The following is a 58,347-nucleotide window of genomic DNA, read 5'->3' on the forward strand; positions in this document are numbered from 1 at the left end:
GGTGTTATAATAATTATAACAATTATAATATATACAGTCCTGACTTACATACAAATTCAACTTAAGAACAAACCTAAGCAACCTATCCTGTACATAACCCGGGGATTGTATTGGGAGGACGAGTGGGGCCATGTAGGAGTGACTCTGTAAGAAGCATTTGAAGGTCCTGGTGTGACCAACTAGTCACCAAACCTGAACCCAATCAAGAATCTTCAGAGGGAGCTGAAGCTCAATATTGCCCAGTAACAGCCAAAAGCCGAAACATCTGGGGATCATCTGTGTGGAGGACTGGGCCAAAATCCCTGCTGCAGTGTCTGCAAACTTGGTCAAGAACAATAGGAAATGTTTGTCATCTGTAATTGCAAACAAAGATTTCTGTAGCAAGTGTTAGGCTGCATTCACACACATGTATGGGGGACGTATATACGATATACGTCCCCCATACACTTCTATAAACTCACGGCGGCGTACGGGAGTGGTACGGTGCAGCACACGTGCGGCACCGTACCGCTCCGTAGCCCGTAGAAGATAAGACATGTCCTATCTTTCTACGTAATATGACGCCATGCACTGTATATTCCTATGGAGAGGGGCGGGGGTGAGCTGCGCTCATCCTCTGCTCCTCTCCGCAGCGCTGATGTGTGCCCGCCATACTACGGTACGGCGGGCATACATCGTGTGCATGTAGCCTTAGGTTGCGTTTTTCTATTGTATAAAATACTTATTTCACACACTAAAATGAAAATTACGGTTTTCTGTAATGTGTTTTTAGATTCTGTGTATCACAGTTGAAGTATTCCTATGATGAATATTACAGAACAGTAAATTCTTTGTAAATGGGAAAACTCTTACCTTCCTAACCGTCCCCTATCTAGCGCGACTTCTTGGGCTCTTTCCTGCCCGGCAGTAGCCATCAACTCTGCTGGAAGCCAACAGAGCGGATTACAGTAATAATGCAAAGATCTGGAAGCTCTGTGCACTATCACTGTGACTCTGCTACTGCAGAGCTGGCAGGTGATGGCATCATGTGATGATGTCATCCCTGCCTGATGGCTTCACTGCTACATAGAGCAGGATGAGAGGAGAGACAATCTGCTGTGGGTAAAAGGGGAAAGGTGAGTATCTGTTTATTATTTTACTGTGAGGCACACTAAGAGAGGGAGCTGCTGTGGGGCTAAATAAGAGGATGAGCTGCTGAGGAGGGGCATAATACGAGAGGGAGCTGCTGAGGAGGGGCACAATAAGAGGGGGGGGCTGCTGTGGGAGGGTAAGGGGTAGCTGCTGTGGGTGGGCAGTATAAGAGGGGGGCTGCTTGAGGGAGAGCTGCTGGGGCTGCAAAATAAATGAAGGAGCTGAGGGGACATAATTAGAGGGGGATTTAATATGAAGAGTTGCTGGGGGCACAATATAAGAAGGGGAGTTGATGGGTATTAAGGGTGGAATTATACTCAGTGGTGGTGGAGCAAAAGGACTTGGGAAAAAATGTTGCTGCGCATAGTTTGTCCCTCTTTCTATGTTATGAAAGTTAGGACGTATGAAAACTGTAGACAGATAAATACATAGATGACAAGATACATATTAGATACACAATAAAGAGATACATTGAGTGAATAATAGACAGATAAATGGAGAGATACAGGCAGATGACTAAAGAAGTATAGCTAGCCATTGTGGTAGATAGCTGGTGATAAGTAGTATAGAGATAGAAGGTTGTGTGCTCTGTATACAGGTGAAACATGTTAGTGAGGAGCCCAGCAATCACCTCCTCCCGCTCCATGGCCCCTCCCTGTCCCTCGGTCTGTCGTCTCCTTCCTATGTCTATGTATGGGCAGTGGTGCCCCCTGTCCTCCATCAGCAGCACCTCCTCGTCTGGAGTGATACAGGGCAGCATCGTGTGTGACCCAGCTGCAGCATGGAGGATGTGGATGGTCAGAGCTCAGCCAGAGCCCAGCAGATGGCAGGTGAAGATGATGTTCTGTCTCATCACCATGGCTCCATACATCTCACCCCTCATCATACAGGGATCCTTATGTAACAGCCTGGATCTGCTTCATGCCATCATCACATCTGTTATTACAGAGCTGCTGCCTGCACTGCATGATGTGCAGCTCCTGGTCCTGTCACTATGGACTGATCCATTCACAGGAGATGCTGTCTGAGGATTGTCATCCCTCCAGGTGTCAGCAGAATGCAGTCTTATGATGGCCTTGTATGTTTCTTCCTTTTCACTGCAGCAGATTGTATAATTGTTGTTAGCAATGATTTATATGGGGATATGATTTTTCTAGGTTATGCAGAGTAAACAGATGTATGCATTCGTATGAGACTCAAGGTTTGCTGACTAGTGTTTACAAATCCCTTGTTTCCATAGACATTCTTCATATCTATGATGGACTCTCTTCAGACATAGAAGTAGAGCATACAGATCTGGCTTACTGCTTACAGATTCATACAACCCCCTAGTGAACTTGGACTCATAAGTATATAGAAATGTTATAAGGCTGTGTTCACATTATCCATAGCTGATTTTATAAATACTGGAAAAGGTAGCACAGCATAAAGCACTACTTTTATAGAAAAATGATATGCAAAATGTTGTTAATCCCATTATAAAGTCAGTACGGTCCATCATCATGGGCTATCTAGCATTTAACAGATTGGTAGCTCACCACCATTGTATCAGGTTTTCTGTGCGACTCGCATCAAACTTGCATTGTGTGCTTGCTGGAACGTCCGCACTCTGAGTTCAGTTCCGGTTTATGAGCCTTCGGGCTGGATGTTCCAGCAAGCTCAAAATGCAAGTTTGATGTGAGTTGCATGCATCAAACTCTCTTGTGGGCAATAGGCCTAACCAAAGCTTCAAAGTTTCCCCTTGAGTGGTTATTATTATTTATTAATAGAGCACCATTAATTCCATGGTGCTATACATTCAGTAAGGGGTTCAGTAAGATTTTCTTATATACTGTACTGTACATATGTGTAAAATTCATTAAATATATTTATATTACATTGTAGCTTGGTGCTAGGTGATGTCATGGTTATATAGAGTTTAAAGAGTTCCTAAGTTTGCATCAGAAATAAAAAAATAATTAGCAATTCCCCATGCTGGTCAGCTCCTGTAGAAAGAAGGTAGGTTGTGCTCCTCGATATAACAGGGGCCACATGTATGTCTGAGTGGACTATGTGCCTTTTCAGTCCTTATAGATGCACTAGACATAACTACTGACACAAAAATGTGGTTATAAGAAATATTTTCCAATTTTCTGCAACTTGTTTAAATGTTTAGAGTATACTTTGTATATTATTGCATTGTATATCTTTAGTGTGTTCGAGATTATTTTACAGATTGTAAGGCTTTAGCTATTATACCCTGTCTATTACAACTATAGCGTGCTTGTTATATAGAAATACAGGCATTCCCTGGGTTACGTACAAGATAGATTCTTTAGCTTTGCTTTTAAGTTGAATTTGTATGTAAGTTGGAACTGGTATATTTTATACTTGTAGCTCCAGACAAATTTATTTTTTGTCTGTGACAATTGTTTTTTCAAAATTTGCGGCCCCTTTCTTTCTCCTCCCCTTACATTGTGGCCCCTCTCCCCTACTGCACATACACAATCTCCCCTTCTAGGTACAGAGCTTCCATATGGTCTCTCCCCCTTGAGTGAGGAAGGTGAGAACCCCCCCCCCTGCTTTGCTTCTGAGAGCCGGTGACATCACCGAGCCCTCAGGAGCATTAGAGCATGCGCATTGCCGAAGTCTCATGGCGGCTGCCCGTGCTATCGAAAGTCGTCGGCGATGTGCATGCTCTAATGCTCCTGAGGGCTCGGTGACATCACCATCTCTCAGGAGCGAAGAAGGGAGGGTGGGGGGAGGCGGGGACGATACTCTGCATGCCTCCCCTAGTATGCTAATGCCCAAGCACTGTGACGTAGAGTCAAGTGCCGAGTGGGTTATTAGCAAAGTGCACAATCTAGTGTTATAATCCATGCATTTCGTTATTTGAAAATCTCAAATAACCCAAATGGGTCATAATGCCCATTTCAAAGTGGTAGGTTTCCTTTAATTGTGCCAAAAAAGGAAAACATAAGAAATATATAAATGTTAGTTCTATTGTATCTACCCAAAGAGTCACGTTATTAATGCCAAATAGTGTACAGTGTCAGAATTATTGTGTAAATAGATCCTGCCCTCCCGTCTTCCTCAAATACTTCCCTATTGTGTTTCCCTTTTCCCTGGGGTCTCTACTCTTCTACATAGTTGTTTGTTTTCCTTATTTGTTTCATGATTATTCATGTAAACCCTGGATCTGGGTCACATTGTTCTGTTTGTGTTGTTATTTATTGTTCTGCCTTGCAGCACTGGAGTCCTGGGTTTGATTCCCACCCAGGTCAACATCTGCAAAGAGTTTGTAGATGTTGGCGTGGGTTTCCTCTGGGCACTCCGGTTTCCTTTCACACTCCAAAACATACTGGTAGGTTGTTTAGATTATGAGCCCCATGGGGACAGGGACCAATTTGACTTGCTTTGTGCAGTGCTGCGTAATCTGTGTGCACTATACAAATAAAGAATTATTATTATTATTCAACTATGCACCATATGAACATGATATTGTATTACTATTGTATTCAGGTGACTGTGCCCACAATTTCATATATGCACAATTTATTAAAACATTGTTGAAGCATAAAATGATGCAGCTTTTTTAATGAAAAAATAAATATGGGGTGGTCACTAAGGGCTTAAACTAAGGGGTTCCACCTGTGGAAGACAACATTACAATTTTAAGCTTTGGCACATCAATAGATCCCCTGCTCTGCCATAAAGAGTAGAGCCATGAATTAGAGCCCCCCCTTACAGATAGGACTTTGCTTAAACCTCTGGATATGCCAAATCGCAAACTGCTGAGGGAAAAGGAAGGCCGAGGACAGGCAGTTAGCTTTTTATACACATAAAAAATTCATTATGTGATACATCATTACATAATCATTCCTAGCTACATGTGGATATTGATATTATGTTCTGTAACATGCAGAAAAATGCTGCAGTCAATTTAAAAAACAAATCAGATGATAAAATGTTCAATGTTTGATAATTTGGCAGCTGTATTTTCTTATATCCTACAAGTACTAGATTGTCAGAGAATCTCATCAACATTTGCTGGGTGTGTCAATAAATATCATATTATTAGGAAATAGCATCACCAATAGATAAAGCTAAAGTTGCAACCAGGCCCTTGTGTATAGGGTGGATTGTAGACCCATCTGTGATATGCACAGACACCAGTATTAAAGATAACACATTACAGATGTATTTACCGTTCACCTACAGGGTCCAGCCCGGGCACAGGTCCTTCCATTCGCTGGCTGCCTCAGCCTCTTACAAGAAGGAATCATTCTTACCCCACAGAGTTGCTGAATGGTGAGTGTAAGTAAAGCTATTTTCATTCTTCAAACATATTTTGAAGTAACATTTGCATATTAAACCAAAATAAAAGAGTGAAATTTGCATTAATGGATGTTATTGGATGTATAATGTGGGATAGCATAATGCAGTATAATTTTGAGAATTTTGGGTTTAATACAACTCAAACTCAACACAACTCAACTCAGACAGTACAGTACTTATTGTGCATGCAGTGACTGGGACCTTACTGACTTCTTGCTTTGTCTTGGCCACCTCCAGCTTGCACTGATACGAGTGAACCCGAACTTTCATCCTGTGTGACCAGGACATATTGGCAGATTGGCGGCTGTGCAGCTAATCCGACAAGTCGACACCCCTGCCCGATTACAGCCGTGGCTAGTAGTTAGGGGCCTCAATTTGCCAGTTTGGCTGCATCCACCAATCCGGCAATATGTCTGGGTCACACAGGACACTACTTACTTCCTTTAGATTCCCCTGTTACTGGATAAGGTGCTGTTAATAGTGTGCATAGCTTATGCCCAATGGAGTTGACTAAGTTGTCGACCAGGAAAAGTTCCATTGTTTGTCGTCTTAGATACCCTTCAGCTGTATTGAACACCCCTTTTCTGTACTATAAGGCTGGACGAGTGATCAAATTAATTTGATTAATTTGTCCTTTGGTAGCCTAACATAAGGGGGAGTTAGGCTAGTAAACAATAGTATGGGCCATTCTAGCAGCTTTGTTTTTTGTTTCTGAAACTAATTCCTCGGCTGTGATCTTCATCCTCTATTTACTGTATGAAGTTTTTCAATGCCCTTTTGTCTCCAGTGGAGGGGTTTATATTATACTAGAACTGGAGTACATGGCTTGATAAACTTAGACTTTTACCCCCATAAACCACCTTCATGGACCATGAATGCACTTTAAAGGGGTATTACCATTACAGAAAATGTATGTAATTTTTAAATGATAAAAAGTTATACAATTTCCAATTTACGTTCTGTATCAATTCCTTACAGTTTTCTAGATCTCTGCTTGCTGTCATTCTGTAGAAAGCTTCTATGTTTACTTTCAGTGGACAGAAATCTGAAGATGGTCAGACAGGTGCAAAGCTCATTATATAACACAGCTCTGATTACTCTCTGTGATATAACGGGCCGTGCACCTGTGTGACCATGGGCAGATATCTGTCCACTAGTAGTAAACATAGAAGCCTTCCATAGAATGACAGCAAGCAGAGATCTAGAAAACTGTAAGGAATTGATACAGAAAGTATATTGGAAAATTGTATAACTTTTTATCATAAAAACAATAACAATAATTTGGTGAAATGGGAATATCCCTTTAACTTCAGATTCTGCTACCAATGGCAGCACGTTTTAGAGCAGCAGGAGTTGAGCAGCTGTCTCTATTCCCACATTGATACATATACAGCTTCCAATCTATCATAAGAACTCCCCCCTAATTTTTGAGCATAGAAAAGATCATAAATGAAAACATTAAAAATAAAAGTCACATCTTTTCCCTCAAAATAATGTACATTTTTTTCCTGCTCAATAGCTTGCCACTGTGGTCACACTATTTGACAGGTCCACTTTAAATATCACATCCATATGCACTTGCACATATGCACATTTCGGGGCAGATTTATTAAGGTGTCTAAAAGTCAGAATATTATAAGTTGCCCATGGCAACCAGTCACAGCTCCCCTTTAAAATATTCATGAGCACTGGTAAAATGAAAGCTGAGCTGTAATTGGTTGCTATGGGCTGACTTTTAGACAGCTTGATAAATCTGCCCCTTTATCTCAAAACCTTGTCATTCTTATGGCCTCCTTTTGCTGCTATTACATTTTCTTTTAGATAACTATGCCTTTCTTTAGATTTCTTCTTTTTGTAGTCTGTGAAATCAGAAGTGCGTACCCAGGGACTAACTTTATATAAAAATGTCCAACTTGTAATGAAAGAGGCTGAACCAAGTATTATTGTTATCCCCTATCCACATAAGATGGGATACCAAGATGCATAAAAAGAGTACCAGAACATTATATTTGAGGATAATAATTTCTGTAACTCTTAGATTCAGAAGATGAAGAGCCACCGGACCTTGAGTCAGAATCTGGAGACGTTCCGAGTGGTTCAGAAAGTGGTCCCAGTAGCATGCTCTTAGAAAGCCAAGATCTAAGAACCCAGATTATACAACTGCTCACAGAGCTGGAAGAAACCCGGGAACTGGCACTAAAACATGAAGACAGCTTTTTGGAGATGCAGGGTAAACAGCATTACAAAAGCCAAGCATCTGATGTTGCATTATGTAATTTTTAAAAGTGATTTATTTATATTTAATTTTTTACATTTTTTGTAGCATGCATTGCACTTTTTCTAACCCTGAGCCAACACTCTGCCCTGGGCAGCAATCCCCCATAAGCATGACCCCATTTTAAGTACAATTTTTTCCCATCATCACACATTTGTTGGAGCACAACTTTGGCCGCTCACCTGCAACATCCGTCTGCTAATATAAGACAATATAAAAATATATAATATATATATATATAACATGGCGTTGTCTGCTGTGGTTAATTCATAAATACAGGGATCCTGGAAGAAGAACGATTGGCGAGCGCTCAACAGGCTGAGATTTTTACTAAGCAAATTCAGAGACTGCAAGGTGGGTTGTACGGTGACACAAATGTAGATTATTTACAAAATCAGTGTCATTTACTGTGTAAATTCATTATGGCATAGATCAGTAATCCCAAACCCTTTTCTAATTACGGCCCAGCTGCACAACAATTTGTTTTCCAGGGACTGGTGAGGGGACGGAAGTGGAAGGTGAATTGAACTTTGCAAGCCCCAGCCGTAATCTATACCTAACCCCAGCCCATTGTATTCCAGCAAAGTCTAATCCTGCCCCCCATTAAACCCCCCATTGGCCTCCATTTTATATAATGCTGTCTTTTCCCACCCCTTTTATGTGACACATCTTTATACAGAGGTGGCTAGAGAAAAGGGTGCATTATAAAGAGGGGCTGCTTTTGCTGTGAAAAAAGACTCATATTCTGGCCTTTCCCTTTCCTCTCTGCTGATGTATGCAGCTCTGAGGCTTGCAGTTTTTTGGACGCGGCCTGGGACAGGGTGTTCCGTGGCTCTTTCATGGTTGGGGACTGCTGTTATAAAGGACAATTTCATACAAATATTGCTGTTAAAATATAGTTATATAGTGATCTCAATCTCCTTCTTTACACTGATCTGTAGGATCACTGGACATAAGCTATGAAATAACCTCTTCACTACCTAAAATCTCCTGTGATGTTGGCATTAGTAGTTTTACTGATCATCAGGGAATCAAGGATACTACCATTAATGCTTTAGCTAACCTACATCAACCAGCTTATTACCATAAACCCTTTTCACCTCTCACTGACCAAATGTAGATAAAAAATGTCTTCCAATTACTTCTAAGTCAATCTGAGCCAGCAATACTATGTTCATTTTAGGACATGGTCAGAAGTCTGATCTTTGAATTTGACCATGTCCTAAAATGGACACTGTACAGCAAGAATTTTATCATATATATCAATATGTGTAATGTTCACTCTCTCAGGATAACATGCTCTTCCTATCTCTCTAAAGCCCAGTTGCGCTCTGTGCAGGAAGAAGTGGACAGCTTGGAGCAGGAGAAAGAGTGTGAGCTGCTGGAGGTGTCCCAAGAGTTACGGTGTGCACAGGAAGAAATCATGTCTCTGCGGCAGGCGGCAGAAGAAGCTGCAGCTGAGAGGGAGAGTGACATTGCGTCCTTGCAGGAGGAGCTGTGCAGGCTGCGAGCAGAGCTGCATGAGTTGCAGGAGACAAGACAGGAGTATGAAATGGAGATAACCTCTCTTAGAGCAGAGATCAGCATGAAAAGCTGTAGTGGCCATGCAGGTCAGGAGCCAGCAACCCTGCAGGGTAAGCACGTTCCTCCATCATAATGCTCTGTGGCTGGAATATGTTTTCACCATCTTAATACAGTGCTGCAGGGTACCACTTCATTATGTACATACTGAATGCAGCTATAAAATATCTTAATGCAACTTTAGACACAAGATCAAGACATTCGTCATAAAATCCCATTCCATTTTATCCTATGGTATGTATGATAATAGGCCATTGTACATTAAATACTTTTATACAGAGGCTGAACCACTTGGCTAGGTCAGTAATGAATCAATATATCGGAGAGGGACATACTTATGACAATTATATATTGATTTTTCAATTCATGTAAAACTTTTATTAACTAACTACAGATGTTACCCCTGACACATGAAGCAGTAATGGCATAAGGAATTCCCTAGGGCAAAGACATTCCTTAGGGCAGTGATGGCGAACCCTTTAGGGACTGAGTGACGAAACTACAAGCAAAAGCCACATATTTTTTACAAACTGCCAAATGCCAATTTAAAGTAACTCACAGGTTTCAAACGTATTGGTGCTTGAGGATACCAATACAGTAGCAAGAAGGATAAATTCAGACTATTATTGTAGTTTCCCTCTAAGGTCCCCTTAACAGGATGAATCACAGGTCCGGAGAAGGGGCTACAATGATAATCCAGCTCTGTTCACACCTCATGCGCTTCAAGTCACTTTAAAATAGTGCTGAACGTGGCACATCCTTGGCTGCCTGTGACTGCAGCAGGAGGTTTTGAGTCTGGAATGGTGACTTTTGTGATGGGTGATGGCCTGGGTGCCAACAGACAGTGCTCCCAGTGCCACCTCTGGCACCCGTGCCATAGGTTCGCCACCACTGCCTTAGGGTATCTGCCAGTGGCGGATTAAGTGTCCCATAGGCCCCAGGCTGTTCATACGACTAGGGGCCCCCCCAGCGTCCAAACCAACATGTGCCCGGATGTTAGGACTTAAGTACTACTCTTTATGCTCTATATCTTTAATCTTTTACTATTCATTAAAGAAATATCTATGATGTCCCCTTGTCTTTGGCTTTTTCACTATGAGAAAAATATTTTTCATACAGTATATACTCATGTATAGTAATGTTTATAATGTCTAATAAAATATCAACAGCAGAGCCCCCTTTAATGTCATGTCCACAGTACCCCTTTAAAGTAATGTCCAAAGCAGAATCCCCTTTAATGAAATGGTCACAGCAGAGTCCCCATTTACAAAAATGTCCACAGCAGGGCCCCTCTTAAATTAAATGTCCACAGCAGGCCCCCCCTTTACAGAAATGTCCACAGCAGAGATCCCACCCCGTGGACCACAATTCATGAATCAGGCTCACATTGCAAACTGCACACTACACAGGCAAACTGTACATAGTACAGACTGCGGGACACAGTCTCATAACATGGTCATATATGTCCGAAAGGGAGCTTTACGCAAGACCGGGGACTGACATCCAGCCCCCACGCCCCCCCCCCATTTTTTATTTTTGAAATTTCTCTAACATATCACTTTTCTTAAATACATGCCACTAATGGTATGGACAGTACTCTGTATCCAATTGGTGGCAATAAGCTTCTTAGCCTGGTATATAGAAGGCACACTTGCCTGGTAAAAGCAAGGGACCCTGAGTCAATAACATCCCCTGCTAGTTGTAAAAGGCATATTAATGGAACAGTTTGAAGGTAGATACCACAGACTTCCCTTAGCAACTCCAATACCACATTCCAATATGGCCCTAATTTTACACATTCCCAAAACATGTGCATCATAGTGTTTGCAATAAATTAGACAATCTGTGAGCTTCTAAGAGTGATAACGTAGGAGTAATTTGCAGATCTTCCTTCCACTTCTTTATTTGAAGCAGGTATCATAATAAGTATTTACATTATAACGTCTGGTTCAGAACAGAGATCAAGCCTTTTGTACTCCGTGTGATAGGGGGTTCTATTCCCCCCTTTCTTCCCTTTTTTGACCATTCCAAGCATGCCACAATTGTAAAAATGATTAAAAGGAACCAGTATAGTTGGCAAACTGCTTCTGTACTTGCTCAATTGTTCCCCAATTAATATATGAACAATTGTCACTATTCCTTTCAGAAAGGTTTACGTTAGACCAAAGTGGGGTATACTTGGTCTATCCCTTCAACCCCATAAGCACTAACCCCTGTCCGTTGGTTATTCGCTCTACTTTTTTCATCCTTCGTCCAACTTTAATAAATTGAATGATACCTACCATTTAGCCCCTTCCACCACCAACTTACCAGCTATTCCCAAATCTGTTCTCTCTCCCCATTCGTTCATGCTGCAATTGTGCAGTTAAGTAATAATAATAATCTTTATTTATATAGCGCCATCATATTACATAGCGCTTTACAAAACATAGGAAACAAATACAAATATAATATAACATGACAGAGCACAACATTTGTATGGAACAACAGGAGTGAGGTCCCTGCTCGCCAGAGCTTACGGTTTATGAAGATGATGGGGTAACACGAGGTAAAAGAATATTTAATGGTCAAGCCATTCTTCTACACAAATATACACAAAGATTGGGAAGTGCTAATTCATATTCCTCCTTGTCACTCTGTATGTATTCTAACCTAATCCTCTGTGTTTACCTTTCCATTACATAGGTTGAAAACCTATATCTATTTTATGAAGAGGTGTCATAGGTATCCAGATCAGGGCAATGTGCGATACATTCAGCATAAAAAAGTATAATTTCAATTAAATGAGTGTGGTTGAAGCGGGTCTTTGTCCAGCTTTGGTATCACTACCATTATCGCAAGAATGGAGTTAGGTGATCTCCCTGTATCATACACCCTCTCTGGAATCTTTGAGAGCTTAGTACCAGCTTTGGAAGTAGAACAACACTGTGCTGTTCTATGCTCTGTCTATGTTAGAGGTTTGTCTAGGGCAGTGATGGCGAACCTTTTAGTGCCTGGGTGCCCAAACTTCAACCAAAAGCCACATATTTATAGCAAAGTGCCAGCACAGCTATTTAAGCAGTAAGTTATTTCTGCTTGTTCTTTGACAACTTTCAATCCTTCAGCCTCCTAAAGACACCAACGCAATTGAAAGGAGGAGGGCAAATTCGCCTATCATTGTAGGAAGATTCTAAAGGAAGATTCTTTGAGTCCTGTCTGGTGAACTTCATGCTGGGGCGATGGCCTGGGTGCCCACAGAAAGGGCTCCGAGTGCCGCCTTTGGCACCAGTGCCATAGGTTCGCCACCACTGGTCTAGGGCCTCCCTGGCCTCTGCTGAGAGCTCATGGACAGGCAGTCATTCTGCTTACTGTACACTCTGTTGTTGGTAACCTTCTCCTACCTCAAAGTAATGCTGTTTTAGAAAAAACGCTTGTATTCAGCATAGCTAACCATGTGCTTAGTATACATGTGGGTAATTTATACCAAACGGGACATAAGCGGCTTTTAAAATAGCCAGCTATCAAAACTGGCATCAGCTGAGCTGTCGCCACAAATACTAGTGCTCTTTGCAGGGCTGCACAATTAAAGAGGGGAGGCACAAAAACAGCACGTAGTATACATTGTATTTCATATAGTGTACTTCAAACACATATACATTTCCTCTTGATCCATCAATTTGCGGATGCAAACAAAAGGTATATTTTTATGTATTAAAACGTGTGCAAAATCCCCCACCGGGGCCTAGCTTCTTTTTGGGGCCTGAGGGCAGCTGGGGTTCAGAATACCGGAGTGGCTGGCGATTGCAGCCTAGGGTGCGCTGATGTCACGGTGCTTGGTATGGGGACCAGAGGGCTGTCCTACAGCCTGGCAGGTCTCCAGCAGGTGGTGTGTGCAAGAAATATGGAGGGAGAGACTGAAGAACTGGCTTCTCCCTGGGGCAAGCCCTTAGTGTCTGTAAGATAAATCCCTGGGTAATGGATGGGGAAGCCCGTGGTGGTAGACAGCCATATCCAGGGATCAGATGGAGGCAACGTTGTGCAAATTAACTCACGGTTCTTTATTGAACAACAGGTAGCAGGCAACAGGCCTAAACGGTCAACAGCAGATTCTGGTACTGGAGTGGTCATGGAGAGTGGTCATGGAGAGCACAAATATAGGAAAGTATGCAGATAAGTAGTAAAACTTAAAAATATCAATTAAAACAGCTAAAGCAAAAAGTAAATGCAGCAATAATGTCTGTACACTTAGATCAAGAGAGTAAATCAGCCTACAACTGCAGTTCAGGCCCTCCCATGCTTATCCTCATATACCAGTGGCTTCCTCAGGGGTGCTTTTTCTTTAGCTTTTTAAATAGTTTTTATCTGAGTGTTTTCTTGTATTTAATAAAGTATTCTTGACTGCTTTATTAAAGTTGTAATTTTTCTGTGGCTATATTCTCTACCCTCCTGTACAGGTTTTGAGCACTCAATGACAGTTTCCTCCTCCCCCTTGTGCCAATTCAGTCTAGCATTGCTTCTTTTGTTGTATGATATGTATGTCAACCAATTTTCAAATGTATAGCTCCTTGGAATTAATGGTACTTGGAATTAATTAATTTAAAAAATAATATTTCGTAAACACTTTTTCTGTGCTGCCATGTCATTAATTTAAGTCTGTCTCCTGTGACAGGTGAGCTGCAGTTCTTGCGTGATCAGTGTCAGCACCTCCAAATGGAGCGTAGTATTCTGCAAGAAAGTAACAGTCAGCTAAAGAGTCATCTCTTACTTCTGGGAGGAGAAAGGTATAGTTATTGCATTTATGTCAAATTTTGCTTCAGTTTGGTGGTTTATATATCTGAATAACATCAGTGAAATTAAAGGGAACCTATATTCATGACATGTAGGATCTGCTTCAACTCTTCAGATTCTTTTTAGTGTCCACAGGGAGAGAAATCTTAACTACTCTACGGAGGATAAGGGTCAACTCCTATCTGGCAGTGTTAAGACGGATACAGTGTTAATTCTTCCAACTACTACTACACTGATTGCTACACTGTCTCCCTCTCCCCCTACTCCTGTATTCTCAGTGCTGAGAGAGTAGGGGGAGAGGGAGACAGTGTAGCAGTCTGTAAAGCAAGAACACAGAGCGGTATGGGTAGACTCATTAGCATAATTAAAAACGTGATTTTAGATGAAAGGAGGCCTTGGATAACATATTTTAGAAGATTACCAGAATAAGGGTGCCTGGAGTACCTGGTTTGCCATACTTGAATTTGATGGTTGCTTTATTTTAAAGCATCAATTTCTGGACAGTCTGTGGTGCAATGTGGCATTTATGGATGAAACAAGACATGATGTCCCAGATTTGCTCAGTTGGATTCGGGTCTGAGTAATAGGCAAGCCAGTCCATAGCTTTAATGCCGTCATCTTGCAGGAACTGCTGATACACTACAGCCACATGAAGGCCCACTGCACCTACATATGATTTCACATTGGGTCTGAGGATCTCATCCAGATACTTAATTGTAATCAGGGTACCTTTGGCTATCGCATGGAGGGCTGTGCGGCCATCCAAAAAAATGGCTTCCCCCTCCATTACTGACCCACTGCCAAATGGGTCATGCTGGAGAATGTTACAGGCAGCAACACGTTCTTCTTGGCATCTCAAGATTCTGTCTGTCATATGTGCAGTCCTTCTTCTGGGTTATTGCCCTCCTAAAGCCCTCTCCTGTTTCCTGGTATCCTTGCTCCATACTGTGTAGACAGCGCTAACAGGCACAGTGTTGATTCGTACGTATGAGTATTATAGTCCCAAGGAGGTCTCATGTGTGGGAGAGCTGAAACTTCTGTGTGCTAGTTTATGAAGTTGCACATTTTCTCTTGACAAATGCTAAATAGATGGATTTATGTTTAGCTTTTATGTAATGGAGAACATATGTTTATTTTATTCATGCAGGCTTGGTACCTGCTTGAGATCTGCATGAAATTGCTATTTGTCTAAATAGAGAAATATTCATTTTCCCTTTTCATGGAAAGACCACAAGTGAGTTTCTTTATTGTAGCATTAATTTAATAATAATAATAATAATAATAATCTTTATTTATATAGCACCATCATATTCCGTAGCGCTTTACAAATCATAGGGGACAAATACAAATATAATATTACATTACAGAGTACAAACATTCGTATGGAACAAAATGAGTGAGGTCCCTGCTCACAAGAGCTTACAGTCTATGAGGAAGAGTGACACAAGAGGTAAAATAATATATAATGGTCCAGCCATTCTTCATAAGGGAATAGAACAAAATATAATAAATAGAAGTGCTGTCGCTTGACCCAGTCATCAGCCATCATCTTATATAAAAGGTCCAGGGTGAATGGGACTCCATAGAAGCTTGGTGACTGCTGGTCACCAGATGGGAGGCGGACACAGGACGGGTTAGTAGAAATAGAGTTAAAACTTCATGCTGTTATAGGCTTGTATAAAGAAATGGGTTTTAAGAGCACGTTTGAAACTTTGGAGGTTAGGTGTTAGTCTGATAGTCCGGGGCAGAGCATTCCATAGAATGGGTGCAGCTCTAGAGAAGTCTTGGAGATGCGAGTGGGAGGTCCGCACTAGGTTAGAGGTCAATCTAAGATCACTAGCGGATCTAAGAGCAGAAATTGGGCGATAGACTGAGATAAGAGAGGAGAGGTAGGGGGTGCAGCATTATACAGAGCTTTGTGGATGAGGGTTATTATTATTTTAGACTGTATTTGAAAGGAGACTGGCAGCCAGTGCAGTGACTGGCATGAACTAGAGGCATCTGTGAAGCGTTTAGTCTAAAAGTCAAGCCTGGCTGCTGCATTAAGAATCGATTGGAGAGGAGAGAGTTTGGTGAGTGGAAGACCGGTTATTAGAGAGTTACAGTAGTCTAGACAAGAGTGAATCAGAGCATTTTACAGGTTTCAAATTTGAGAAACGGTCATATTCTAGAGATGTTTCTGAGGTGCATCCGGCAAGAGATTGAATGTGTGGCTCAAAGGAGAGCACAACCCCAAGACAGCGGGCCTGATACTTTGGGGTTATGGTGACCCCACAGACTGATATGGAGAGGTTAGGATAGGTTCTGTTAGTGGATGGTGGATAGACAAGAAGTTCAGTCTTAGAAAGATCAAGTTTCAGGAAGAGAGAGGACATGATGTTAGAGACAGCAGAGAGACATTCGCTAGTGTTCTGGATTAGGCAAGGGCTGATGTTATGTGCTGAGGTATATAGCTGGGTATCATCAGCATAAAGATGATATTGAAAACCGAATCTGCTGATGGTTTGTCAAATGGGGGCAGTATAGAGGGAGAAGAGAAGAGGACCTAGGACTGAGCCCTGAGGAACACCAACAGTGAGAGGAACAGAAGAAGAGAGAGATCCAGAAAAAGAGACACTGAAAGTGCGGTCAGAGAGATAGGAAGAAAACCAAGAGAGTGCAGTGTCCTTCAGGCCAATGGAGCGAAGCATCCTGAGGAGATGCTGGTGGTCCACAGTATTAAACGCTGCCGAGAAATCCAGAAGAACCAGGAGAGAATAATCCCCTTTGGATTTAGCAGTGAGGAGATCATTGGATACTTTAGTAAGAGCAGTTTCAGTAGAATGCATAGAGCGGAAACCAGATTGTAGGGGGTCAAGGAGTGAGTTAGCTGAGAGAAAACGGGAAAGTCAAGAATACACCAGGCGTTCCAGGAGTTTGGAGATGAAAGGGAGGTTAGAAACTGGTTGGTAGTTAGTAGCATTGGATAGGTCCAGTGAAGGTTTCTTTAGTAATGGAGTAACAACAGCATGCTTGAAAGATGAGGGAAAGACACCAGAAGAGAGAGAGGGGTTTAAGATTTTAGTGAGGTGAGAAGTGACTGCTTGGGAGAGGGACTGATGGGGTCACTGATGCAAGGAAGGGGATTTATGGAGTTAGTGGACTGAGAAATTATTTCTTGGAATGCAGTCGATTATATCTTTAAAGTAGGTGGCCAGATCTTCAGCCTGTGACAGGTTGCTGTACCTTTGGTGTTAGTAAGGACTGAAGAGTATTGAATAGCCTTTTGGGGTTAGAAAGAGAAGATATTAGATTAGTAAAATAGACCTGTTCAGCAAGATAGAGAGCAGAGTTATAGGATTTGAGCATAAATTTAAAGTGAAGAAAGTCAGCGGAAGGAAACAGGTTTGTGCCGTGTGCCAAGGTTGCCTACATTTGAGTTGAAAGGCTCGAACTGACGGTGGTGCCATCTTGTCTAGGGCACTTTTGAGAACATCATTATAATGATTAGTAGCCAGGTTAGGAGAGGAGAGAGAGGAGATGGGGGACAGCGGTGGCTGCACAGTTTCTACGAGGTGGGGAACACTAATGGCACGTGGGTTCCGGTATGTCTGATAAATGGACATATTCTGTACAGGAAAAGAACTATTTACAGTAAAAGAGAGAAGGTTATGGTCTGAAAGTGGAAAGTCCATGTTAGTAAAGTCAGAGACAGAAGAGAGTCGGGCAAAGACCAAGTCAAGAATGTTTCCCTCTTGGTGAATTTAAAAAGATAAGGTTGCATTCGTCTTGTAGACATGTGATATTTAACTTGAACTGTATTTTGGATATGGTCGACTATCCTGCTTTCCATACTTGACCATACTTGGTCAGCTCTGGGTAATTAAATCTTCACCCGTGCTGCAGTCTCTTCCCACTTTATAAAGGAGTCATATTGGACTCTGAAACACGTTGTGTTCCAGAGAAAATACTTTTTACAATATACTTCCTGTCCACATGAATACCTGAGTGCTCCAATTGAGACAAAAAAACCCTGCTTTCCATACTTAGTGATTATGTAAGATGAGTTCATTATTAGGATCATTACAATAATTAGGAAAGAGGATTATGGGAATTTATAAAATAGAGATTGAAGGTTACAGTTAAAAGAGAAATATTATTAAAATTATAATCAGTTATAGTCATAATCAGTCACAGGGCAGTTTCTTAAGGTGAATCTATCTCTATATTTAACTTTTTTATAATATATTTTTAATAACTGACCATTCTGACCATGATTAAGGGGGGCTGCTATGTTGCCTGAACTTCTTCTCTGAACTTGCCTCTCTACTCCTACTCCCAGGCATGTACTTCTCTGGCTGTACCAGAAGCGCGCACAAACTGTATCAGAAGCTCCACTAGGATGCACAGGGAAATGGGACAGCAGAGGCTGCTGGGACGTGGGGTAGCCTTTACTTCTACAGTCCGGACAGGCCACTAGATGCCCCAGCAGCCTCTGCTCATAATTTGGATAAATCAATTACAAAGTTTCAGGTTCAGGTTTAGCTATATAAAAGGATTAGAGAGGCACACTTTAGTGCTGAGGATGGAAGGAGAAACAATAGGATCTACCATAATAGATAAATTCCCGATGGTAGGTTTTCTTTAATGAGATGAATGTTAAAAATAAAACCCCTACATCAGTGATGGCGCGCCTATTAGCGGCCAAGTGCCCAACGTAACCCAAAACCCCCTATACCAAAAATGAAAACAGTAACTTATTGCTAACTGTTCTTCAACAATCATATTGGCTTCCTGAGGACAGCAACACAGTAGAGAGATGGAAAATTTTCATCATTTTAGCTTCTTTCCAGTGTCCCTCTGTGCACAGAGAATCGTGAGGCCAGCAGGAGGTCCTCCAAAGATAATTCAGCCCTGTCTATTCATTCTCCCTCTTCCTACAGTTCCCAGTAGCAAAGGCCGTATCAAAATATGTCTGAAAGCAGCATCTTTTAAGTTGCTTGGAACTGCAGGAAGATTCTTTGAGTCCTGTCTGGTGTGCTGGGGTGATGGCCCAGGTGCCCACAAAAAGGGCTCTGAGTGCCACTTCTGGCACCCATTCCATAGGTTCGCCACCACTGCCCTACATAATTAGGGTCAGTCTATTATTAGGTCTAGGGGCCAGAGAAAAGATGGCAGGGTATACTACTTGTCATTACATATATATTACTTTTAATTACTTGGCTTTCTTCTGGCTTCCAGAGGCTGAAAACTACAAGCTACAAGGAGATAAGTGATCCGAGGGAAGGGGGAGACAGGCACATATCTGTGAGATGTAGCAGAGCTTACAGTGTAAGGCCCCATGCACACGACCATATAAAAATAGCCGTATATGTGTATATATACAGCTGGAATACGACCCCATGCATTCCTACGGGTAATATGGCCATCCATGTACATGGCCGTATTGTCCACCATACCGTGCCATAAGTGAGCTGTATAAAATATAGATCATGTCTTATTTTCCACCGTATTTCCGTTCCGTATAGCCAATAGAAAGCATGGGGAACGTATAAAATACAGGCTAAATATGTGCTGCATATGGCTGTGCACCGTATGCTGCCGTATATATATATTCAGTATCCAGAAGCAGTGGGAGGTGCATTCTGTCAGGCAGCCAATAGTCAGCCATTCATCATCTGCCAACCCCCCGTATTTTGTACAGATAGAGTGCAATACGTTGCCATACTGTTGCAATACGCCCCTATTTACGGCCAGAAAACAGCCGTATATAGAGAACAGACCATATGGTCATGTGCATAACAGTGTAAAAGTCTGTCAGCCTGTCTGTGTAATCGCATGCATCTCTGATCTGTCTCATCTCTATGTGCCAGTGTGTTAGTACAAAGGCCAGATGAGAGTGCTTATGCACCTTGTATCCTGATAATGTAGCCACATTGTCAACCCACAGAACTGGATAATACAGTAATGTGTCTGCTTAGAGAGGCCCCGCCCACACCCTGGGAATTTACACTAAGCAGCCTAGAGAGCAATAAAACTGAGTAAATTGTAAAGTAAGGGATTAAAATGATCTTTATTGTGTTACCATCAGTAGGGGATTGAAATGAATTTTCTTTCGAGTGAAAACCCCTTTAATTAACAGTTTTTAAGCAGGAAGAGGAATACAAGTGGATGTTTTTTACGTTGCACTTTTGTACAATAAAATCACTTATTTGCCAAAAACCTTTTGTTTTAATGTCCCGATAACCTTTTTTCTGTAAACAGAGCTATTAAGACATGACATATGACAAAAAATAATTTCTTTTTAACATTGTACATGTGGTATAAGTAATGCAATATTCTTACAGCATGGGATGTTATGAACATTTTTCATTAGTGTCCATTTGGTTCTTGAACACTAGTGGGCGCAATTGATAGTATTATACAGTGAAGAATTACTTGTTTATTGCAATGTACTGGGCAACAGAAAAGTTAACCTATAAGTCTTTAACCCTAGCAACATCTAATTGGCTGAGTTGCTCTAAAGTTCATGTTTGTCAGAGTATCAGCTTTATGATACAGTCAACACCTGCTTCTAGTATCCCATTTCTTAGATGTTCCAGACCAATGTGTTTTAATGTAAATGTAGTAATAAAACTACTGTAGGAGAATGTAGCAAATTGGAACGAGTTGTAGCTTTATACCATTTCAGACGAGGTATCAAATATGAACATGGCTGCATTTTAACACCATAAATCTGTGTGATACTCTGCAGGGTGGAGGACACAGATTGCCAGGATGGCACAGAAGAGACACATCAAGAGCATGGAGAAGAGAATGATAGCCTGACAGAGAAAGAAATCCCACAGTATGATGCTGAGAACATCCTTGCCCTGAGCGGAGTTATAGAGACAAACAGTGCGGCTGAGCTGGAGAAGCAGAAAATAAGCCGTGAAGAAGACAAGAGCAGACTGCACAACCAGCTCCAGAGTGCGGAGGAGAAGGTGCAGAGGGCACAGAGTGAGGTCAGCATGTTCATTTACACCCATAAGATACAGCACAGATACAGTAAGTGCGTGATCACTGAGGATCCATCAGTTGTGACCCCAGTAATCACAAAAATGAAAGCCCCAGAGTGCTGCAAATAAAGAGCTGATGTGCATGTTCAACCAGTGGTCAATTTACTTCAAAGGGACTTCTATGGGAGATGGCTGTCATGGAAGTAAATAGGGGGCTAGTTGAGTATATGAACCCCAATTGCAGTGACTGTTGGGGGCCTTGGTGTAAATGCAAAGGTTGAAATCTGGGCCAGCTGCACAGAAATGGGACCTAAAGTGGCAAAAACAGCTGTGGATTTATATGTTCTGTCTTTTCGTGGCCTTAACAACTTTATTAAAATGCTAATAATGATTTGCTTTTAGAAACATATACTTTATCATTTCAATTTGCCAACTATGTACCCTAGAGTTTTGAGTGACTGAATGAAAAAAAGGCTACTTTAACATTGCAAAAATACTATGCATAATGCATTAATATAGTTATTCAATGTTAATATTATATGGCTGTTAGTGGTGTCCTTTGCTGTTTTCCTGTATTTATAGCAAAAATAATGTGAGATGTATTACTATTTTTCCATTGTTAATAACAGAATATGGAAGGGAAAAAGAGTAAAGGACACCACCATAGTTATTGTACAGGGCCACATTTATTAAAGTGTTTGCGCTAGGTTTTTGTCCGACTTTGTACTGAAAGAAGGTACAATCCGCTTACATATGTATTTTTGAGATGTTTGCGCCAATATTGTGTTTAGGCAGCACTATGCCCGTGCGGCACAAAATTCTGCACCTAAATTCTGTGCTGTGGTGTAGAGTCAGATCGTGTACTGCATTTATTACTGGGACTTGACAAAATCAAAATAGTTTTGCACGATCTTTATTAAAGGTGCACCAAAAAAAGTTGGTGCACACTTCCCAAGAAGTGCAGGGTGCCTCGGATTAATGAAGACTGTGCGCCAGTATTCAATAATCTGGTACTTTGCACACTTCACAGGCAAATTGCACTGCACCGTAGTCTTTTATTTTAACATGAATCATAGACTATGATGGATTGCGCATATTTTTTCTCCATGTTCGTGTTTTAATGTCTGGCCACCTATATTGCATATTCTTGCAGTGCGCTGGTCTCCTGTCTGAGATTGAGGAACTGCAGCAACGTCACCGCCTCAGCCAGGAGGAGCAGGAGAAGTTACAGGAGGAGCTGAGGTTATGCAGAGAGGAGATCCATAGGCTGAAGGAGACTGGCTTGCAGGTAACACTAATGTTTCTTCTTCTACAACATCCTAGGCCAGTGGTGGCGAACCTATGGCAGAGGTGGCACTCAGAGCCCTTTTTGTGGGCACTCGGGCCATTGCCCCAGCACACCAGACAGGACTCAAAGAATCTTCCTGCAGTTCCAAGCAACTTAAAAGATGCTGATTTCAGTCATATTTTGATACAGTCTTTTCTACGGGGAACTGTAGGAAGAGGGAGAATCAATAGACAGGAGAGCTGAATTATCTTTAGAGGACCTCCTGCTGGCCCCACGATTCTCTGTGCACAGAGGGACACTGGAAAGAAGCTAAAATAATGCAAATTTTCCATCTCTCTACTGTGTTGCTGTCCTCAGGAGGCCAATATGATTGTTGAAGAACAGGGAGCAATAAGTTACTGCTTTCATTTTTGGTTGGCACCTCGCGATAAATAAGGGGGTTTTGGGTTGCGTTGGGCACTCGGCCGCTAAAAGGTTCCCCATCACTATCCTAGGTGATATGTAGTCTGTAGTTTACCATTTGGTGGTTTAATTTAATAAATTCAATTCAATTAGAAAAGTAGTCTGTTTTTTAAAGGCCAAGTTTCTAATAATTTTTATAATTACTTTCAATTTTGTTACTTTGTAGCTCCTTTATAGGTTAATGACTGTAGTACTGTACTGTTATGTGTAAATCTATGCTACTAAGGCTGCTTAAACTTTTACTTTGACGTTTCCAAAATACTGCAGTAGCTATCATAGTTACCAAAGCCGACCCAAGTATAAGCCAAGACACCTAATTTTAACATCCAAAAATTTGGAAAACATATTGACTTGAGTATAAGCCGAAAGGTGGGAAATGCATTGGTCACAGCCTACACCCAGTATATAGCCACCAGCCCCCTAGTATAAAGCCTGTAGCCATCTTGTATATAGCCAGTGCCTGCACCCTTGTATATAGCCAGCAGCCCCCTGCCCCCAATATAGCCAGCATCCCCCTTGTATACATCCAGCCAGTGCCCCCTAGTATATAGTCAGTGCCTGCTGCCCCGCGCCGTCCCTTCACATACACCATGACGTCGGCACACACTATGATGTTGGTAAGTGGCTGACGTCAAAGTGTGTGCAACGGGACCACCAGGGGAGCCAAAATCAAGCTAGAGCTGAAGACAGATGAGGATCTGCAGGTTGAGGGGCGGGGTGGTGGAAAGGTGAGTACAGAGGTTTTTTCATTGATTCAAGTATAAACCAAGTTAGCGGTTTTTAGAACATTTTTTTGTGCTGAAAAACTTGGCTTACGATCGAGTATATACAGTACTGTGAATCTTCTAAATTTGTGCAAGTGATGAAATTGTTCATAATTACCCCCCCCCCAAAAAAAAAAAAAAAAGCTTGGGTGGCTGAAAAGCAACTGTCAAAGAGTCGTTGTGGCGACCAGCATCTCGATTATCAAATCTCCAAAAGTGCTTGTGCTGTGTAATGATGAAGGACAAACTTCTGATTGACTCAACCTTAGTGCTGTAGTAGGGAATTTTAGGGTAGAATATATTTTTACTTATGTACTGAAGAAAAAAAAGTTGGTGGGATAGGTTTTGTCAAGCAAAAGAAGACTATGGAAAATAAAGGACACCTGTCATCCGAAATTGACCTAATGAATGACTAGCAGCATGTTGACAAACAGGTTATCATCTTCCTGGTCATTTCAGAATTGTGGCATCATCCAAAAAAAATCAATTTTGAAGTGAGATATATAATGTTTATATAAAGTCAAGGAGGCAGAGTACTTAGTACCTGGGCAAGTTCTCCTAAGAATCACTAACCAGCTTTCCTGAAGTCTGGCGAATGACATCAATCACAACAGAGGGGGTGGTCTGAGTTGGGGAGAGCTTGACTTTAGTGGTGAGCTTTCCGTCTCTGTGACTTTATACATCCCAACAAGCGTGGAAAAAAGATTCCGTGTCCAGCTTCGTCCAAGATATTCCAAACTTTATTTAGGGCATAATTTTAAAATCCCAGAGTGTTACACGGCCAACGTTTAGCCATGATTAAGAATGGGTCTACCGTTTGAAACGCGTTGGCCGTGTAACACTCTGGGATTTTAAAATTATGCCCTAAATAAAGTTTGGAATATCTTGGACGAAGCTGGACATGGAATCTTTTTTCCACGCTTGTTGGCTTGATGCAGCCCGTGCAGTAGGGCAGTCCGTGCCTTGTTGGATTTCCCCACATGGTTTGAGGTGAGTTGGACTTTTTGCTGTTGACTTTATACATCCAACTTACATCTCACTTCAAAATAGATTTTCTGAATGATGACACTACTACCCAAGGACATGAAAGAAACATGATCTGGAAGGTGCTAATCTGCTTGACAACATTATGGTATTGGATTATTAGGTCAATTTCTTCTGACAAGTTTCCTTTAAAAAATAAAACTTTAAATACTGACAATCAGTAGTTTGCATGTATAATTTTACAAGCAATATACAGTATAATAAATGAAAAGAAATGGAAAATAGAAATGTGCAATGCAAACATGAGTTGTCAGAAAAAATTAAAGGTTAGCTCTACCATCTACATCTACCAACAGTTTTTCAGTGGTAGACTGCCCTATAATGCATTCATGTTACCTCTAGGGGATGATTGACCAGTCTTTAGCTAGATCTGGAGCCTCCGTATTAGCCAGAATATGCAAATTGGCCTTAGGTGCTCAAGTTCGCATCACCTGAGCGCCTCATGGCTCCTCCGCTACTTAATTTAAGCATGCCCCCTGCTTCATTGATGTGCACCCCTCCTGTCGCTTGCTCTGGCAAGACAGCCGGTGATGTCATCTGGCTGTTTGGAAATCTCATTTCTACTATCTGGCGCAACCTGTAGGTCTCCAGTGCGGCTGCGCGAGGTAGAAGATTATGCGCACGATTTCTAGACAGGCGAATGAAGTCACCAGCTGTCTGGCCAGAGCAGGTGATAGTAGAGGTACACATCAATGAAGCAGGGGGCGTGCATAAATTACTTAGCAGAGGAGCTATAAGGTGCTCAGGTGACATGAGCTTCTTTTGTCACCCCCTCATCCTCATAGACTGTAAGCTCTTGCAAGCAGGGCCCTCACTCCAATTGTTTCATATGACTGTTGTTACTTTGTAATGTCTTATTTTATTTGTAAATGTTCTCCAGAATCTGTAAAGTGCTACAGAATTTGATGGCACTGTATAAATAAAGATTATTATTACTATGTATGTATTAGAGACACAATCTCAATCTAGAGAACATATCTTTTTCTTGCCATGCTTTATGATTCCACCTTGCATTGGAGAACTTAGGTTTGTGTGCAAACATCCAATCAAAGAAAGTTATTTCAATACGTTCCTGGTGCACACATTTTGTGCTGATCACAAGAGGGATAGAAGATAGGCATTGCCTGCCACCGCTCTTTCTGATGTCAAAATGATATCTTGACTATTTGTATTTGTATCATTTATCTTGTTGTAAAGATAGTATTGATCAAGAGAAGTAAAATGTAGACAGCAGACCATTCAGGGTTGTATCAGTTGAGGATGGTACCTGTTGCTCGGTGACCTTGGGGATAATCCATTAACTAGTAAAAGGACTGCAGTTGCTGTGTGGTGAACAAAACACTCTGTGGAGTGAGTTTTGCTTCATCTTGTGCTTTGCTGCAGTTGTTATACTAATAATTACATCTTGATCAAGATATTTTTTTGAACAGGGTCAATGAGGGAAGAGGATCCTTATAATGTTTTTACTTAAAATCCAGTGATAAATTTTATCCAGTGATAAAAATCATACCAGTTAATAAAAATCTTTACCATATTTTAGTAGAGGTCATGAAAGAAACTAAACTCCTTATGGACAATTTACCATTGTAGTCCACTTTTACAGGCTTATGGAAGTGAACCTGTCACCAGGAATGTAATTTTTAGCTGGTGACAGGTTCCAATAGCCTATGGTAAAAAACTCAAGAACATTTTTAGATCTGATTAGACTGTTAATCATCTTTGGTTTGCACAAGTTTGAGTTCCTGTCAGTTCCTTATGGACCAGTGGTTTAGTGTTCCAAATCCCTCTTTACTATTTCCCTCTGTGCCCACTAAAATAAATTATATACTTACCTTGGACCGGAACTCCCAGCACCTGTGCATTAAAGCCAGGGTGTACATCTCTGGCTTCACTGAATTACTTCACAGGGGTGGGGAGCACCAGAGATGGGTCCGATACACCTCATAAAGGTTTATCTTTTTATACCTCACAACGAGAGATCTCGGAGAAGCCGATTTGGGACACCAAACTACTAGTCCATAAGGACCTGTGAGTGGTTTATAGTCCTCTTTTAAGTCCCTCCAGATGGTGCTTCTCATGGGTAACTCCGGGATAGTACAAAGGGGGTTACCAGCAAAGCCAAAATATCTATTCCAGAAGGAACAGACTCCCAACTAAGGATAGAGTTTCAATGTTTTTGCATCTTATGAGCACCATGTAAAGAACTGGTTGGGATAAATGAGAGGTCTGCACCTACAGCCTCTCACTAAGACCTAGAAAATATAGTTACATATTTCCTTCAAAATGTCAAAAGTGTGACAGCATCCAATATGACCCAATCAGGGTCTGCTTCCATTTTTTGTATGAGCCTGCAGCTGATAATTCCAGTTGGCAGGATGCATATGTGAAAGAGGAAAATTCCGCAGCACTAAGGTTTCCAGAAGTTGTTTTTATTCACAAAACATGTGCAATGTTTTGACACATAGGGGGATATCGTGCCCCGGCGTATGATATGCCCACCACTCTAATTTCCCAGCGGGATACATCAAGAGGCTTCGGCTTCAGCCTCTTGATGTATTGGGCAGGGTGCCGCGCAGCGTTTTTTCTGTGTCAGGCCCTACCTGGCGTAGAAATAGACGCAGCCGGTAACTATTCAAATCTGAAAAGTCGCTTGCTGCAGCAGATGCAGGGACAGTAACGCCCCACACCGGCCTACTCCCAACCGACCGTGCCCTTTGCTTGGCCGGCCACGACCCCTCTTCCTGGCGTGGCGCAGAGGCCCTGATAAATATGCCCCATAGCCTCTATCAAGCATAGTGATTAAAGAAAACTGCATATTTCCTTTCCATTTTAATGAATGGACAACTGTCATATTGTGTTATACCTATGAATTCGCTTCTTGAAAGCGGTAATATCCTTTTTAATTTTTTTTTTTTTGGTGTGGCCTTTTATTGTTTCTAAAATTGCTCAACTTTCAGAAATACAGTAAATATATACTTCTATTAATTGATATAAGCCAACACTATTTTCTTATTTCTAATACATGACATGCTTTGACATCTTTTGGCAAGAAGTGAATTTCTGGGTTATATTTTGGGTAGATTGATACATTTGATTGGGCTAATCTTTCTACTAACACCTGTGTAACCAATGTATTTTTCTTTCTTTCTTTTCTTATTTCATTCTGTCTATTCTACTTTTCTCTCCTCCTGTTACATCTTGCTGCTTTCTGCTATTCTCTTTTCTGTAATTACATCTGAAATTTTTTATTTTCTTCACATGTCCATGCCACCATTTGTCCATATTCTGGTGGAACGTACAACGATTTATCGGAAATACACTTTTTTCATTGCATTTAAAATTCTTATTTTCAAACATTGTCCGAATGGCAATTTAATGTCATCGTAAAAATTCATGTTACCTATTGTGTTATAAACATGTTTTATCCAATATACACTATCAATCTCTGTAATATATGTCTATGCCATTTTATTTGACATTCCTTTTGCTTTCTTTTTCCCCAACTTTTTTTTTTTTTTTGTTGATTTCCAACCAATTGCCTTCACTATTTTGTCTGTCTTCACGTACATACATCAATTTTTCTTCATTCAATACAATCTGGAATCTCCTCCACATTTTACCATTCATCTATCTCTTTCTTACTTCTCTTTCCTGCTTTTCTCTCCTTCCTCTTCCTCTCTCAGGCCCCCTGTGGATCTGACCCTCCTGTTCTCTCCCTTCCCCTCCTAGGACTTATTGTTATAGTGGGGACACTCTGGTGCTGGTGGGCTGAGACGTCCTAGTGCACATCAGGTACTGGTTTCCATGTGACTCCTCGTGCTCTGCATGCTTTGCACGGCTAGGAGGATCTTGCTGCCTCTGCTTCCATGCCTGATTCCACATCTGTCCTTTCAAATTCTTGTCTACCTTTTCATTTTAATCCACTCTATTAATTTCCCTGTATTATTAATACAGGTTGTCTTTATAAATTGTCAGACAACAGAGGAATTATTTAAAAACATTGTTTGTACAATTTGTGATTCAGTAAATATTTTTATTCCTTTACATTGTCAGTGTTTCATTGGTCATAGGTGGAGGGCAGTAAAGTATCTACTTGAAATACATTGTAGAGGTCTTCCATCTGTTATCAGTCTGTAGTTTGTGGTCGGTTTTCCATTTGCACTCATTACTGATATTATTATACATTGCAGTACCACGTCTTCTCAATTTTCATTTTGCTAGGGGCATCAATAGTCATCAATGCCCCTTATGTTATTTTCATAATACAACCTGGTGTAAATCTCTGTTTACCTGGAATATACCAGCAAGTATTAAATAAGCACCAATAGATCAGGACAATAACCTGATGGCAGATGCTTTCAACTCACCTTCCCATCACGTCCCCATCGCCAATGACCTTCTTTTTCTGTCTTTTAGAATAGGCCAACGGCATGCCGAAATTACTAATCGGCGGAGCCATGAGTTGCTCAGTTATTGAGTTGGCAAAGCATTGGTGACTTTTAGGGACTGTGACTTTACTTGGAGTTGCTGAGGCTCCTTAACTTTGAAGAATTCTTGAGCAAAAATGTCTGAAATGACTTGTGCCACATTTATTAAAGGTTTTAGACCATTTTTAGGGACTTTCAGACCTGTATGAAAAAGGGGCGTGGTTTTACAACAAAAAAAGCTGTACTTCAAAAAATGTATCTATTTGGCGCAATAAACTAGACTAACTAATAGATGGTGCAAACTATGACTTGACAGGCTTAACCTATGCCAGATTTATCATTCGGCATAAGATATAATGATAAATCTGGCGTTGCAGAAGTCTGGGTTAGTCCTACACTGCACTGGTCTAATGTACGACACATCGATAAATATCCCCCAATGTGTTGCTTTCCCCCAGCAATGAAAGAAATTTATAGAAGTGTACGTAAAGTAACATATTAACAAGGATAAAAAAGGGAGAACCCTTCCCCCTCCCCCAAACCACCCAATTCAGACAAGGGTACAAACGTATTATGGCATATTTTACAAAAAAGGGGTACAGTACAATCAATTCCCTGCACAGGGCAAAGAGGTTCACTCATAAAAGATCCAATAACAGCAAGGGAAACATCCCGGCTAAAGACCCATATTGGATTGCAGAAATCTATCTTTTAGACACTTTGCTGACACCAGCCCCGAGTATCTAGCCATGGGACTCAAAGATTTTCAGACTGTGCACTCACTTTCTGTTTGCTAAAAATCGCTCTCTCATTAACCAACATTGCTTCAACCTTCTGGAGGAATTGACTTTTCGTAGGGGAGGCTGACCGGATCCATAGCTGCAATCGTCTTTCGCGCCATGTAGAGTAACCTTCCCACCGCAGTTTAGCCCATATGCTCTAGTGCAATTTCTTCCATGTAATTATGTGCCTATGTGTCTCTATTGAGTATGACCTATCAATAAGATCCAAAATATCTGTCCAACATGCACAAAGGCCTGACAGGACCATAGCATATGTGCTATGCTAGCCGGATCTTCCCCACACCTGGGGAAAGCTGCAATTGGGCAAATCCTTATATCGAACAAAAATTTGGGGGGCCTGTAGACCTTATGAACTATATAAACCTGGGATAATCTACAGCCTTCCACAAAAAGACCAAAGGTACCATTTCTAAAATACTTTTCCATTGGTCATCCGTAATAGGACCTGTGTCCTTTTCCGTGTGGGCGCGGCTGTGAGACCCGTCAAAGAATTTGCACAAGAGAAGCTGGCCTAATGACAATATAAGTGTAGAGGAATGGCCCTCTTTAGCAACATACTGAAGTAAAACATCCTTCTGGAATGTCAGGGGACCCTCTAAGGGCTGCGCCGCAGTAAACTTGTCCCACAGAGGCGTGTATTCAGCATAACCTGTCAGCCCTCTAAGCAGCTGAATTTTGACCCATACCTTGTGAATAAAAGTCAATGTATTCAAGGGTGCTCTCCCAGCTTTAAATGCCTCAGTCTCCAATGCCAGAAGCAGATTCCTGGTTTGTATGTGATGCCTAATCAGTAGAGATGTTGTCTCGGCCAGTTAGTGAATTCAGGGATTAGGCAAAGACAATCCCCCCATAGCATTAGAGTGCTGCAAAGACTCCAGTCATATTCTAGGGCAGTGGTGGCGAACCTATGGCACTGGTGCCAGAGGCGGCACTCCAGGCTCTTTCTGTGGGCACCCGGGCCATCGCCCCAGCACACCAGACAGGACTCAAAGAATCTTTGTGCAGTTCCAAGCAACTTAAAAGATGCTGCTTTCAGTCATATTTTGATACTAACTTCGCTACTTGGGACTGTAGGAAGAGGAAGAATGAGTAGACAGGGCCGAATTATATTTGGAGGACTTCCTGCTGGCCCCACGATTTTCTCTGTGTACTGAGGGACACTAAAAACAAGCTAAAATGATGAAAAATTTCCATCTTTCTTCTGTGTTGCTGTCCTCAGGAGGCCAATATGATTGTTGAAGAACATGGAGCAATAAGTTAATGCTTCATTTTGGTTGGCACCTCGCGATAAATAAGGGGGGTTTTGGGTTGCAGTTTGGGCACTCGGCTGCTAAAAGGTTCGCCATCACTGTTCTAGGGTATCCCTTACTCAATGTTAGATCTCTAAATAACCCATTAATCCTGTGAAGCCTAGTAAGTGGTATCCGAACCGGCGGGTTCTGCAATAGATACAGCAGCTGAGGCATTGCCAACATTTTGATAAGATTCATACGGCCAACTACAGGCAGTGGCAGTGTGTACCAATAGGAGGGGTCAATACAGGGGAATGATAAGACAAGGGAGATATGCCATTTCTCCTACCAGGGGAGTCACCATGGGATTCCCCAGCACAAGATCAATATGAGGCAGAGTGGAGTAAGTAGAGGAGCAGCACGAATATTGCCCATCTTGCGGGTGTTGCAGTCTCCAAATATCTAGCTGCTCTACCTCCATTAACAGGGATCCAAAAGGGATCATCCCTTGTACTGATTGGCCCAGAGACCCTCTGCATTTATTCATCTCGTAGTGGGGTATATGTAAGTCTCCAAACAGCAGACACTGTATTCCTGGATCCTTGGATATATATTCCAGTATCCTCTGGAGAACTACATTGGAGTAAGGGGGAGGAAAAAAAGCAAATACCAGCATTAGGACCCGGGAGAACACTTTGCAATGTAGGTATGTAAATCTGCCATCTGCATCCACCGTTTTGTCCATTTACTGGAATGGGATTCCCTAGAACTCTAAAATACTGACCCCTCTTGCAAAGGAGGAATAAGCTGCATGACATTCGAACCCCATCCATGTCTTCTGTAGCCAATCCACTGACATGTGGGTCTCTTGTAAGCAATAGACATACGGCTGATGACGTAAGAGGTATTGAAGCACCCCTAGCCTTTTTATAGGATCTGAGAGGCCCCTGAAATTCTAGCTAACTATAGGGATATATGTACATATTTACAGTAAACATAAGAATATCATAACAGTGAAGATCCCACAGACATGACCCCCTCGCACCCCCAGAAACTGCAATGCAACAGTGTAACCTAGGCCAAAAATGTTTATTCCCTCCCCTCCTCCCCTTATCTTACCACCCAAACCCTCTTAACGTATATACATACTGGGCGAACCACCATTAGAATACTCACCGAGCACTACCCACCCTTTCCTTTGTAAAAAGAGAGAAGGAGTTCTCTTTCAAAAGTACAGCAAACGTTAGAAAGTAGTTAACAAGTCCACAAAAGTGACCCCACAGCCCGATGCATTAACAGACCACATATAACTAATTATGAACCCAAACAATACAAAAAAACAATATGCTTAGTTTCTCATGCTATCAGTCCCGATATCAGTCCTCATCCGCATGTGTTGTTAGCTGAGCTTCATTCTGGTGAAGCCTTTCCAAAGCAGCTCACGGATCTTCAAAAACAATGGGGCACATTTACTTACCCGGTCCAGTCGCGATCCAGCGGCGCGTTCTCTGCTCTGGATTCGGGTCCGGCCGGGATTTATGAATGTAGTTCTTCCGCCGTCCACCAGGTGGCGCTGCTGCGCTGAAAGTCATCTCATCGCGCCGGAATGCACCACCTCGGACCAGGTGAAGGTAAGCGCTCCCCAAGCGACACTTTTTCGGTTTTTAAATGCGGCGTTTTTTCCGAAAGGTCGGGTTTTCGTTCGGCCACGCCCCCCGATTTCCGTCGCGCGCAAGCCGGCGCCGATGCGCCACAATCCGATCGCGTGCGCCACAATCCCGGGGCAATTCAGGTACAATCGGCGCAAATCGGAAATATTCGGGTAACACGTCGGGAAAACGCGAATCGGGCCCTTAGTAAATGACCCCCAATGAGTGGTTCCCGGGGCAACCACCCTGAGCTTAGCAGGAAACAACATGGAGCACAGCACGTTTATCCTGTTCTCTCTTGCATTTGACTTTCGAGGGTGCCCAGCCTTCTTGGGGTAGTTGAATGAGTTTGTGATTTTGTAAGGATGCAATATTCTAGAAATCACAGACTTGGAACAACCAACCATCTAAGCCTCTTGATGTATCCAGTGGGACAAGGGAGTGGGAGGTGGCTTGTGCTTTGTCATATCATAAATCTCTCCCAAATTGTGGCCCCTTCCTAATCATGCCCACTCAAAGGAGCCCTCAACCTAACAATACCCACACTAAATAATACCGCCATACTGAATAGTAAGCATACATAGAAGTAAAACAGGCAACTGAGTCTCTCACTACAGCACAAACAACCAGCTCAAAATCAGCCAAAAGATCAGGTATTTGTTGGAAGCGAAGGCAATGACAATGATAATAGTGGTGCACTCTATAACGAAACCAGCAGTAGTACAGCAATGCCTAATTTGAAAAAATGTAAACAAAGCGGGTCACTAACTAAAAATACAATACAATAATGGGCCGTTTCGTGCATATAGCGCTTTTTCAAGCCTGTCACATCATGCAGTGGGCTGGAAATCCGGCTTATCCGGATGTTACAGCCAGGTAACCATAGAAACTACAAACAAAAACCTCCACCACATAACTAAAAACAAAGTAACAACATAGATTAACATTACAAGATTCTGATTGCACAATGATCCAAAACTCTGTAAGTAATATGTACACATCATAAGATTATAAGAGGACTTACTTTATAAAAAAACATTTACTTCATTGCAGTCATTAAGACCGACCGGTCCTATAGCTTTTGTACGTATGACCCATCTGGCTTCACATCTAATTAAAGTTGTTTTTAGTTATGTGGTGGAGGTTTTTGTTTAGAGTTCCTATTGTTATCTGGCCAGAACACGTATAAGACAATGTTCCAGCCCACTGGATGATGTCACAGGTTTGAAAAAGCTGGACGTACAGTAACGTCCAAATGGTGAAAGTCTTTACTGTAACTTATGATTGACCCAGGCGGTAAGAGTTGATTAATATTTATTTACTAATTGTCATTCAGACAAATGACACCCTATTTTTTCCACACTGCCTGTAATAGGGTGAAATATGAATTTTAAGTGCCTGAACGGAGATCACTGCACTGATGCTAGCATGTCTAAAAGGTTCATTACAGCACTACTAATTGGCAGAAAAACTTGTTTTAATCGCACATATACATTTGAAACCAGAAGTTTACATACACTAAATAAAAAGACACATATGCATTTTTCTCCCCATCTGATATGAAATCAGAATAAACCTTTCTTCTTTTTTTAGGTCAATTGGAATTACCGAAATTCTTTATATTTTATTATTTTCTGCAAATTCAAAGTTTACTAACATTTTATTAGTATTTATTTCCATTGTCCTTAAACAATATAACTTGGATCAAACATTTCAGTATTGCCACATAATGTTCTTCCTTATGATGCCATCTATATTGTGAAGTGCCGCAAAGTAACTGCCTACCCCATGTTTCACAGTTGAGATGGTATTTTTATGCCTCTCTTGGAGTAATGGCTTCTTCCTGGCAGGGGGGCCATTCAGCCGGTGTTGATACAATATTTTTCACTGTGGATAATTACACACTCCAGAAGGTCTTTTGATTTTGTTCTTGGATCGATATGCACATTTCAAACCAAAGAACATTCATCTCTGGAGCACAGAACCTGGTATGACCAGACATTCCCATCATGTTTATATTTGCGTATAATTGTTTGTACGGATGGAAATCGCACCCAATGATGGATCAGACTTGTGCAAGTCCACAATTCTTTATATGATATCTTGGCTGATTTCTTTAGAGTTCCCCATAATGATACACAATGAAGCAGTGTGTTTCACATGTGCCTTCAAATACATTCATGGGTGTGTCTCTAACTCTGGTGTTACTAATAAATCAGAAGTTTCCAAAGTCATGACATCATATGAGATGTCCCAAATTGTTTAAATGCATAGCAGTCTTCGTGTATGTAAACTTTTGACTTAAAATGCGTTAGAATTCTTTCTTATAATTATGGTAATTGGCAAATATAAATAATTTTGGTAATCCTAATTGACCTAAAACGTGAAAGGTTTATTCTGATTTAATGTCAAATAGTGAGAAAAATATGCATATTTGTTTTATATAGTGTATGTAAACTTCTGGTATCAACTATGTCCTAATAAAGACTTTGTACATAGCACTGTAAATACATTATATTTACATCCTATGACAAGCAGTTGAAAAAATAGGGTATGATTTGTCTGAATGACAACTAGTATATACATTTTTCCTGTAGGCACAGATGATGCCTCCTTGTCATCATTACAGGCTTAGGTACAAAAAGATCCTTAGAAAGATTTTGGTACTATGCATAAATAATTAAATTGCGCTGTCCCAAACAGAATAACCCCAAGTTTGGCTCCTAGGCTGAATGCTACATTTTTCATAATCCTCTGACATTTTTCTAACATTAAGACTTTTAGTTGAAACTTAGGGGTTGACCTTGATCTCTATCACTGAGTAATACATTTACAAAAAAAACTAAACACAAGAACTATATGTATCCCCATTCTCTTTTGCTTTGTGGTAGCGTTATGTACATTCGGTCATGTACATGTTTTTATCATATTATATACACACACATTTAATTTGATTTAGTAGAAATTACTCAAATAAAGCATTTCTGTAGTTTTTCCAATACTAGTGCCAAATGATGTGGTGTGTTAAAGGACATGTTTCCTTTAATTCCTGATTATTTCTTATTCCTTGAAATTATTTCTTGAAATTTGTACCTGTTTAACTGCATAGGACATACTTCAAAAAAGGAAGCACTAAGACAATGAGACAATGGCCCACATTCATGAAGTAATTTATGCCAGAATTCTGGCATAGGCTTCACAAAAATACATGTGCAAACTGGTTGCACATGTATTTATGAAGTGTTTACGACAGTATTGTGTGCACTATGCACCTTACAATACAATACTGTGCACAGAAAGGGGCCTTCAACATAATTGTGGCGCACGCTTATTAAACTGGTGCACTCAGTTCACGCACTTTGGGGTGTCTGCAGGGTGCCCCGGATCGATGAAGAAGGTCTTCATGAATCTGGCACACACTGCACGATAGTGAGGCAAACTACTATTAATAGATGTGGGCCAATGTCCCCAGAAATAAGGCATCAGAACTAGAGATGAGCAGACCTGAACTTCTCGCTCGGGTGCTCTCCACACAACATGGACCTATTGTTAGATTTTCCGCCAAACGGCTTATCCAGCAAAGTAATGACCCTAGCTACGAGCCATGGATGTAAATCAAAGCCATGGGTAGTTACTATGAGCGTTAATATGCCGGCTACGGCATCATGTACAGGATGCGCAGGGCGCACCCAAACCCCAACGGGAAGTTCGGGTGAGCTCATCACTAATCAGAAGTGATTTTTCAGCTCAATATATTATGCAAAAATGTAACATGATTTCCAAGAAATATATGCTACAAAAAAAATCATAAACATCTGAAAGGGGTATTTAAATTCTATCATATTATAAAACCTATGTGTTGTACATTTCTCATAAAGTTAATGTGAAACACTGAATTAACTTTTCGTTGTCTACTTCTCATGTTCCATTTTTCCTTTTATCCCCCAGAAAACTCTTTGGAACCCACTTCTCCTCCTGACAGTGGCTGCTACTGTGGCATTACTGTATTCAAGCTTAAGGAGAGGCCCGGACTGACAGTGGACTACAGCGACACAGCATTTCTACACTATACAGTGGCCATACTTACATGATGACTGCATCACTATGATAAGGCACAACATGCTGTGTGGACATCACACCACACACTAGAGCAGTAGGTCTACAGCGTACACACTATTCTGTACATCTACATATTGTGAAATACACCAGTGTAGAAACTCTAATAAGGATTTCAAACAACCGCTTACCGTATTGTGCGCACCATCAATTACACTGATCACTCTTCATATAGCATGATGAAGTATTATAAAATCCATCAATGTCCAAAATTAGTTAACATATTCTGCACGGCACATGGTAGTAGAATTTAGGATTTTGAATATTGGCTTTTTGGAGATGTTTTCCTTCCTGTCTCATTAACTTGTATATATGCATTTTTGTGAGTGGTCATTGGTTTTTCTTCATTAGTCTAGTTTTTAAGGTGCCTATCTCTGTGTATATATATTTTAGCAGTAGCAACAGGCTCTGTGTTCCCTAGGTGCTCTGTCTTAATGGTGCAAAGTTCTGGCACATTTTACATACGCTGTAGACCACGATTGGTTCACTGCAATGTATAGATGCATTCATGGACTTAGTGATAGAAATGCAATGCTTTTAGTTATGGTGACACATTCTCAAGTTTAATATTTGATTTTATGAGTGCCAGTTTTCTTAGTAGTTATATTTGTGTTTTTTGGGTGCTAAGCTTTTGCTGTTTTTGGCTAGACTATCAATTTAAACAAAGCTACTTTTATAGTTCTATATGGTATTTAACCCTACACTTTTTAGAACCAGTTTTTTATCTTATATAGTAGAATCACAGTACACTTCATTATTGCTTATATGTATCTATCTAGCATAAATAGAAGAGAAGCCATTTAACATTTTATTGTTTTGCAAGCAAAACAATTGAAGAGTTACTGTTTAGCTATTGATTGTTCTGACTGTTATATTTTACATAGTTAGTTACATAGTATTGTTACATAGTAAGGAAGAAAATACTTGTGCGTTTCCATTTTATCTTATTTTACCACTGGGGTGATTCATAAGAAGGTAATTTATATAAAATGAGTACAGAATTGTATAAATGGCATGTTCAACATATGACATATTTGTAAAGTCAATTGGACTATGACTCCATAGTTGGGTTGCTTCATGAGTAAAACCCTGGAATATTCCCTGTTGGAGCTACTGGATAACATCTAGCTATTACTAGTCAGAGCAGATAACCACTAATGTTGGAAACATACATAAAGCTTTTGTTGCATAAGACCAAACCGCACCAAAATGTGCGCCAAACATTCTGTTTGAGGTTACTGCTTTGGTGGACCTCGTAATCTATTACACAATCGTTAAAGGCTAGAAATAGGGAAGTAGTGGCAAACTTGTGGCACTCAAAGTCATCTCAGAGGCTGTCACCCCAGCACTGAGTTTGCCAGACAGCCTCAGAGAGACTCAAGCCCCCTCCTGCAGTCCTGGGTAGCCCAGGATGTGCTGTGCTTAGTAACATATTAAAGTGACACTTCCTTGGCTTTCTGGGACTACAGGAGGAGCTGTGAATGGATTATAATTGGAGCTCCTACCCTGCAATTCTTCCTGTTTAATAGCTACAATGATAATCCAAATTTCTCCTTCTTCTTTTAATGGTATTGATGTCCTCAAGATGCCAATACGATTGAAAGAAGTTGCAAAGCAGGGAGCAATAAGTAGTAGATAAACTTGCCATGTCAGCAATTTGTAATAAATAAGTGGGTAATTGGCTGTAGTTTTTACACTCGGCCTATAAAATGTTTACCATCGCTTGCACATGAAGTAGACACTGCAAAGGCTGATCCTGGATATAACCTCGAGTGTAGGGTGACATGTTGTTAGAGAAGAAGTTGACTTTCAGATACAGCACCAGCATAATCAGAGGAAATATACATTGCACAGGTTAGACATGAAGAGTTGGTAAGTTAGCAGCCTTTTGTGGTGCACATGTACATGTCATTGTATTGATGCTAGGGACCCAACCATAGACCGCATTGTATACCTCTTTTCATTCTAGGTTTTTTGCCTGTGAATAGAGCATATTTGATATCTGTATAAGGAGAGTATTCAATGTAGATGTGACCAGTAAATACTTGTATTAATATGACTGGGTTAGTGTCAAGTCTGCACACAATTTTTATAAACCCGATCTCCCGAAAATAGTTTTGATACTGATAGAAAGATAACAATCAGAGATTCCATTTTGTATTTTTCGCATATTTATACATGACTACATAGAAGATGAATAAAGCCATAATTGGTGCTTCCAGCAATATCACAACATAAGATTTTAGTTGGTATATAGTGTAGAAACCTAATCCTTTATCTCTGTACTGAATTACAATTTCATGGCACTATATCACCTAAGCTCAGGTCACTACTATCGAGCATGGTTCAGTACAGTCAAGGTTAAAAATTCTGGGCAATTGTATCAGCTTGTTATGCTTACTTGAAGTATCTTGCCATCCACAAGACAAACTTTGACCATACATAAGGTATGTACAGCCCATATACCTGAATTCACCCAGTTCTGCATCTGGAGCATCTGTTGATTTAAACAGTTGCCTGAGAAATGAAGGCACCAGGAGTAAAACAGGGGTGTTGACTATTAATCTGTAATGTAAAGTTGAATTCCGTCTTCTGGCCGGAATTACTTTGAGAAATGAGCATTGCCAGCTACACATATATCCTTTATTATAGAAGAGAAAAAAGACAGTTTTTTCCTAAAAAAATGCTTCTCTTTTTTTGCTGAAACTGTTTTACTGTGATTTGCAGACCTAGTGCTGCGACTAACATTATAGACAGGTGTCATTTATACAGATTAGTGGCCAGAGCTGAATGATAGTTTACCAGGAGGTTTCAATGTGTTATATCATCTCATGTTGCTCTTCTTGCTTAATGTGTTAATTGTATATTTCAGCATAACAACATCTTTAATGCATTGTACCCTGATGCTTGCGGTACATTAGTAGCAGATTACAACTTTCAGACAATCACTTTTGTAGTGCCATGGAGCCAATTCTCTTGATAAAGAAAAATGAAGGTATTCTTATTGAAGTGAAAAGTTTTTTTTAAGTGTTATGTGTAATGTGTAATTGCATAGCTTTACCTTAAAAAAACATATTAATTATTTTCTGAAAGAGCACAACCTCTTTAAACATCAATGTCCCAGACCTTAGGAAAGTTAAAGTTACTTCACTACTCTAGATCATTAGGGCTTGAACACTTTATTGATATTGACCAGCAGTGACACAGACAGTAACCTTTTCCCTTTTGTTTCTGAAAGCTGTGTGGCCTGTAACTATGGCAGGCAGCTGTATAGCTATTTATATAGCCATTTATTTTATGTGGTTTTATAATCCCTGGTCTATAGGGAATTCTGCGCCACTCATTGCTAAAAAGGCACAGAGTGCCTAAAAACTGAGTGGCCCACTGCTGGTGGCATCTCACTATGCCTTTGTTAAAATAATATAGAATTATAACAACGAACACAAGAAACTCAAGATCTCTGAGGGAAAGGAAAGATTTTCTAGACCTCCTGCACTGTAATTCTAGCATTACAGATTTCACAAAAACGTAATGTTGGACCAAATTTTATATTTATAACGTTCCTGTGGCACTTTTGTCTGACACAAAAATGTCAGAATGGGAATAAAATAGGAAAAAGCATGAGAGACCGGGGACCCTCAAGAGGGGTGCAGAGGGTGTAGTTATACATGGGACCCTCAGAGGGGTGCAGAGGGTGTAGTTATATATGGGACCAGGGACACTCAGAGGGGTTCAGAAGGTGTAGTTATACATGGGACCAGGGACACTCAGAGGGGTGCAGAGGATGTAGTTATACATGGGACCAGGGACCCTCAGAAGGGTGCAGAAGGTGTAGTTATACATGGGACCAGGGACCCTAAGAGGAGTGCAGAGGGTGTAGTTATACATGGGACCAGGGACCCTCAGAGGGGTGCAGAAGGTGTAGTTATTCATGGGACTAGGGACCCTCAGAAGGGTGCAGAAGGTGTAGTTATACATGGATCCAGGGACCCTCAGAGGGGTGCAGAAGGTGTAGTTATTCATGGGACTAGGGACCCTCAGAAGGGTGCAGAAGGTGTAGTTATACATGGGACCAGGGACCCTCAGAGGGGTGCAGAGGGTGTAGTTATACATGGGACTAGGCTCCCTCAGAGGGGTGCAGAAGGTGTAGTTGTACATGGGACCAGGGACCCTCAGAGGGGTGCAGAGGGTGTAGTTATACATGGGACCAGGGACCCTCAGAGGGGTGCAGAGGGTGTAGTTATACATGGGACCAGGGACCCTCAGAGGAGTGCAGAGGGTGTAGTTATACATGGGACCAGGGACCCTCAGAAGGATGCAGAAGGTGTAGTTATACATGGGACCAGGGACCCTAAGAGGAGTGCAGAGGATGTAGTTATACATGGGACCAGGGACCCTCAGAGGGGTGCAGAGGATGTAGTTATACATGGGGCCAGGGACCATCAGAGGGGTGCAGAAGGTGTAGTTATACATGGGGCCAGGGACCCTAAGAGGAGTGCAGAGGATGTAGTTATACATGGGACCAGGGACCCTCAGAGGGGTGCAGAGGGTGTAGTTATACATGGGACCAGGGACACTCAGAGGGGTGCAGAGGATGTAGTTATACATGGGGCCAGGGACCATCAAAGGGGTGCAGAAGGTGTAGTAATACATGGGGCCAGGGACCCTAAGAGGAGTGCAGAGGATGTAGTTATACATGGGACCAGGGACACTCAGAGGGGTGCAGAGGATGTAGTTATACATGGGACCAGGGACCCTCAGAAGGGTGCAGAAGGTGTAGTTATACATGGGACCAGGGACCCTAAGAGGAGTGCAGAGGGTGTAGTTATACATGGGACCAGGGACCCTCAGAGGGGTGCAGAAGGTGTAGTTATTCATGGGACTAGGGACCCTCAGAAGGGGGCAGAAGGTGTAGTTATACATGGATCCAGGGACCCTCAGAGGGGTGCAGAAGGTGTAGTTATACATGGGACCAGGGACACTCAGAGGGGTGCAGAGGATGTAGTTATACATGGGACCAGGGACCCTCAGAAGGGTGCAGAAGGTGTAGTTATACATGGGACCAGGGACCCTAAGAGGAGTGCAGAGGGTGTAGTTATACATGGGAACAGGGACCCTCAGAGGGGTGCAGAAGGTGTAGTTATTCATGGGACTAGGGACCCTCAGAAGGGTGCAGAAGGTGTAGTTATACATGGATCCAGGGACCCTCAGAGGGGTGCAGAAGGTGTAGTTATTCATGGGACTAGGGACCCTCAGAAGGGTGCAGAAGGTGTAGTTATACATGGGACCAGGGACCCTCAGAGGGGTGCAGAGGGTGTAGTTATACATGGGACTAGGCACCCTCAGAGGGGTGCAGAAGGTGTAGTTGTACATGGGACCAGGGACCCTCAGAGGGGTGCAGAGGGTGTAGTTATACATGGGACCAGGGACCCTCAGAGGGGTGCAGAGGGTGTAGTTATACATGGGACCAGGGACCCTCAGAGGAGTGCAGAGGGTGTAGTTATACATGGGACCAGGGACCCTCAGAAGGATGCAGAAGGTGTAGTTATACATGGGACCAGGGACCCTAAGAGGAGTGCAGAGGATGTAGTTATACATGGGACCAGGGACCCTCAGAGGGGTGCAGAGGATGTAGTTATACATGGGGCCAGGGACCATCAGAGGGGTGCAGAAGGTGTAGTTATACATGGGGCCAGGGACCCTAAGAGGAGTGCAGAGGATGTAGTTATACATGGGACCAGTGACCCTCAGAGGGGTGCAGAGGGTGTAGTTATACATGGGACCAGGGACACTCAGAGGGGTGCAGAGGATGTAGTTATACATGGGGCCAGGGACCATCAAAGGGGTGCAGAAGGTGTAGTAATACATGGGGCCAGGGACCCTAAGAGGAGTGCAGAGGATGTAGTTATACATGGGACCAGGGACACTCAGAGGGGTGCAGAGGATGTAGTTATACATGGGACCAGGGACCATCAGAGGGGTGCAGAGGGTGTAGTTATACATGGGACCAGGGCCCTCAGGTCTATAAGGCGTCTCCTACCCTTGTAAAGAGACCAGTAATGTAGACAATACATTATAGTTAGGGTGCCTGGCACAGATTTTGTTCTGGTCCCAAAAGATTTATTCATCAGGCATGTATATAAGGAGATCAACAAAACTGTGAACTCTGTATAGCCATGAATGGAAAAGCATTGAGATAACTAAACCAAATTAATTAGAAAGTCTCTCAGCATCTAAAGAGTTAAGAGTTGTAGACTTAAAGACATACTTTTCCTACATCAATAGTGAAAGGCATATTAGAAAGTAGATACTGGAAATATAATTTATATATCTGCACCAAACATCACTTATGTTCTTTCAGCATTGCACTTATACATATTAGAATATTATCTACACTAAATAACAATCCAATTGAGATTGTCTGAATGAGACAGAAGAAATATCATCATAAGACAAAGCAAATGTCATTAATGTATTTCTTGTACCAGACTGTATAAGATTATATTTATTGGTATAAACATCATATATTTATTATGCTACAGATTTACATTTGCATGGTTTGTGGCATGCTACACATAGCCATAGGACAATAACAAAATGTGCAAACGCCGTATTAACTAAACTATATTCTCTACAATGTAATATAACCACACAATCTAAAGCACCTTATACATGACCTGGACTCCTAACCAGGCCCCTAAGTTGTACTTTGCTACAAAAGCAGCTGACAAAAACTATATAGACTCTAGGTAAATTATATAAGACTATAACATGTCCCTGAATTATCTTAAAAAAATTATTCATTAAAGGAAATCTTAACCATCAAAATCAAGCAGGATAAATCAGGAGCACTTACTCATAGAGCCAGGCACTGTGACTGTGGTAATCTTCTTATATGTTATCCATGGCCTTTTTTTCTTCTAAAATCAACTTTTAAAATTATGCTTCTTAGCCAGGAAGGCTCTGGGGGTGTTATAAAAGCCCCTCCATAATGTAGCTTCACAGGAACCGTAACGGGGGGAAGTGCTTCTGCAAAGTGTAACAGTCTGTGAAGCTACTGAATGGTGGGAGCTCTGGTAAAGCCTTCCTAAAGCACGTCAGACTCATTAGCATAATTTTAAAAGTTGATTTTAGAACGAAGGAGGCTATGGATAACACATATAAGAAGATTACCACAATCACAGTGTCTGAATCTATAACTAAGTGTCCATAGTCTTTCATGATGGATTTTGATGGTAGATTTCCTTTAAGATGTCACAATTTGCAGCCATAAATATATTTGCAAAAAAATCTACAAAATTAAATCAATCTTCTGGTGCTATTAGGGGGGGGGGGGGCTCTAGTCTTTCAGATATGTAACATGTAAGATATGATAAAACAATGTATCCAGTGCTGCTATAAAACACTTTTCTCTATTTCTTTTTATATGTAAACTAAGTAGATTCAACAATTTTTCATAAAATAAATTGTTTAAAAATGGACTTTGTGAAAGCTGATTTTGTATATATTTCTGAGAAGTATTCAGAGTTTGAGATAATTTCAGTCATTTCTGAAAAACTGGACTTGCCAACTAATGTTAGTAAGCATTTTGAGTACATTTTGATGGGCAATGTTAAGCGACGGTGTGGGGGGGGGCAGAATTGTTATCATTTTGGTGACATGTTTATGTTGTAACATAACGCAAAATAAGTCAAACATGACAAAGAGGCTCGTACCTGTCACTATCCCTCTCAACATCCCAGACTATTTCCCACGTACATTTAAGTTTCATAAGGAGAAATCTCTGTAAAAATCTGTCCATACCAGATATAAATGCAACAGATTACAGAATGTCTCTGAAAAGACACTGCACCAAATTTGTGCATTTCACCTTATGCATTCAGGCTGGTTTCAGACAAGTGTATCATTTTTTTTTATTTGGGGGGGGGGGGATGGTGGTGAGGGGAGTCTATAATACGGTGCTAATAATACTATTGTGCTGTTAACATGTATTATGTCCTTGTATTTCTTTTAGACAAAAATACTGATCCATTTATGAACAATAGGAAAAAACACATCCAATACAGATAAAATAGTGATCAAATGCTGATATTTTACTGAGGCATTCGGTTTCATTATGACTTAATATCATGTATCCTTTTCCCAGACTACAATATTACAATATGCTCTTCTGAAACAAGCCTTAGCCTATTTTCACACTGGAAGTATTCTGATCAATATTTGCAAACAAAAATGGGTCCAAACAAAAGAGGCAACATTTTAAAATGTGTTTTTTCGCTTAGAAATACTAGCCTTGTACAGAAAAAAAATTGTGTATGGCATCCTTGTGAAATTGGAACAGTGGAACTATAAGGCTCCATAGATAATAATAAGAATAATAATTCATTATTTATATAGCGCACACAGATTAGATATATTTAGGTACCATATTAAGGCTCAATATAACAAAGGTTGATGCATGAACCCTTTCAAAAATCATTGACCTAAAATTCAATAATTTGCTTCTTGCTATTATCTGCATATGAAATATTATAACAGTCAAAGCAAAATATATGTGCATGTCATGTTAATGATCAGGGGGATACCGGCACATTCTCATTGAGATCCAGCATTACGATCAGTCACTATACCTGCACAGTGAAGTCTGGCTGTTGTCTTGGTGCTATAAGTGACACGCTGGGCCTTTTTGACATTTTCTGTACCTTCTGGCACTTGATACAGATGTAAAAGTATTCTGCTTCATCAATAGCTTTTATAATGACAATGTTAGAAAATGTTTGTACAACTAACATTCTAATAAAGTCAAATTTAATTCCTGTATCATGTCTGTGCTGGTCCGTTGTATGTTCTTGTAAGATTGTGGGTAAGGCTTTATTTCATGGGAAATCTTTAATAAGATATATCCAGTCATATTATACATCATATTGTTATTAAGGTGTAAAAAGACATCTAAACCCTTCTTGAAGCTCTCTGCTATCCCTGCTGTGACCAGCGCCTGAGGCAGGCTATTCCACAGATTCACAGTTCTCATAGTAAAGCAGCCCTGTCGCCTCTGGTGATTAAACCCTGATTTCTCCAGATGGAGACAGTGCCCCCTCGTCTTTTGATTTGATTTAATCTGGAAAAACTTTCCCCCATGTTTTTTGTATGGACTATTCATATATTTATATAAATTAATCATGTCCCCACGTAGTCGTCTCTTTCCCAGGCTAAATAAATCTAGTTGTTTTAATCTTTCCTCATAACTAATACCCTCCATACCCCTTATCATTTTTGTGGCTCTACGTTGAACCCTCTCCAGCTCCAGCCCAGAACTGGACAGAATATTACAGGTGAGGTCGTACCAATGCCTTGTACAGTGGTAATATTACACCCCTATCCCGAGAGTCCATACCACTTTTGATACATGACAAGATCTTGCTAGCTTATAGATATAGGTTTATAGATTTCCCATACGTTAATTATAATAGCTATTATTGTTTTGTTTTACTTTTTTTTTTTTTTACTAATATGTCAAGGTTAATTCCCTTGGATTCTTTCTTTCTTATATGTTGTTAGTGTGGAGAAAGCAGCATGTCCTGTAGACTAGCAGTATGATAGCTTAACCAGACACATAATAAAGACAGCTGCTAGATGGCGCTCTTATGACAATATTTGGGTGCATGGACTGAGTAATTTATTATATTTGGATGAAGAGCGGATAGGAAAAAAATTCCAAAAGCCAACTTCTGCAACTTATGAAACACATGGCAATAAACAATACAGGCACTCCCCGGGTTACGTACAAGATAGGTTCTGTAGGTTTGTTCTTAATTTGAATTTGTATGTAAGTCGGAACCATATACTTTATAATTGTAACCCCAACCAAATTATTTTTGGGCTCTGTGATTGGATTTTAAAAATGTTGGGTTGTCATCAGAACCAGGATTGACCATAAAGCTTAATTGCAGACACCTTAAATAATTTTTATAGCTGTTTATTGGACTAAAATACAGTAAATTACCAATTACCAGAGGTCCGTCTATAACTAGGGGTCGCCTGTAAGTTGAGTGTTCTTAAGTAGGGGACCGCCTGTATACAAATTGGATTTAAATATGATAGGTTATATAGGAAACAGTGTAATTAAAGGGATTGTCCAGAATTAAAAAAATTATAATTATAAAATTATTATAAAATTTAATTTATAAAAACAATAAAATCTTATCCTTACCTCCTCCATCTCTCCCGTGGCCCTGTTTGTTTACAGAAGCAGACACTCCTGTCCAACTGACACACGTCGAACGTGATGCAATGAAAGTGATTATTGAAAGGGACAACGGGAGCACCAAAGTAGGTATGGATAGGATTTTTTTTGTTTTTATAGCCCTGCCAACCCCTAAGGTCTGCTTTACATTTCTTGTATAGCCTGGGGAACCCCTATAAGCAATAAACCTCTCAAAATCCCAGTGAAAAGAAATAAACATTTGACCACATTGCAGTATGTATCCATATAGGATACCAAATTGCTACACTGCTGGGGAAGAAGATGACTGTAGAATTTGTATAGCTGCACACGACTTCTGTAACTTGGCAAGTGGCTGCTGATATTATCAGCCATATATTCTGTATGCAAAATAACAGAGGAACTGGAAAACAGTTTTTAATAGCTATAAATATGGATACTAGAGATGAGCGAGCACTAAAATGCTCGGGTACTCGTTATTTGAGACGAACTTTTCCCGATGCTCGAGTGCTCGTCTCGAATAACGAGCCCCATTGAAGTCAAAAATTATAATTTTCAAAGCAGGCCGGGTCGTTTGAATATTTCACCTGGGAATAATGGAATAGCATAGTGGTTCTATTTTTAATTGTTTTTACGGAAATGGTTCCATGATTAAGAGCGACAGTATGGGGCATCCATATTGCGCTGCTATGATTGCAACTTCAGGTCTCCAGCATGGCGGCAACAGATGGGCCGAGTTCCACTATGTAGCTGGTGAAACACCTGAAAATTCTGCCTGACACAGCTCGTTTGATAAGGGGACGATGTATGGAGGCAGTGAACTAGTAGTAGATTAAAGGTGCTGCAGTTAAAACTATGTTAGTTGGATCTTGAGATGGAGCTGGCGCTCCGCTGCCAGGCGAGCTTTCGCCAATCCAAGCCCCTGTCTCTGGCTACTCCCCAAACAGCACTTCTAAGAACCTTTTGTATAAGATCAAGTGTAGTACCGTTCTTATAAGTTTAGGATATGGCGGGTGAGGGGAATGTAAACAGATGCGCAAGAAGCGCTGAAATAATATCTGTAAATGATAAAAGTTTGCCAGTATATTTTGTGGATTACACAGCAGGGTGGCAACAAAGTTAACAAGTTTGATGTGGAAGCCATGAAAACAACCCAAAATTCTGCCTGACACAGCTCGTTTGATAAGGGGACCATGTATGGAGGCAGTGTACTAGTAGTAGATTAAAGGTGCTGCAGTTAAAACTATGTTAGTTGGATCTTGAGATGGAGCTGGCGCTCCGCTGCCAGGCGAGCTTTCGCCAATCCAAGCCCCTGTCTCTAGGCTACTCCCCAAACAGCACTTCTAAGAACCTTTTGTATAAGATCAAGTGTAGTAGCGCTCTTATAAGTTTGGGATATGGCGGGTGAGGGGAATGTAAACAGATGCACAAGAAGCGCTGAAATAATATCGGTAAATGATAAAAGTTTGCCAGTATATTTTGTGGATTACACAGCAGGGTGGCGACAAAGTTAACAAGTTTGATGTGGAAGCCATGAAAACAACCCAAAATTCTGCCTGACACAGTTCGTTTGATAAGGAGACCATGTATGGAGGCAGCTATATGGATGACTTTTGGAGGCAGCTATGGCGATGACGTGTGGAGGTAGCAATGGAGAGAACGTGTGGAGCCAGCTAAAAAGACGACATGTGGAGGCTGCTATGGAGACAATTTAATTTGGATAGTGCCTGTATGTGGCAGTCCAAAAAAGTTTTCAAACCAGAGGAGCAGGTAGGTGGTCCTCCAGAAAAATTAAATAAATTGAGTGCCTGTATGTGGCAGTCCAAAAAAGTTTTCAAACCAGAGGAGCAGGTAGGTGGTCCTCCAGAAAAATTAAATAGATTGAGTGCCTGTATGTGGCACTTCCAAAAATTGCTTAAAACAGAGGACCGGGTAGTTGGCCCTCCAGAAAAATTAAATACATAGAGTACTATAGCTAGAGGCAGTTGGCCCTGGCAAAAAATAGCCAGTTTCCTATGCTTTAGTGTACAAAGAGGAGGGGAAGGAGGACAATGAGGAGGAGGAGTGCATACATTATTCAGGTTGAGCTTCTTTCACCTGGTGGAGAATGAAAATCCGGAGAAATCCAGGCTTTATTCATCTTGATAAGCGTCAGCCTGTCAGCGCTGACAGTCGACAGGCGTGTACGCTTCTCGGTGATGATGCCACCAGCTGCACTGAAAACCCGCTCGGACAACACGCTAGCGGCAGGGCAGGCAAGAACCTCCAAGGCGTACAGCGCCAGTTTGTGCCACATGTCCAACTTTGAAACCCAGTAGTTGTAGGGAGCTGTGTGATCATTTAGGACGATGGTATGGTCAGCTACTTACTCCCTCACCATCTTTCTGTAAAGATCAGCCCTACTCTGCTGAGACTGGGGACAGGTGACAGTGTCTTGCTGGGGTGACATAAAACTGGCAAAGGCCTTGTAAAGCGTACCCCTGCAAGTGCTGGAAAAGCTGCCTGCTCGCCTACTCTCCCTCGCTACTTGTCCCGCAGAAGTACGCCCTCTGCCGCTAGCGCTGTCAGAAGGGAAATAGTGTTTCAGCTTGTGCACCAGGGCCTGCTGGTATTCATGCATTCTCACACTCCTTTCCTCTCCAGGGATGAGAGTGGAAAGATTTTGCTTGTACCGTGGGTCCAGGAGAGTGAATACCCAGTAATCGGTGCTGGAATAAATTCTTTGAACGCGAGGGTCACGGGATAGGCAGCCTAGCATGAAATCTGCCATATGCGCCAGAGTCCCAACGCGCAAGAATTCACTCCCCTCACTGGCCTGACTGCCCATTTCCTCCTCCTCCAACTCCTCTTCTTCTGCCCATACACGCTGAACAGTGAAGGACTGAACAATGGTCCCCTCTTCTGTCTCGCCAACATTCTCCTCCTCTTCCTCCTCATCCTCCTCCTCCTCCGATATGCGCTGAGAAACAGACCTAAGGGTGCTTTGGCGATCAACAAGGGAATCTTCTTCCCCCGTCTCTTGTGACGAGCGCAAAGCTTCTGACTTCATGCTGACCAGAGAGTTTTTCAACAGGCCAAGCAGCGGGATGGTGAGGCTGATGATGGCGGCATCGCCACTGACCATCTGTGTTGACTCCTCAAAGTTACTAAGCACCTGATAGATATCAGACATCCACGTCCACTCCTCATTGTAGACTTGAGGAAGCTGACTGACCTGACTACCAGTTCTGGTGGAAGTTGACATCTGGCAGTCTACAATCGCTCTGCGCTGCTGGTAAACTCTGGATAACATGGTTAATGTTGAATTACACCTCGTGGGCACGTCGCACAACAGTCGGTGAGCGGGCAGTTGGAGGCGGCGCTGCGCTGCCCTGAGAGTGGCAGCATCTGTGCTGGACTTCCTGAAATGCACACAGATGCGGCGCACCTTCGTGAGCAAATCAGACAGATTGGGGTATGTCTTGAGGAAACACTGAACTATGAGATTTAACACATGGGCCAGGCATGGCACATGTGTCAGTCTGCCGAGTTGCAGAGCCGCCACCAGGTTACGGCCGTTGTCACACACAACCATGTCTGGCTTCAGGTTCAGCGGTGCCAGCCACAGATCAGTCTGCGCCGTGATGCCCTGTAATAGCTCTTGGGCGGTGTGCCTTTTATCGCCTAGGCTCAGCAGTTTGAGCACCGCCTGCTGTCGCTTAGCGACGGCACTGCTGCTGTGCCTAGAGCTACCGACTGATGGCGCCATGCCCACGGATGGTAATTCGGAGGAGGAGGTGGAGGAGGGGTGGGAGGAGGAGGAGGCATAGTAGGCCTTTGAGACCTGGACCGAGGTAGGCCCCGCAAACCTCGGCGTCGGCAGTATATGAGCAGCCCCAGGGTCAGACTCGGTCCCAGCCTCCACCAAGTTAACCCAATGTGCCGTCAGCGATATATAGTGGCCCTGCCCAGCAGCACTCGTCCACGTGTCCGTGGTCAGGTGGACCTTGTCAGAAACGGCGTTGGTCAGGGCACGGATGATGTTGTCTGACATGTGCTTGTGCAGGGCTGGGACGGCACATCGGGAAAAGTAGTGGCGGCTGGGGACCGAATACCAAGGGGCGGCTGCCGCCATGAGGTTTCGAAAGGCCTCGGTCTCTACCAGCCTATAGGGCAGCATCTCCAGGCTAAGCAACTTGGAGATGTGGACGTTGAGGGCTTGGGCGTGTGGGTGGGTTGCGCTATACTTCCTTTTGCGCTCCAGCGTCTGGGGTATGGAGAGCTGAACGTTGGTGGATGCTGTGGAGGATCGTGGAGGCGACGATGGGGTTTTCGCACGGGAGGTATTTCGGCCGTGGTCCTGGGCAGGGGGCTGACTAGCAGATGACACAGGGGAAGGAGCAGTGGTGTGCCCGGCCGGAGGTGAACGGGCTTGGTGCCATTGAGTGGGGTGTTTAGCATTCATATGCCTGCGCATACTGGTGGTAGTTAAGCTAGTAGTGGTGGAACCCCTGCTGATCCTGGTTTGGCAAAGGTTGCACACCACAGTCCGTCGGTCATCCGGTGTTTCTTTAAAGAACCTCCAGACTTCTGAAAATCTAGCCCTCGCCACGGGAGCTTGACTACGGGCAACATTTGGCGCTGATGCACCAGCTCTGGCCCCACCACTCCGTCTCTCTCCGTCTGGCCCCACCACTGCCTCTTCCAACCTGTTCTGCTATAGGACTCGCCTCCGTCTCAGAAGCACTGTGTTCACCCGGCCTATCAACCCAGCTTGGGTCTGTCACCTCATCATCCTCCGATCCCTCAGTCTGCTCCCCCCTCGGACTTCCTGCCCTGACAACAACTTCACCACTGTCTGACAACCGTATCTCCTCATCGTCCGACACCTCTTTACACACTTCTGCCACTACGTCAATAATGTCATCATCACCCAAAGACTGCGACCGGTGGAAAACCTGGGCATCGGAAAATTGCTCAGCAGCAACCGGACAAGTGGTTTGTGACTGTGGGAAGGGTCCAGAAAACAGTTCCTCAGAGTATGCCGGTTCAAATGCCAAATTTTGCTGGGAGGGGGCAGACTGGGGGAAAGGAGGCTGAGGTGGAGGAGCTGGAGGAGTGCTGATTTCGGTGACATGGGTGGACTGCGTGGAAGACTGACTGGTGGACAAATGGCTAGAAGCATTGTCCGCAATCCATGACATCACCTCTTCGCACTGTTCTGGCCTCAACAGTGCTCTACCACGAGTCCCAGTAACTTGAGACATGATGAACCTAGGGAGTGTAGCTCTGCGTCGTTCCCCTGCTCTCTCATCAGCAGGTGGTGTCTCACCCCGCCCAGGACCACGGCCTTTGACCCCTGCAGTAGTTGGACGCCCACGTCCACGCCCTCGTCCTCTACCCCCCTCGGGTTAAACATTTTCCAAATTAAAGTGTAAACTTTAAATTTTTTTTTTTTTGTGTTTTTTATTTATTTTTTTTAAACAAAACTCCTATGGCTATTTTCTAGCCTACAGTGAAAGCACACTGCTTTGCAATATGACTTTGAGCTATAAAAAGAAATAAAGGTAAAAAAAAATAAATCAGCAGACTCTGCCTAATTCTAATCAAACCCATAATAAATTGTCCCACTTCGGTGTTTGAGGTGGATATGTGTGTCACTAAGAGCTAAACACAACGGTAGCAAGTCTCCCTGCAAATTCCTCACAATATGGTACTAGCTGCACTACTAATGCCAGCAAGCCCAGCCACAAGCAAACAAAAGAAAGGAAAATATAACGTTATTGTAGCCCTAAGAAGGGCTGTTGGGTTCTTGTAGAATCACTCCTGCCTAACACTATTCTAATAGAACAGCCTAACGCTTTCCCTGACCAGCAGCAGCTCTCTCCCTAGCGGCATCCAGACAGAGAATGATCCGAGCAGCGCGGGCGGGGGCTAGTCTATCCCAGGGTCACCTGATCTGGCCAGCCAACCACTGCTATCGACGTGTAAGGGTACCACGTCATGCTGGGTGGAGTGCAGAGTCTCTTGGCTTGTCATTGGCTCTGTTTCTGTCCGCCAAAAAGCAAAACGGCGGGAGATGCCATTTTCTCGAGCTGGCGAAATACTCGTCCGAGCAACGAGCAGTTTCGAGTACGCTAATGCTCGAACGAGCATCAAGCTCAGACGAGTATGTTCGCTCATCTCTAATGGATACTTAAACGCATACAGCATTTATTATTTTTCCTTGAGAAATATAACTATATAATCAAATTGTGACATTTGATAGGAATAAAGACATCTTAGCTTGTAAATTATAAATAAAAGGAATGCAATTAAAGTAAAGATAGTTATCCTGAATGTGCCCTTGACATTATTTCTCATGGCTTTTTAAGGTAATGCAAAACAGAAAATGGTTAGATTATTGAAACCGAAAATAAAGTTCAGGCCTGTCAGATCAGGTTAGAAACGGAGGGCCAACAAAACGAGCCATTTAATTATCAGAATACATGTTATATTCTAGACAGGCAGTTTTTTTTTACATTGGGCATTGTCCGGCCGGAAAATTCTAGTTGGAGACTTCGCTGAGAGCTGCAATGGTCTTTTGTATAACTATTAAAATACAACTGTAAAGTAAAAAAACCTTTGCCTAGCTCTGCACTAAAACGAAAATTCTCTCATTTTCACTGTGTGTATACATATATGTACACATACTGTGATGGTGCCATGTGTTAATCGGTTTATTCCTATGTAGATGTTTTATAGGGTAGGTGGACATGTTTTAGTGGGCGTTTACACACGGCAGTGTCGCATGCGTTTTCAAACGCATCAGTACAGCTGATAAGAGATTTGCCTGATTACATAGCTGTTAACATTGTGTTAATAGACGTATGCATTAATGATATGTTTACTATACGTGCAACATCCCCCACCGGGGCCTAGCCTTTTTTGCGGCATGGAGGCAGCCAGGGCCCAGAATACCGGAGTGGCTGGCTATTGCGGCCTAGGGCACGCTGATGTCACAGGGCTTGGTATGGGGACCGGAGGGTTGTCCTACAGCCTGGCAGGTCTCCAGCAGGTGGTGTGTGAAAGAAAAATGGAGGGAGAGGCTGATGTACTGAGTGTCTGTAAGATTAGTTCCTGGGTAATGGATGGGGAAGCCCGTGGTGATAGAAAGCTGTATCCAGGGTCAGACGGAGGCAACGTTGTGCAAATCAACTCACGGTTCTTTATTGAACAACAGGTAGAAGACAACGGGCCTAAACGGTCAAACAGCAGATTCTGGTACTGTAGTGGTTGTGGAGAGTGGTCCTCAGGAATAATACATCAGCCTGGTAGTAGATGCAGGCTGGGATGGAGTTGTGTCCAAACTGTGGAAGCTGCAGCTCTGGAATGGGATCCTGGGATTGCTTTCTCTCTCTTCACTCATGTCCATGTGCTAAGAGCATGTGCTCTCCAAGAGAGCTAAGGCCTAAGAGGCCTGTGCTCCCACTGCACAGGGGTTTTATACTCCCCCTGATCAGGTGGTAGCACCTCTCCAATCCCACTCCAGCTTACAATACAACCAACTCATTGGATAACATCATACACACATTTAACTATTGCCTGTCCAGGCAGAGACTACAGCTGCAGATTACCTGAAATCTCCCTGCATTAGCTCACCAGTTCACCAGATGGATCACAACAGGTAGAGGGCCTTATTTGAAACTACTCCCTTGCCTACACATTGGCAGGGGTGTTGCATATGTTCTCAATATGTAAACACCCTGTCAACATGTGCTACCATTGTGTTAACAAACACATGTGTTAACACTATTTTAACACTAAGTTAACATTGTTAACACGTCTTAAGATTGTGTTGACAAGTGGATTTTGTCATCACAATATAATCAGACAAATCTCCTCTTCTTAGATGTTCTGATGCATTTGAAAACACATGCGTTAATGCAACAAGTGAACACACACTTAATATATCTTTTTCTTTGTGATATAGTACATTACTATATAAATGTGCTCCAGCGCTGTGTCTTCCTTGCCTTGCTCTGCACTAGATCTCTGTACTACCAATAACACTGATTCAGTATCCTGATTGGCTGAGCTGTTTGTGCACGTTCATGTGAATGCCCTGGGTGCTATTGGTATCATTGCTCATGCTCATGATGTCACAAGCGGGAAGTCCCACCCACTTCAGGAAAAGCTGAGCGGATATTACAGCCTCATATATCTTTTAGTCCTATATCTCAGGATAGAAAGAAGCCAGAATCATGACACAGGTATCATTGGAATTGTAGTCAAAGGCTCTCTCCAGCTGTGCTAAAACAACTTTTTGTCAAGTAACTTTACAGTGACTCTTTAAGGGTACACAACTGTGATTTGCGGTGAATATGGTAGCAGTCCAGGTTTCACATTAATGACATGAAGGTGGCACCTATGTGGTGGCTAGATCAGTGTGGGAGCTGTTCACACTTTTCAATATGTGGATCAATCCTACTGTTTGGAGCCTGTCCACTGTGTGTGCTTTCTGTTGGGTGACCACCATTCTCAACATCTTCTAATAGCTACTTCATGAGGGCTAAGATGAAAGGCACATAAATCAAAATAGACCAAAACACCTGTACTGATACTGTGTAAATACAAGGCTACCTGCACATAAACAAGTTCTTTTCTTGTGCTGCAAACAACAGATCAATGGTCAGTGTGTCATCGGTATGTCATCCGTCAACAAAAGACTGCCAAATTATGTCACTAACTATGATTGCGTTAAATTCTAACTGATCCACAAATTCAGACCGCATGAGGATTATACTGGCATTATATATTTTATTATAAGTATTATATATTTCATGTTTCCATGGACTTCTATGGGAAGGTACAGACTGCAGACTCAGGCAAATATAGGGCCTGTTTTGAGTTTTCTACAGCCTCCTCAAGGAACAATAGCTATTTTATTTTAATAGCAAAATTATATAGATCTGAAACCACATATAGGCTCATGGGGCAGAAGAAAGAAACAAGGAAGGAAGGGGGGAAACAACTTTTGTTTCTCCACAGTCATGGTCCAGGGTGTAGATTCATGGAGTCGTCATTGTCAGCAGTCACCCGTCCAATGTCACTGGCCATTCTCCACATCACTTCATTTTTTACCATTGAGCCAAACCTTTTTTTTTCTTCTTGTAACATATTACCAGTTCCTTCCATTCTCTTGCACACAAGTTCCATCTTCTCCTCAGTTAAACACCGTCTAAGCTGCTCACTAAATGCGAGATACACATTGCTCACATTGTGCATGAGACAGCAGCCAGTAGTCAATTGCATTGGATTCTAGCCGTAGTCACCTGGCTGTACATGAATGTCATATTACATATGATAAAAATGTGCTTTATGCAATTTGCTACTGAAGCTGTTGTACAACAGAATCATTCTGTAGCCCTTGTCACAAATATGAAAGACAATTGTTGTATTTTTTGATAGATTGATGCAGTTTTTGTGGATCTGAAATAGGTTTGGGGACATCATTGTGTATTTTGAAGCCCCTTCACTGATATATTATGTAGACCAATATACATATTGTATATTATTATTTTATTTAAGACCATAAACACAAAAAAACTTTTCTCAAAAAACGTCTTCAACCAACAAATGGAGAGAGACTCCTCTGCTATGAATTCTTGGGGCTATTTTTAAAATGGTAGAGGTTCTAGACATTAAATATAGCAATACAGTTGTTTCAAGATCATGACAGTTAATAGGACTGTGCATTGCATGCAAAATGCACTAAATGTTTGTCCACTCCACATACCAAATACATTGTTTAAAGAATTCATGACCAACAGGGCTATGTTGTCAGTAAGACAAACTCCTCAATTTTTTGAAAACTGACACCTACAACACAAAAATGGTCACCGTCAATGGTCACCACAATTCTAGTTTCCTGGTCACTCTAGCACAGTGGTTCTCAACCTGTGGGTCGGGACCCCAGCGGGGGTCGAACGACCAAAACCGGGGGTTGCCTAAAGCCATCGGAGCCGAAATTTTACTGTGTTTTTACTGCGAGTTGCATGGTTTGGGGTCACCACAGCATGAGGAACTGTATTGCGGGGTCACAGCATTAGAAAGGTTGAGAACCACTGCAGCAGTTCTAACATGAGAACAGGTATGCCTTCCCAGTGCCTTTTTCTTTTGATATGTAGCAGAGGAGCTTCACTACTGAGCTTGTACATAAAGTGCATCCACATTCATCTAATTTAAAAGCTTTGATTAGGAGTGTATAACCAAGTTGATGGGACATATGCAGTCTGTCAACCCTTGAGTTGCAGCCTGCAACCTGTTGACAGTCCATAACTGATGGATGCGTTCATTGCTGCTGGAGGCTGGGTAATGGTGAGTATAGGTGAGAAGTTCTCACTGCTCCAGGGTCCTATACTGCCATTCCTATCTGTGTCCTGACAGGGCAAAGCGGCACCAAGAGCAAGAGAGGAACCAGGAGTGGTAAGCCCTTGTAGGCTGTACCAGGTTCTCTCCTGTAACAGCACTGTTCTGGGTCTGGGATCTGATATAACCAGCACAGGACACAAAGCAGAGGGGCTATAGAGAAGAAAAGAAGATGCACTGTGGTGCAGGGAGCAAAAGAATCCAAGAAAGGAGAGGATTCATTTTTTGTGTGCTCTGGGGGTCGCCATTATTTGTTTGTTCTGGGGGTCTCCAGTATGAGTAGTGTACTATGGGAATGTCAAGTATTATTATTATCTGCTCTGGGGTCAGCATTATTTTTGTCTGCTCTGAATGCAGTATTTGGTTTCTAGGTTGGTACATATTGCTGTACTGTCTTATTTATCATTAGTGGGGTGGCATTTTATGCTGTACTGTGGTTGTTGATGTATCTAGAGTGCTGGTTACTGATGTGGCCAATTAAAGTTGACCAGTATGACGATATGACCCGTGGACCAATAAATGTTGTTCACCGCAGGCCTAAGTCTTTGATTGGGAACAGAACAGACATTTAAAGGAAATTTCAAAATTGTTAGAATTTATTATATATTTGTGGAGTCAGAGTTGGTCGATCACAACTCCTACTCCACCAAAATGGTCACCAACTCCACAGCCCAGATGACCTACCTCTGTTTTATCCGTTAAATAGATTTACTTTTTTTTTAAATATATAGTTGGGGTGGGAGCTTTTAAAGTAATAAACAGCATATTCTCACCTCTCTCCCCGCTCCCATTCAGCTGCGTAAGCGACCATCACTGCCAGGCCTCTCTTTGTTTACGGATGCCAGCAGTGCCGTCATGGCCAAAGCCAGCATTACTTTTAGGCTGTGGTCAGGAAGTGTAGTG

General features: G+C 42.0%; 1 protein-coding gene across 4 annotated transcripts; it reads left to right on the top strand.

Annotated features, from left to right (window-relative positions):
- The first annotated feature begins 1,793 nt into the window (after positions 1-1,793).
- Positions 1,794-38,892, top strand: CCDC136 (coiled-coil domain containing 136). Of its 4 annotated transcripts, none has more exons than XM_072147533.1 (10): positions 1,794-1,961; positions 5,332-5,427; positions 7,487-7,678; positions 8,003-8,077; positions 9,043-9,357; positions 13,953-14,064; positions 20,805-21,054; positions 22,202-22,336; positions 28,290-28,398; positions 36,666-38,892. In XM_072147533.1, the coding sequence occupies exons 1-9, from the start codon at positions 1,913-1,915 to the stop codon at positions 28,386-28,388; spliced, it is 1,323 nt and encodes a 440-aa protein (XP_072003634.1). In that variant the 5' UTR covers positions 1,794-1,912; the 3' UTR covers positions 28,389-28,398; positions 36,666-38,892. The 4 variants fall into 4 exon arrangements, with proteins under 4 accessions (XP_072003634.1, XP_072003635.1, XP_072003637.1 ...); XM_072147534.1 differs by having other exon boundaries at positions 5,332-5,421; XM_072147536.1 differs by having other exon boundaries at positions 1,795-1,961; positions 28,336-28,398.
- The last annotated feature ends 19,455 nt before the right edge of the window (positions 38,893-58,347 follow it).

This window comes from Engystomops pustulosus, chromosome 4, assembly GCF_040894005.1.
Source record: "Engystomops pustulosus chromosome 4, aEngPut4.maternal, whole genome shotgun sequence".
Lineage (NCBI taxonomy): Eukaryota > Metazoa > Chordata > Amphibia > Anura > Leptodactylidae > Engystomops > Engystomops pustulosus.

Coding starts and splice junctions, on each gene's coding strand:
- CCDC136 (XM_072147533.1), top strand. CDS start 1,913: ATGGAGGATGTGGATGGTCAGAGCTCAGCCAGAGCCCAGCAGATGGCA. Junction 1,962..5,331: donor CAGAGCCCAGCAGATGGCAG/GTGAAGATGATG, acceptor GTTCACCTACAG/GGTCCAGCCCGGGCACAGGT. Junction 22,337..28,289: donor TGAAGGAGACTGGCTTGCAG/GTAACACTAATG, acceptor TTCCTCTCTCAG/GCCCCCTGTGGATCTGACCC.